This window comes from Schistocerca nitens, chromosome 4 (genome assembly GCF_023898315.1).
Source record: "Schistocerca nitens isolate TAMUIC-IGC-003100 chromosome 4, iqSchNite1.1, whole genome shotgun sequence".
In the NCBI taxonomy this organism is placed as follows: Eukaryota; Metazoa; Arthropoda; class Insecta; order Orthoptera; family Acrididae; genus Schistocerca; species Schistocerca nitens.
Window position 1 is genome coordinate 384,301,666 of NC_064617.1, and position 72,089 is coordinate 384,373,754.

A 72,089-nucleotide genomic window follows, 5' to 3' on the forward strand; every position below is an offset into this window, starting at 1 on the left:
GTATGAATTCCTAAGGGACCAAACTGCTGAGGTCGTCGGTCCCTGGACTTACACACTACTTAAACTAACTTACGCTGAGAACAACACATACACACATCCATGCCCGAGGGAGGACTCGAACCTCCGGTGGGAGGGGCCGCGCAATCCGTGGCACGACGCCTCAAACCACGCGGCCATTCCGCGCAGCTCGTGAGTTCTCTCACCTCTCGTGTTCCTATCTTCTGCAAGAAGAAGCGTTTCCCCGGGGTGCTACGGTAAACGCGCGCTCTTCTGACATTGTAGTGTTTGAACTAAGGAGCTTCAAAGTATCTGATAGAATACTAAATTGATTGGAAAACATATTTCGCACGTATCACGTCATTTCATCCGACTTTTATTTTTGATCAGGGAAAGCCTTTAATGTATCCTACATTGAAAAAATCCACACCTCTTTTTTGGTGCGAAATATTGCAGAAATGTTTACGCGGAGTCCCAAGTTAGCCGATTTCAAGTTCCAGGTGAATGAGCTGATGAAGAGCACTGACAGGAGTACTCATCTGGAATATTTTGATTTTTTTTTTTTTTCGAAGTATCGGCTAAGATGTGTTGGCCCAGACGTCAAAATGCCTTGATGATATTTATGGCCATGTAAGTGACTGCAACAAATTAAATACGATAAAAGCCGCGTAAGGTCGAGTTTTGGAGATAGCAGTCTGTCAAATTCAGCTGTCATTTCTATTGAATACGACACAGTCGGTAAACTTCAATTCATCGATATAATGAATGAGTTTACTTCGCTCAAAGCAAGGATATGCGAAATAAAAGTATAACGAAACAAACCACAGATGGTGGAAAGGCATATTTTCTCAACTCTTCATTATAGCCTCTTTTATTTTGTCTAATTCACAATTTACGCACAATTAATAATTTGTGAGGAGCAAATAGAACATGTTCTTATCAAACATCACACTAATATATAGTAGTTAATAAAAACACAAGATCATGTGGGAATAATTTTTTGCATTATTCGCTAAAATTAATTAATTGCTGTTTTAGCAGATTAACGTGTTGGATTAGAATTCATTTAAGTAGGTTTTTCCTGCAAATAGTATTGATACCTTATGATCTGTTTGTACTTATTTTCCATTTTCTCCTTTGTCAGAGCTATGAGTTTAAATCTTTTAGGTTAAAAAGACATGTTCTGTGGTTTAATTTTAGTTCTTTCAGAAAATCTATACAATTTGTAATTTTTTTTTACTAAAATGTTACATTTAATTTGTTGTGTGCGATATTTTTCATCAATGCAGTTCAACTAAGAAATATTTTTCAGTAATGCTTCATTACTATGAAACGAACTTACAATATTACACTATTTGCTAAATCTTCGTAGCAAAAACTGCAGAAAATTAGTTTTACGGGAAGGAGAGAGAGAGAACGTGGGCGTAGCTTTGACGTTTCCGCCAGAGCCAATGATCAGCTCGGTACGGTTCTGGGATTGGCCGAAAATCTTTTGGACTCTCTTCCTCGCCGAATTGTGACCATTATCAAGGTTGCTGCTGGTGCTACGGGGTATTAGCGCGATGTCTCCCCGGGGGGGGGTTACCAATTTATCGACCAATCAACGGTCGATCACTTTCGTGGCAGCCTACACACGTCCTGACTGCACTAAGCGATAACAGCGCCGCCGAGTTGTTGTGATTTGTTTATCTTAAGTTTATTGTCTGTATGTTCTAAGACATCTCAATTAGTTTCACACAGAAACTAAAACGCTGTTTTGGAAGTAACAACGCCAAAGCAAGACGAGAGAAATCTCTGGGTATAGAAGTGTCTAATACTAGGAATAACATTGACCCACATTCTGTCACTTAAGGAAATGGGAGCTTCAAAATAGTTCAAATGGCTCTAAACACTGTTTGACTTAACATCTGAGGTCATCAGTCCCCTAGACTTTGAACCACCTAAACCTAACTAGCCTAAGGACATCACACACATCCATGCCCGAAGCAGGATTCGAACCCGCGACCGTAGCAGCAGCGTGGTTCCGGACAGAAGCGCCTATTCTAGGCGCTACAGTCTGGAACCGCGCGACCGCTACGGTCGCAGGTTCGAATCCTGTCTCGGGCATGGATGTGTGTGATGTCCTTAGGTTAGTTAGGTTTAAGTAGTTCTATGTTCTAGGGGACTGATGACCCAGACGTTAAGTCCCATCGTGCTCAGAGCCATTTGAACCATTTTTTGAAGCGCCTAGGACCGCTCGGCCACAGCGGAGGCCGAAATGGGAGCCGATAATTTTCGTAATTGTCGAAGAATGCTTGAATCATGCATTTCGGAGCTGCTGGACATCATCAAACTATTCTTAACGCAAAAGACTGTAGTCATGAGAGAGGCTCTATGCTGCGAGGAGCGGCTGTTAGCTACGAGGGGCGTTCAGAAAGTAAGCTCCGATCGGTCGCGAAATGGAAACGACTATGAAAATCCGATAAAGCTTTGCACAGATGTGTTGGGTAGTGTCTCTAGTATAACCCCAGTTAGCATCACGTCGCACTTCTCATTTCTGAGCTCGCAGTGAGTGCGTAAAGATGTCTAGAAAATTGTCTGCGGCCAAGTACGAGGGCCTGGTGAGAAATTTCGCCTGAAGCTATGCAGCTAACATTACATAACTGTCGTGCTGTTTCTTCTTCAAGACAATTCTCAGCCGCATTCTGCAGGGGCAATGAAGATGCTCCTGCATCGTTTTCAAATGGAAATGTGAGATTACCCACAATACAGTCCGCAATTGTCTCCCCCTGGGTTTCATCTCTGGTCACATGAACCGCTGTCTTTGAAGACAACATTTTGACACAGACAACGAGGTGTAGGCCAGCGTGGAGAATTGGCGGAAAGCACTGGCGGCTGCCTTCTATGATGAGGCTATTGAAAAGTTGGTACAACGCTATGACAAAAGTCTAAGTCAGAACGGCGACTACGTAGAGAAGTAGCTGAAAGGTGTAGCTAATTGTTACAAGTAAAACATTTCTGATGTTCACTGTGGTTTCAATTTGGCAATCAATCGGAGCTTACTTTCTGAACAGGCCTCGTACATTACGATTTGTAGCCAGTGGCAAAAGTTAAGAAGACCTCAAATTCAGCGTTGTTGTGTCCCCACAATTATTAAGTAAAGTGATTCCTGAAATCTGTAACGTGATTAACGATTGTCTGAGGAAATACATCATTGCAAAGCAAAATAAACAAAAAAAAAACGTTCTTGTAAAATTTATTGATTCATTAATTTGTTTAGCATAAAAGATGTCCCTGTAATTTTAAAAAACTCATTTCAAAGGAGAAAAAGAAAGACTACAAATGGTGCTAGAGGACATCATCTAATAAATACAACAACAGAGATACAAGAAATGAAGCAGTTAGCAACTGTGAGAACAAATAAATAAATAAATAAATAATCCGTCATTTTGCTCTTAATAGCAGAAGGTTTACGCGACGGCATACATGAATAAAACGTTCTTGTTTGAGTGGTGACTGTTCTGTCGGACAAGTCTGACAAAAAAGACATCACACACACACGCGCGCACACGCACACGTACACATACACATCTGTAAGAGCGCAACGGCACCTTGACGTTTGTTTCAGTTCGGATGCGCTATTACCGTCCGAACTGCTACGGAAATCAATAATTTGCGAGTAAGGGGTTAATGGACAATGGATGTTGCATTGCAACGTGCGATACGTTGGAAATTTTAGTCGGTCAGACACCGTGTCCAAGGGCCGAAATGATTGAGGCACCCGGACGTGAGTTAGCGGTAAGTCCTGGTTCGAATATCAGTCCGGTACGAATTTTCAAGTTTCGTCATAGCGCATTAGCAGATGTCACGATATCCCTCTCATCTATTCCCTTTCTTTCCCAATTCTTTATTTCATATAAATCTTTTACTCTCTCTATGAGGCATATAAAGTGCCTCATTGCTTGCTTCTTTATTACTATACTTCTTGTACGACGTGTCCCATAAATATCTCCAGTCTTCGAATTTCTTCAGAAACTGTCGAGGTTTGGTTCGCCTCGTACTCTGTAGTACAGCATTTAATCCTGCTCGCAGCGACAAAAGACGAACTTTTGTCGGGAGATTGGCACGACGGCGCTACGCACGGCACAATTTATTGGGTGAAATGGGGTTGGACGGTGGGGACGGGGGTTGACTGTCGTCTGGTCCTATCCGCCCGACGTCCCAACATGGATAGTTCGTCGGTCGGTCGGTCGGTCGGTCAGAACCCCTACACACGTCTAATTTGTCGGTCTGTCGGTTGGTACGTGTGTAGGGTGATTCCTTTGAAGGCGGTAGTGCGTGGTAAGTCCAGAAGAGGGCTTTATCCGGCAGCGGCTGTCAGATGGCTGTTTGGTGACTTTCCCCGACAGCACTTGACCCAAACGTGACGGGTAGATCCCAGGGGAGATGTCAGTGCGTACGAATCGGTTTCCGCCTAGGGAAAGAAGCGGGCAGGGCGTTTGCGATGACGGCGCGGGTGACGCGCGCAGACTGCGTGACGGTGGGGGCCGCGGCGTTATAAGCGCCCCTCGGCCGCCTCTCGCGTCAGTCGGCAGAGTCCAGTCTCCAGCAGCAGCAGAAGACATGCCGGGCAGCGCGGACCGCGACCTGCCCCTCTCCACGGTGCCAGCCGTCATACAGCCAGCCAGCGCCAAGTACGTCCGCCGCCTCGCTCACCCGCTCTCCTTCGACGTGCATAGCGGGGGTCAGCCGCAGTCGCCGAGGCTAATTCGTTTGCACTCAACGAAATGCGCATTCTCAAATTAAATTTCATGTCGAACGACAAGTGTCTTGCCGAACGAGGAAAAAAAATTGCACTCGGGCCACGTCCGCGCGGCCGCAGTTATGTTCAGTGTGACGGTTTTCCGGGACAATTGCTATACTTCTCCAAAGCGAAATCTTGGTTGTGCCGAAACACTGATCTCTAGCGTAGTGTGAGGTATAGGTTAAGTCGGAAGATGAGTATTTGATAGCGAATATTCGTTTTATAAATTCGATCCCCTTTTCCTTCCGATAGTCTACAATAAACGCTAAAGCTTCGTTTCACCTCTTTACACGAAAAGCGTCTTCAGTGGAATTTTTTCTAGTATAATGTTTCTAGAAGTGAGAGGGATTCGGAACAGTTAATTTGTAAAAGAACACGGTATTATTCGGTCTGAGCCCCCCCCCCCCCCGCACACTGTAGATGCGCCTGGAATGTAGATTATAAGAAAGGCGTCTGAATTATTTGTTTACTTGCTGCACTAAATGGACGTACCAGCCAACTTACTTGGTCGGGGGTTGGCGCTGTCATCAACTGTGAACGGACATATAGTTTCTGCTAGTAGTGATCTGCAGCATTCGTCGCTCGTAACGTTTGCCCCATATTTAATGCACTTAATTATGCTACGAGAACCTTGTTTTGATTGCTTCATCCGTTTCTGATTTTTGGCAGTAATGTATTATCCAACATTGGCTTCATATTTTACACATTTATCTTTGTGAACAAAAAAAAATTGAGGGTAAATCTGAGATGCTACGATAAATATCAGAAGTTCCGTCAAATATTTTGGTGCAAATATATATCGCGCATCAACTACGAAAAATGCAGCGAGCGTCCACTACCTATCTTAGGGGGTTCTCATTAGACTTCCTACTGATTTGATATGGCTCACCACGAATTAATCTCCTTTGCCAGCTTTTTTTTTTTTTTTTTTTTTTTTTTTTTTTTTTTTTTTTTCCATCTCGGGGTAGCAATTACTTGCTGAATACAGCCCAGTATCAGGGGAGGTACGGTAGTCTAATATAAAACCATAACTCCTGCAGGGGTTAATTCGTGTTATGCTACTTTATTTTCCCTCGCGGACGTAACAAATCGTAAGTAATTTACTTACATATGTATAAAAGCATACTGCAAATACGTAGGAAACTTCCATTTTTCGCTTCTGATCATCTGGCTGTTCCAAAAATACAGCAGAAAGTACGGTTTGAGGTTTCACACTTGTATAAGCTTTGTGTCAAACTTGACTAGAAGACAATTACTTCTAGTGTTTTGTAATCGTCTACTATTACAGTGAGTACAATCACCATATTCTTTAGATTTTAAAGTAGTATAACATCGTCAGTGATGTCATTTTAGTGTTTTATGCTTACATTCGAGTGTCTGCATCCTCACATTTGTCAGGCATTCCTGCCTTAGCCACTGATATTTTGGGGCTATTTCTGCTTGCACTACCTAATTCCAAATGCAACAAGCAACTAAACATATTACCGATATTACACGCCAATTTTCATTAACGGGAGCCTAGTACACAGAAACAAATGAACTTAAAAACAATTTCATTGCAAATCAGCGTGCAGAATTTAGAGCAAAGAAGTGATTGTATACTTTGACTGAAACTGATACGTGGTCGAACGAAGACTAACTCACGCGTGTACCTAACTGGCGTAGTTTCACAATGCATGGTGCACTACTCACACGTGTATACGACAAAAGTAATATTTGTGGTTATCGCATCGTCCTAAAACACTTGTTTCCTCTCTGCAACATATTTTGTGCTAGCTGTTGCCTGGACCATAGAGCTGTAGCCATATGAAAAGTTCGTTATGTTATGAGCCGACAGGGTTGCTGATGTAATGTCGCACTTGTGTTGTTGCCAGACGTGAAAGCACGTAGAGGCGGTCGCCTATAATTTGACATCAAAACGATATGACGTAAGTTTTCAGTAAGGTATTCATGATAGTTCTTAAAATTTTCTATTAAAAAAACTGTATTGGTGAATGCACCTCATTAAATAGAAAATGTCGCACGGAAAGAAAATTCAGTAAAATCTAATTCTCGTTTGTGCCAACAGCTTTGCTGTACTTACAAAAGTCGTTATCATCTGCTGCCTCTATCAACAATTATTGCAAATTTTGGAAGCTATTAACAAAGTTGTCTCCTTTTTCAGAGAATAATTTTAGGTAGCAGTTTTTTCGTTACTTCTCTTTAGATGCCCGCTGCTAGACGTAATCAGAATGTCGAAACGTTTCAGGGCTTCCCATCCTAGCACTTATGCGATGGATTTCTCTCCAGTTAAACATAAACGTTTTATGGACTGTAGTCTAACTATGGTAAGACTAGAAAACAATTTTGCTATAGATAAAGTAGGGGTAGTGTAGTCTTTTAAGGGACACTAGGTTCATGTCATTCGCATAAATATATCGCAATCATGGAGAAACGAGTCAATTCCTTTTTTTTTCTTCATGTCAGTAAAATGACTTTAGGTAACGCGAGAACAGACCTTATTCGAAAATATTCACTTTACGCACGTTTTGGCTAGTATGTAGTATACCTTCATAAGTGTACGTAACGTCAGACATTTAAGACATGGCACCAACGTTCTCATTTTTATCTGCAGATATGTGAAATTAAAATTGTAAGTTGTACTTGTTTTAGTGATAATTGTTAATATGCTATTTATGTAGATCCAGTCATATCTCTAATGGAACAAGGCATATACAATTTAAAAGATTTTGTAACTGCGATTTTCGTTATGAACTGGTTTTAAGGTGTTTATTCTGCGCTATGACACTATGCTGCCAATAGATTTTGCAATAGCCTTAAAATTTCAGGCCCTCCTTAAATTAGTTAAAAGTTTACACCTATTTTCACAACCTTGGATTCTGTATGAAATTTAGTTGGAGTGATTAATAAACTCATTTCTAAAACATTTAATTACGTTTAAGAAGACTAGTGCAGTGTCATGTACTCACTGAGCACATTAATGAAGCACATTTCGATACGTTCTGCCGCGACCCTGAAGGGACTGCTGTTAGTTTTGGAAGAAGCAATGCGGATTGCTGAAATAGTTGAACTTAGCTTGTCTTCATTCATTCCATGTAGGCTTTCACGGCCGGCGTCTTCATCAGTAAAAACTTCCGGGCTAAGTTGCCGTGGTCCATCTGTAGAACTTCTTCTCCCTGACGTTCACTGATCCACCGAAAGTTACCCGGGTTCCTAAGCACTAACTGAACATACGCGCATATAGTTCTCAGCGTCGTCGAATTTCGCACCAAGTGAAGGATACGCTGTGAGCTAACGTCCCGTGTGGTGCAAAACGTAAGAAGCAGTGAAAGCGAGGGGTAGGCTCTGCGCCTGCACTTGGTTGCCACACTGTTTGTGGCAGGGCGCCTTTCCCACTGTTGACAAACAGTGCTGCAATTTTGTGCTGTCCTCGACGATTAAGGTCGGCCGGAACTTGGCCGTGATAATACCTGCACCATGCAGAGGCTGCGCGATAATCTACACAAATCATTGAAGTGCGTGGCAGAGGGTAGGTCCTGTCGTACCAATTATTAGGGTTTTTCACCTTTCCGTTCACGTAAGGAGCAGGGGAGAGAGTTGTTTAAATGCCTCTGTTCGTGCTGTAATCAACCACTAGGGGTGATACATAGGGGGCTCTAGTATATTCCTAGAGTCATCATATAAAGTTGCTCCTTGAAACTTCGCAAGCAGGCTTCATCGGGGGTAATTTACGTCTATTTTAAAGAATCTGCTAGTTCAGTTTCTAAAGGTTTTGTGACTCTCCCCTAGGGATCAAACATGTGATCATTTGCGCTGCCCTTATGTTTTCGTTCAGTTCCTCCCTTAGTCCTTAGCAGGACTGATGACCTCACCGTTTGGTCCCATAGCCCGTCTCAATCTGTCCTATTTGTTCCGGCTCCCGCACACTCGAACAATATTCTAGGATGGGTTGCTGGAGTAATTTGTAATAAGTCTCCTTCGTAGACTTGTTGAATTTCCCCAGTATTCTACCAATAAACCGAAGTCTAACATCTGCTTTACCCACGATCTGAACTATTTGATCTTTCCACTTAACATCCCTACAGTGTTACACTTGTTTGTATGATCTGACCGATTCCATTTGACTGTTTGGGACTATGTTCATAGGCTACTACGTTTTTCTTCCGTTATGTGAAGTAGTTTTACATGTCTGAACATTTAAAACAAATTATGTCTTGGCATCACCTTGAAACGTTATCAAGATCTGATTAAATATTTATGCAGCTTCTTTCAGATAGTATTTAGTTAGAGGTAACTGCGTCCTCAGCAAAGAGTTAATATTACTATTCACCGCAAGATCGTTAATATATAAAAGAACAAAAGTAACGGTATAACGTATGAACTCGGAATGTTTTTACAACAAATATCAAGTATACTGGACAATAGTTTTGTGGACAACTTCTACCACCCTTCTTCTAAGTGGCGTTCTTCAAACCACTGGGTGCGGTCTCTTATTCAACGAATTGTAGTTAAAAGGGCTAACTCAGCCGGAAATTTAGTACAGACTATAGAATCTGAGGGTTCCCTCGTGCACTGGAGCTTTGAGTTTAAACGATCTCGGCTGTTTCTCAACACCACTATCACTTTTCACTCAGCCTTCAATATTGTCATTCTAGTCATACAGACGCTGTAAATAACGTCGGTAGAAACCCGTCGACTGCATTTCTCACATCCGTTCTAGTACTTCATAATTTGAGTTGTACCATTTGGTTAGTGTCCCTCATCGAAACTTAGACTTAACGCTGAACTGTAGCTTACCCCAAGGTTTAGGTTAGTTTGAAATATGACGATCTGAATTAGCGAAGTAAGGGTAACAGGCTGGTATGGAGCGTAACACATCATGCAATGCGATTTTCGTGTTAAATGACTAAAACCTGAAACGTAAATTCAGAAAAGTACTATTACATGACGGGCAGATCTGTATATTAATGCATATTATCTAGAGGTCGTACATCATACATTAGCAGCGCAGCGCATGGGGAAGGGGGTCGAATGTAACTTTCCACCTGGTTCAGAGATTTTAGCTTACGAGAAAGTTTTAATATTAAAGAAGAGTTTTCTGAGGGCTATTTTTAACGATAATGGATAGAGGATTTTATTGTTATAAGAGAGGGAGCCAGGACAGGCTTCTCAAAGGGACCCTCCCCATCGCACCACCCTTTAGTTAGTTATAAGTTGGCACAGTGGATAGGCCTTGAAAAACTGAACACAGATCAATCGAGAAAACAGGAAGTAGTTGTGTGGAACTATGAAAAAATAAGCAAAATATACAAACTGAGTAGTCCATGCGCAAGATAGGCAACATAGAGGGTAATGTGAGCTCAGGAGCACCGTGGTCCCGTGGTTAGCGTGAGCAGCTGCGGAGCGAGAGTTCCTTGGTTCAAGCTTTCCCTCGAGTAAAAATTTTACCTTTTTTATTTTCGCAAATTTGATCTGTCCGTTCATTGACGTCTCTGTTCACTGTAATAAGTTTAGTGTCTGTATTTTGCGACCGCACTGCAAAACCGTGCGATTAGTAGACGAAAGGACGTGCCTCTCCAATGGGAACCGAAAACATTTGTCGCAAGGTCTTAGGTCTACCCATTCCTCCACAGGTAAACACGTTTCGTATATTCTATACGACACTGGTGACTGCATGTGTCACATGACAGGAATATGTTGGCTAACCTAACTTGCCCATTTGGCGAATGGCTAAAAAGATTCTTCTACCTTGCCTGATTTAGGTTTTCTTGTGGATGTGATAATCACTCCCCAAAAGTGACGAAAACATAAGTTTGTCAGATAATTGTCTGAAAATACAAAATTAAAAACTCGAGGGAAGATTTGAACCAAGGAGCCCTCGTTCCCAGGTGCTCATGCTAACCACGGGACCACGGCGCTCCTGAGCTCACAGTATCCTTGATGTTGCCTATGTTGCCATGGACTACTCAGTTTGTATATTTTTTCATAGTTCCACACAGCTTCTTCCTGTTTCCCGATTCATCTGTGTTCAGTTTTTCAAGGCCTATCCACTGTGCCAACTTAGAACTAAATCTGACGGGGGTGCGATAGGGAGGTTCCCTTGTCAGTATACCCGAAACTAGTAAGTATATGGAGGTGCTGTTTTCGTTAAATCACAGCGGACAATCCGAGGGACTTCCAGACGCTACACTAATAATTTTAGCGTTAATTTGTCTAACACGGCTTTCTTCGAAAAATTGAACTATATGCTTGGTAAGGTTTTGTACAGAATGTCCTGAAAGTACTCTTACTCAGACAACGTTAGGGTGTCGCGAACAACTGTTCCTCCGTCAGAAGGTCCTGCAAACGTATAGCCTACTGTGTAAAATGTAACCAAATACGGATCGTATTTATTGACTCTCCAGTATAGTGGGGCATCTTCAAATTACTGCTGCAATGTGTTATGAACTGTAGGTAATTGTGGTATTTAGTCCATCAATAAAACAGGGAACAATGATACGATTTTTGGAAGCCCGCAGCACATATTGGCGGATTGCTTATCCACTTCTATCTGTACATTTTCGACTGAGCAGTAGTGCATATTGTGAACATTGATTTGCTCATGGCTTGAAAAAAGATGCTCAATCTGTAAACAAAACGTTGCACAGAAGAGCGCCATCATCTTAGTTTTCGTAGACGTTATTCGGATAATTTGAGTCATTGCCATGAAACTGTTGGTGGAGCGAAAAGTGGAAAAGATTAAATTTTTTGCAACGTACTAGTAGGACACTGCTTCGGCTCATCCAATTCGCCCATCCATGCCACCTCGTAGTGGCATGTGGACTGCGTTGAGAGGCTAAAATGTTAACTGCATTTATCAGTTCCTGATTTTTTCATTCGTGTATTTTATTCTTCACATTTACAAATTATTGAAATTTTTAATAATGGGTGGAGAAATGGGTCTTGAGGTTCTGGCACGAACATGACCTCTTTCAGCGTACAACCGCCCCTCTAACATTTAAATGGATTTTCCCATAAATGAAAACCATACTCACTTCTTAGACAGTCGTATTCTTAGCAAAAGTTACAGCTTCACGAGCAAGTAGCACGGTCCCTAAAACTGTAGACAGATGGGATTAAACTGCGTGGGACAGTAATTTTCCGTGCTGTTATCTTGTTACTTTTCGATCAGGTTTGTTTAAACGTTAGACTATCATAAAATGGGATCTTTTGAAAGAATGTAGAGCCTAGGAAAGCCTACAGCTGCACAATTTATAGCGAATTAAGGTCCAAAATATCTACACGGCTCTAAATAATAGACTCCAGTTGGATTCGAACGCTCGTCCTTCACGTTCGTAAACGGCCAGCCTCGACCATTGAAACATAATTGAAACACTAATCGTTGTAGTAATTCTACCCTCGTATTCTTATTTCAACCGTTTCTAAGTGTTCGAATAATTGTAAAAAAAATGATCCGATGAGGTAAACTGAAATGAATCTCGACATTTCCTGTTCACTATTATATTGCTTCTCTTTGACTATGTCAACACCAAACTGAAGCTCCACAGACCGCTAGAGTTGTGAACACTGGCTCTTCTGAACTCGGGCGTGCGCATTTCTGTTCTTGGACTCTTAAGTTACTAGGACTGGGCAATCTTTTTGCTTCTCATTGTACATACTTTAATTACACAAGTGTCATTCGGCAGCTATAGGATGTAGGAGGAAGTGTACTTACAAATAAAGTAAGGCAGAAAACTGGAAGAGCTTCTCTCTGCATTGTTTTTATGAGCCGTGTTTAGAAGCTGAATTGATTTCCTCGTTCAGCTCTGTTTCACCTGGCCCTGTGAACGATTTTCAGTGGGTCCCAACACATTTCTTCAAATTTTGAAAAACAAATTTTCGACGGCCACTAACAAGTATATTAGTTCTTCTGACGAAATTAAGCCGTTACTGGTCTTAATGTGTTTACCGACAACATTCTCATTTGTTCACTGTACAAACCTTCTTGAAGACACTCATAGGACGGAGTGAAACTTGTTTGGGTAATAAACAGCTCAGTGGCAAACGATGCTGGTCATTTAGAAAAACGTCCGAACAAAGGCTAAAACAGTTTATATAGCAACAAAACACTGCTTCAGTGCGAGAAGGAAGTCCCTCTAATACTGAATTCCTGCTCGGCGAAAGTGGATTCCATTTTACTCAGAGGCTGACAATTTTCTGCCGACGAAAACTAGTGGTTTTATGGACAAAATATCGAATACTGCTTGCAAATGTTGGTGGGTGTGAGCAACATCAAAAAGTGCTTGAGGTAACAACCGTGTGCTATTTGAATAAGAACTGATTTTTCATAGGTATTTAACTCAATAAGCCAATGTATTGTATGGCGGAGGGTGCATACTGTGGCAGTCCTTCCTTCTATTCAGTTTGTAAATGGTGCACGGAAGGGAACGCCAATACATAGTCAGTATGAAACAGAACGTCTTTAATTCTAATATTTTACGTGTGGCGTATTAATAACTCCCAGAAGATGAATTCTGAGTTTGCCGTCGTGACATTCATATCATCTGAAGTTAGCAGTATCTCACAGGCTTTATTTTAATGAATAAGCATATGAAAATGGTTCTTTGGATATTGCTGTTTCCTATTTAAAGATACCGACAACTGAGGTATGCAAAATAGTTAGGCAGGTTTTTGTAGCAATGTTGCGAATGATTCACACGACCACAAACCTAACTGTAGAGAAAGCAGATGAAACGTCCAATTATGAGACTGTAACTATATGTCATTATAAGAGAGATCTGATCGTTTATATGTAAACATTACTTTGCCAGGAGTCGATCAGTTTCTGTCGTCACAACTTTCTAGGGAAATAACACTTCGTATTACAAGCGAAATCTGAGAGGTACTACTTTTAGGTGATTAATTATGTATGAGTATCATAGTTACTGCCTTGAAACGTCCCCGATGTTACTTAAGCATGACGTTTGTCGGCTGAAGTTAGTGTTGTGTCGAGTAAGATCCACAGATATTAACCAATATATTAAGAATTCTGTAACATTGTTTACTGAGCGGGAAATTTGGAAAGGTCAGTGGCTATCCGAAAGTCAGAGAATGTTGATGAGCTCCATCTTGTAAACCTATAATCCTGAGTTTACGAGCACTGTTTTCGTAATCTATTCGTATTCCAAGATTAAATTCTTAAAAACGTCATACGTAATGATGTTCCATTATTAAATAAAATGTAGTGATATTGTTGCTCATAGCCTGTGACTAGTTTGAGGACTACCTTCACTTTCCTTCAGTTACAAGGGATGACCCGTTATTCCAACCACTTTTTATAAGATACTGCGCGTCTGAACACTGGAATGCAATCGCAACATAATGCAACGGTTGTCCTCCACATTGATTGCTACATTCAATGCTCTCGTTTCAGGAATTCATTCCCTCACATAACTGAACCGAGACTCAAATGAAGAAATTAAAAACCGTTGCTCCTGAAGTCCTTATACTTCACAAACCACTGACCACTGAAATTAGCAAATTTGGAAGGGTGAAGACTGACGTCCTGTTTTAGAATATATTGAGCTTACAGATCTAGACTAGAATTTTCACACTTCTGCTGGCTATCATTTGAGCAGTGTCCAGTGTTCTGATTATTTCGAATAGTCTTAACCTTTTTGCTGTTTAAGCTATAACGTAATGTAAAAATGACTTTTTGGGTCACTTTAATTTTGGCTACCACACTATAGTATCTCTTAGAATTTGTCTCCTTAAACTTCAGGCGTGTTCTACAAAGGTTTGTTTCAGACCATTGCTTTAGCCTCAATCACTCACTGGTTCGACATCATTGCATATGACTCGGGTCATTACTCTACCTTGAGTGTTCGATGTGGACAGAAAAAACTTAAAGGTTTTGAAAGTTAGAAAATCCAATCGTTGAACTGCGTGCTTAGTGGTTAAACTGTATGCGCTGCCCTTCCTTGAGAAACATAAATGTCCCGAGTACAAGAGAGAGAACTTAAGTTTTCTGGCGTGGTAAAGCTCGGATGATTCGAAAAGGACGACTGCCTAACTATTTTCCACAATTCTGCGATTGATACAACGGCCTACAGCTGTCCTGGTTTGCCTGTATGAGAGCAAAGTGTTGTTACGTCATAGCCTCAAACGGTCGGTTTCTTCTGACTGCAGCTGTGTGTGGTGCGTTACGAAGATTGTCGTCACAGGAGACCCGCACCGTGAGGGGCTGAGGAAAGCGTGTTGCATACATGGTAGTGCGCAACGTCACCAGAACTAAAAGGGGTGGCTTCTGTACGCACCTTCCTGGTGGCTCTATTCCGGAAAAGTCGCCCAAAACTGAAATCTTTCTCGTACACGTGACCATTTGAGACGGTGAACAAGTAGTAAAGATGTAATCAAATGGTAGTGAACAAAACATTTGTCGTATCATCAGTTTTGAAAAGTTAAAATGAAATTAAGATTCGGTTGGAGGTGTTTCTTCTGTGGTCAAATGATGGCCTCTCACTCGTCTAACAGGGAAAAGCCAAAAGGCCGTATGCGGCTAATACTAGGCTACGCAGAAGCCCGCCATATGCCTGCGCATAAGAAATTATCCACCATCTCGCACGCTCTCGTGAGGATTCATAGATCCGAATTCATCAGAACTTTATCGAACAGAAGACTGCAATGACGGACTCATCTGGTGGCATCTGCTTCTGCTGTGCTCTTCCCATCAATGAGGGGAAAAGAGACACTAATAGCATCTTCCTCGATGAACTGCTGCGATTTGCAGTGCCGGTTTATTTGCCCTTACCTGGGTTGGTAAACTATTTTGTTACAGAAAGTTTGTACTCCGCCATAAAAATATTTTAGGTTCGTGAAATTATGCTTATTTCACCTTACCACATTATAGTGGTGGTACCACTTTCTTCCCCAAATTCTTCTTGGATATTAAAAGCTATTTCTTGCTGATTAACGTAACTTTGCAATAAATCAATGGCACAAACTGTTACACAATTCCCGAAATTCACCGTTCGATGGCATAATTGTTAAATGCGTTATTTACTCTCTAAATTGTGAAATTAGTAACAGCTTTCAGTCTGTCACCAGATGACTAGATCACTAACACAGCTCCCTTGATGTAAAGGCCTGGAAACTCAATATATTTTGTGCCAGCGTTTCGTCAGCAGCCTCGCCTGCGTAAGTAAGTTTTAAACAGCCACATATATACCACATTTACTTGAGATTGCTCCATGAATTCCTGAGTTGTGTACTCTCCTCACTCCTTTCCACCCCAACCACCGGACATAGGAGCGCTGGGATCTCCTAGCATCACAGGAAAGTCATTTTTCCACCAGGCTTTGTAGAAAGAAATTGCTTCCGCCATTAGAGAGACGATATGTCATTGTCTTCGCTCCCCTCCCCTCTCCCTTCCAACCCCCACTCCCACCACCACACCTGGGGGTGAAACGTCACCTCTCACCAATGAGCCTAGCGGCTTCGAAAACTCTGAATTACACTAAATTCGTCGTTATTGAATATTTTTTCATGTCGCGGCTTCTCGCAAACCACCCCCCCTCCCCCTTCCATCCCCCCCCCCCCCAAGTATGGTAGTGGTGTAGTACCTAAAGTTTTTCTGTACAAAAGTAATGTATATACAAAATTTGGTAGAAATTGCTTCAGCGGTTTGAGCTAATGTTTCTTTTCACTCCCCCAGCTAGTCCTTCTTTACAAACAGTGATGTGTACGTAATTTGGTTGAAATCTAGCAAGTAATGTGGGAAATAGGGGACGTCAGTAAGTATATTTTTATAGAATATGACGAGACGTCATGAAAATGACACCACCGTCCCGACAGATTCTAGGCGTGCTGCTGTGTCAAATATCCATAACTGTGTTAATTTAGATGCCGTAGGTCATGTTAGAAAATACAGGCTGCATCTTGGTTCTAACACTCCAGTGTTCACACAAAGTGGAAAGCTGAAGGACTGAAAGCAAAACCTTGGAATCTGTAGTGTGTGTCCTTACATCGCAACACTTTATTGTGCGAAACTGGTGTTCGATCTAGATAAGAATATAATTTGCACAATAAAGTATCCTTCGCTCTGGTACACGACTAACATCCAGTACGGAAATTATTAAAAATGTCACACGACTCAGTCTTCTGTGGCGTCATCCTCGTAAGAAAGATTGCCTGAGTGTTTCATTGTTGAATTATCATTTAACATTTCATGGAAAGTGTATTCTTAAAAAGGAACACCTAGTGCGAGGTCGCAAAAGGGCAATGATGTTTACGGCATTAGACGCCCCTCATTATCCACCATGCAATTACAATATTGGCTGCTACCGGAAACAGGGAACTGCACTGGAGGTATCAAATGGTGAGCACAGCGAGAGGCTACGGAATGTAGTTAAACTGCTTAGTTGCTTAGTAACTCATAACGGTGTCAGTGTTAGTGGTATTGAAACAATAATGGCAACGATAAATAGCGCGAGTATTGCGTTTATATCTACAACAGTTGCCGAAGTTATTGTCAGACAGCAACCCAGTGAAGTTCGCAGAATGAGAAAGAAGTGCCAGATGAAATATTAGCGTTTCTGCAACATGTCAGTGGAATTTGTGGTGTCGTACGCTAGAATGTGCTTAATTGAGTGTAACACTGAAACGTGTCGAGCCAGGTAGTTCATCCTTGCCGAAAAGGGAGCGAAAATTCCCGTCTTCAGCGAAAAGTAGTCACTTTTTTTTTTGCCAAAGTAGGCGCTACTACACATAATCACGTACAAGGAAAATCATCCGCAGCATGGTAAAAAAACTGCTACGATCACATTCGAATAAGCCCGCAGCAATATGACTGCAGGGCTTAAACTACGGATATTAAATAGGACACTTGTTAAGAAAACTGGTGTTCTGCACGTTTAACGATGCTCCATAAAATTTAGAAGGTGCATGACAGTAACCTATGTTATGCACATTAAACTGCGCACAACACAGATTAGTGATTTCAAAGGAAGCAGTGGATGGTTGCACAACTTTTCGAGTTCTACAGAACTGGAAGTAGTAACAAAACGAAATTTCAAAGTCAACTTGATGACGCATAGCAAATAGTGGAATCGGCCCTAAAATTTCTAGATATAAACTTATCCCATCGTTCAGTAAGGAATTTGTTTTCCACTCCGACCAATGGGATTTGAAGAGTAAACACACATGAAAGGAACCATGGAAACGAGGTACCAAGAGTTGTATCAAGATCATCTAATATAAATGCTTTAACGCATGTCTAAACAATTGTGCTGACTGTTAATCTTCATGGTAAATTGGCTGCAAAGTTATGTTGTGCTGTGAGAAGTTGCTCTATCCCCCCCCCCCCCCCCCCCCAGGTTTTCTCGTGCGCGTGATTCTGCAAGGGAGTTATGAGTTATGGAATATGCGTCACAGCGAGCAATAATGGTAAAACAGGCGTAAGAGTACAACTATGGTATTAGCACTGATGTTGGTCAATAGCTAGCGAAAGTAACTTGCTTTTGCTTGATTCTTGGTTCACCAATAAAAATTCATGCTATCTTAGAGCAAATTATTCCCCTGAAGTGTGAACCTGTAATTCATACCATCTGGAAGCACTGGACAAACTCGGCCTCTGGATGTGTTTTTCCGTGCCTATAAAACATACTATGGTACTATCTGTAGCTACACCTTAGATAGCCAGTTTGGCAAAAAGCTGCACGACAGGCTATTTCGTATTCGGTTGCGCACCATTGCTTTCAGCCAGTTTTAATAACCCCGTTACACCAATATGATTATTATATGCATTCTTGGAGTGGATATCTAGATGAACGTCCTGCTCCGTTTGCAACGCTCAAGCCGTTCGCCTTCGGTCTTGATGGTGCGAATTGTTAGCACTATGGCACACCATTTCTCATTCGGTGTTAGTGGTGCAAGTTAACGGTTTCTTCCAAACATTTGTTTGAATGTCGATAATTTCCATTTTTGAAATGTAATACATCAATAGGCTGATCTCTGCACCTCCCGGGCACTCATTTTGTCGCTCTCCTGATGCACATTGTGAGTCATTAACACCTATTTTACCTTTTAACCTCCCAACAGAAATATAAAATTATATATATCATTCACATTTAGTGTAACCTCCCAACAGTTTATTATTCCGTAACCGCACAATAATAACGTGACTAACCTCCCAATAAAAAATGACTCATTTATAACCTTTCAATAATTAACTGTGAATCTAAATGGGTAAATCTGGACGTCAGCAGTGCTGCGTCATGGCCCTGAAAGATCATTCTGAATAAATTTAAAATTCTTACCTCAATGAAGTCGCCGGATAATGCGTATATATCTGCTCCTATAAGAAATTTTTCTGGCACAGCCCAGTGCAATGCTGGCTGCTGGATTTGTCATGTATAAAAAACTGATTTTTCTTTTAAGATAATCGGTATGTCCATGGATTGCAGAAATTAGTAAAATCTTTAAAATCAGATGATTGTCAAAGTTAATTTTATAAAAAGATTAAGATTTTTAAAACATTTTTACATGGGTCTTGATATAACAATAGTACAAATTTAGTTCTAACAAATTAGATATGCGCGCGGCTGTTATTACTTTATACTACATCGCTCAGGCACGCCCGGCGCGATTGCGTGCTACCACCACTACTGCCGACACTGCTCTGGTCTGCGATTTTATTATAGCTTACATATCGCAGGCAGCGCATGAGCAATCCATCGAAATTGCATCTGCTCGAGTGCGCTAGCAATAAATTCCTTAGTCATGAACCTCTTCCAACCTGTCATAATTAACACACTTTCGAATGAGCTTGACTAAAAATTGAACCGACGACCTCGCACTCAGAGTTCCTGTTTAATCAGGATTAACTTAAAACGAAGATTTACTCCTGACTGAAAACTGGTAATACAGAAAATGCTTCAGAGAGAATGTAAAACACACACATTAGAGTAACTTGCTGGTAGCACCCAGGACAATATGGCCGCTCAGGTAAAGGTGCTGCTAGAGGAACTGGAAGGGCATCTGCCTGTATCCAAACTGAGCGTAAGAGGAAAATACTGACACAGCAATTTGGTGTAGCTGATGGAGAGAATTCAGGATGCAGTAGCGCTGGTTACGCCTAGAATTAGTCAGATCATTAAGACTATGTCTGCACAGACTCGTATCCTTGTCTGTTCCTAGTTTCCTATCTGCCTGCTTTGCGCACTAGTTTCCATTGCTTTGTTTTCAACTTCAGGGTTTTATTTACTTCCCCCTGTCCAGTTTGTCCAACTAGGGATGTCACATCCTACGTAAAATTCTCGCCGCGTCAATTTACCGTTGACGAGCCTCTTTCCTCAAAGCAAAAGGACTGTTCTCACAAACCAGCTAAATCCGTCATCATATTTCATATGATGTGCGCGTATGTATTAGGTTGGTACAAAAGTTCGTAGCGTTTTTTCCATAAGTTACAGATACACACAACACTTAAGTCATCAACATATCATCTATTATTTAAGTCTGCCAACGCTGGGGTAACATTCACATTACGAGACTGTAAAAATCTCGTCGCTTTCAGGCGAAGAACTCAAGCCATGTTCCGAGCGCGTTTTCACCCTGCAAGGAAGTTCCTTGAAGGTTGTTAGATCATCAAAAGTTAAAATCTGAAGGCGCCAAGATCAGGCGAATAAAGTTCGTTGTACACCACGCCGCCGCTGTTCCACCAGACGCACAATTCTTTTGTGGATGCGCGCAGGGCGTTGTATGGGGAGTTACTGCTTTCAGCTTCTAACAATACCACCACCTGCAAAGTAGGTTAGACTTGACTGTTGTTTTACAAAGCGGAATAACAACTTCTGCAAAGTGAAATAAAGACTGCTCTGTGCGCATTCACGCCAAAACGGTTACAAGTAAGTTAAAGATTATGACAGTCTCACAGAAATGAATGCACACAAGAACCATATCACTGTAATATATCGATACATCGGAGTACCTATACATTAATAAAACCAAATGTGAATATTGTTACAAAAATGTCTTACTTCGCAGAAAAGTAGTAAGATATTATTGGTATCGAGAACTGGGATTGGAGTGCCATAATGGTCACGTAAATAACCATTACAAGCTCAACGATGCCTTTTCCTTAAGTTAGCATAAAGAATGGTCGGTGTTAGTCAACTGATGTCTAGCGAGCAGTTACACAAATTGTAATCCGCTGTTTTTTAATTTTGGCATAGAGGATGCGGTGGTACACATACGCTCGATTTTTAATGTTTCCCACTGAATGCAAATGTCGCACGCTGGTGTAATGACGAGTTTAAAAAAATTGCCAGTTCTCGAGTACACCGACATGGAGCATTGTGAACTAATGCGTTTAAAAGATAATGCTCCGAAGGTCTTCCTGAACGTGGAGTCACTAATGTGAAAACGACCCTCCTTAATCCGAGAAAACCATTTTCTCTCCATGCGCTGTCCAGTGGCATTCTCTCAATACACGGCGCAATGTCTCTGGCTGCCTCCGCTGCTGTCAGCCCTCTTGAAAAGTACAAAAATGTCTGAAACGTTTAGACTTCTCCACTTCGCACACCATTTTCTAGCATCCCTGCTCCACTCACTTTCTCCAAATGACGATATGTAAACACAAATTAAAAATAAAAATCGCTATACAAACACACAGTAACCGAAATACCAACTTGCAAAACAAGTGCTATGAACTTGTGCCCCAACGTAATACATTCTGTAAACTATGGCAGTCGTAGCGGGCTTAGGACGAGATGCGGCTGGGGCATGGTAATCGTAATAATCTGATTCTGCTCTTTGACATTTTGGTTCGTGAGTGATGCATCGGCAGACAGCTATAGAAATCATTGACAAGAGTTTTGCGCCCTAAAGCACAAAAAACAATTGACAAAAGGCAGAAATATAGATTAGGATCATAATGCCTTTGTCATTCGAGCTGAATTACAAAATTTCGCCAGAATTAGAAATACTACTCATCCTCATAAATTAAGGATAATGCTGATACATGGTGAAATAACGCTCTGGTCGGAGGTTTGCGGGTTTAAATCACCTCGGGGTACGACCATGCGGTGCATCTGACCTGCGCTCGTCGCACGGTGGCGCTGGCAGCAGTCAACATACGCAGTGGTGCAAGTCAGAGTACGGTGCAGCGAGTAAGTGTGCACACGTTTTCAGACGTGCTAATGGTGATTGTGTGTTGAAAATGGCTCAAAGAACACATATTGAAGACGTTGTGAAGTGTAAAATACTAGCGCGACTGGAGGCTGGTCGAACACAGCAGGGCCCTCCGTGTGTCACAGTGTGATCTCAAGATTATAGCAACGATTCCAGCAGACAGAAAACGTCTCTAGGCGCTACAGTACGGGACGTGTACAGTGTAAAACACCAAAAGAAGACGGATATCTCACGGCCAGTGCCGCAGACGGCCACGGAGTGCTGTAGGTAGCCTTGCTCGGGACCTTACCGCAGCCACTGAAACAGTTGTCTCCGGATACACAGTCTACAGACGACTGAACAGACGTGTTTTATTCGTCCGGAGACCTGAAAGGTGCATTCCACTAACCCGTGGTTACAGGAGAGCCCGTGAAGCCTGATGTCAAGAACACAGCACATGGTCATTGGAACAGTGGTCCCAGGTTATGTTCACGGACGAGTACAGGTATAGTTTGAACAGTGATTCTCGCAATCTGGCGTGAACCAGGAACCAGAAACGAACACATTAATGTCCTTGAAAGGCACCTGTATGGAGGTCGTGGTTCGATGGTGTAGGGTGGGATTATGGTTGGTGCACGTACACCCCTGCATGTCTGACAGAGAAACTGTAACAGGTCAGATGTATCGGGACGTCATTTTGCACCAGTGTCCGCCTTTTCAGGGGTGCAGTGGGTCCCACCTTCCTCCTGATGGATGGTAAGGTACGGCCCCACCGAGCTGCCAACATGGAGTAGTACCTTGAAACAGAAGATATCAGGCGAACGGAGTGGCCTGCTTGTTCTCGAGACCTAAACCCCATCGATAAAGTCTGTGATGCTATCGGGCGACGGATCGCTGCATGTCTTCAAACCCCTACGACACTTCAGGAGCTCCGACAGGCACTGGTGCAAGAATGGGAGGCTATGCCCCAGCAGGGCTCGATCACCTGATCCAGAGCATGCCAACCCGTTGTGCGGCCTGTGTACGTGTGCTTCGTGATCATATCCCATATTGATGTCGGGGTACATGCGCAGAAAAACGTGGCATTTTGTAGCATGTGTTTCGGGACGGTTTTCTCACCTTATCACTAATACTGTGGACACAGATCTGAGTTGCGTGTTCCCTATACAAAAACAATACTACAAGAATTGCAGAAGATTGCTGACAACCCCAGCCTACCAATATTTAACGATACGTTCCCTGTGGGGGCGAAAAAGATTACGATAGACATCCCACTCTTGTCACAACCAGAACTCACGGAAACTGAATAAAGTACTAGCAATGAATGGGAACACTGCTGGCAACAAGTATCCCCTAAAACGCCTGAAACAGCCGTGCATCCAGCAGAAACCCCCTGGATTTGACAAGCCTCGAGCGATTTAGACTACCCTGAATCTCATCCGAATAGGACATGGAAGATATGCAGCATTCTCCGTAAGTGGGGCATATTTTCATCACCATTGGGTGACTGACGATCAACTACCCGGTTGCTGATGTTGTAGAAACATGTTCTACAACGGTCCCTCTGAAGATTTTCTGACAGCGACGAGTTAGTTGATAATAGAATGCTTAAGACCTTGATAATCGTATACAGCTGCTGGCATTTATTTTATGCTGGAGAGCTGTTCATAAGCTGATAGGTAATTTTGTAATCTTTGTCTATATACTGCGATACAATAAATATATATAAATAAAAATTGTCGAACATATTAAAGTTCATCACTTGAGAAGGCCTCGAAATATATGGCGTATTTTTGTGTTCGTAACAGAGTAAGTTTTGTACGAAAGAAACTTTTTGGAAAACCCACCGGAAAAATAGGCAATTTGTATGGTATTTTTGTATGCAAATTTCGATGAAATAAATGTGACGTTTAGTTTGACAGTTCTGCTGTCGCATGTTTTCGTAACAACAAATTCTGCATTGAATATTTTACGAAAAAGAACAAAACTTAAAGCGATATTTCAGTGTTATCGGTGGCGATTGTCTTCAGTGCGTTGCGAAGGTTGAATTCGTCAGTTCGTGGTAATTTGGTGCGTTGCAGACTTACAATTTTATTTCATATCGTGGTTTATTTGGAAAAATATCATTGAGACTTTAAAATAACGAGCAAGGCAAGCCGCCTACATGATCGCGGAATCAATGAGACTTACGAGCAGCATACGTAGCGTTTAAAGGCAAATCGAATAATATACAATAGTCTCTGTAAAACCGACTGCGAAACATAACGTGCTAAGCTGTGCTGTGAAATTATGCGGTTTAGTTTGCTATTTTTAACATTCACGACCTTGTAAAAGAAAAAGAGACAGAGTTTGCTCTGGAAAGCGCTAGGCATACTACTGCAGCAACATAATTTCTCACATAGTTCCCATAAATCAGGATCATTTTTTCTTCTGTGACTGCAACATTTATTGTCCACTTGCATGTCTGTGCTCCAAATAAGGTGTGCGGGCAATAAACACTGCGAAATGTATTACGTTTAAAGCCGCTTGTTCTGTTCATCTACAGTAATTGTTTCTGCTAGCACTGTTTTGTTCATTTTAAGATATCAAATTTAAGTGAACAACGTGCAGCTGTAAAAATTTGTTTTCTATTCGGTAAAAATGCTGCTTAACCTGTTTCAATGTTGAAAACAGCTTACCATGATGACACTATGTAAAAAAAAAAACCTAAAGTGAAAGTGGTCTGCTCTATTTAAAAACGGCGACATGTTGATTGATGAACCTCGTTCTGGACGTCAATTCAACTGCCCGAATTGACGAAAATATTGAAAAAGTCGAGAGCTTGGGCTCACTGTCCAGACAATAAACTGTCGGATTAGTGGGTTAATTTTGGAGCTCAGTTCAGCAAATTTTAACGGAAGATTTTAGAATGAAAAGGGTTGCTGCCAAGTTCGTTCCTCGGAGTCTGACAACGAACGTAGAGTTGAGGCATGTGCTTTGAAACAGTAGCTTGAAACCGATCCAGATTTTTTTGTCTGTCATTACTGATGAGTCATGATGCAATGGCTACGACCCAAAAACAAAGAAGCGGTCAAAGCCAATTTAAGACTCAGTCGCCCCGTCCAAAAAAGTCAAGTCGAACCAGACATCAAAACGATTGGCTTTGATGTCATGGGCGTAGTTCAGTGTTTGTTCCCCCTTGTCAGTCAATAAAACCCTTTATTTGGAGGTTTTAAGAAGATTGCACAGTGGTGTCGGTCAAAAGACCCATTTGTGGGAGACAAGACTGGTTCTTCCACAACAACGCGCCTGCACACAGAGCCATCTGTTAGCTTTTTGCTAAAAAAGGCATGGTTCCGCTGCCCCACGCACCTTACTCGCCTGACATGGGGTCCGTGTGACTTTCATATTTCCACGCATGAAAAGGGACATGAAAGGACACCGATCTGACAACACTGAAAAAGTCAGGAAAAAACCGAGGGAGGAGCTGTCAGCCATTTCTAAAGGACTACAAAACTGTTTCTAACAGTGGAAGCACCGGTGGGCCAAACGTATAAATTGTGATGGAGAGTATTTTAAAGGGAGAAGGTGGATTTGTAAGAAATTTGAAAATAGAGCTTTTAAAAAAGAATTATGGGTTTTTGGGTACCCCTGTAGTGTTGCGAATGGGGTTTCAAATTAGAATTTACGAAACACTGGTCTGTGCTACCCTTGCAGCATGGAGTCCCACATGCTACTGGATATTAAAGGGCCATTGATAGCATGTCGTAAATTAAGATTGTGTACCTTTGTAATTCCTCAGATTACAGCGCCATCTGTGGCGACATGAAGACAGTACTTCAGACAAAACTTGTGTAGATTTTGCCGCAGAATCGTAATCTACAGTAAGAAAAAGGGAATTCTCACTCAGATTTCAAAGTTGGCCTCCAGCACCACCCTGTACCGTGGGGGAGAAGGTCGAATGTAGTACCATTGTATGTTCCCCTCTGACACAAACTGGAATTAACTTTTTGATCCGATGTGTAGTTTTGAGCTGTACCAATGTCTTCAGTTAAAATAACCTTTATACACTGAAGTGCCAAAGAAACTTATACAGGCATTAAAGTAAATAGATACGTAAACAGGCAGAATACAGCGATGCAGTTGGCAACGCCTGTGTAAGACAAGTGTCTTGCTCAGTTCTTGGATCGGTTACTGCTGTTAACAACGGCAGGTTTCAAGATTGAACGTGGTGTTATAGTCAGCGCACGAGCGATGGGACACAGTATCACCAAGGTAGCCATGAAGTGGGGGATTTTCCTGTACGACCATTTCACAAGTGTACCGTGAATGTCAGAACATGGCTGCGGCCAGAGAAAGATAATGCAAGAACGGGACCAATGACTACTGAAGAGAATCGTTGAACATGACAAGTGCAACCCTTCGGCAAATTGCTGCAAATTTCAGTGCTGAGCCATCGTGTCAGCGTGCGAACCATTCAACGATACCTCATCGATATGGGATTTCGGCAGCCGAAGGCCCACTCGTGTAGCCTTCCTTCCTGGCTGCACAACACAAATCTTTACCCCTCGCCTGGGCCTGTCAACACGAACTTTGGGCTGCTGCTGACTGGAAACATGTCTGGTCGGACTGAGTCTCGTTTCAGATTTTATCGAGCAGATGGTGTAAGAGTATGGAGACAACCTCATGAATCTATGTACCTGACTGTCAGCAGGGGACGGCTCAAGCTGGTGGAGGCTCTAATGATGTGGGGTGTGTGCAGTTGGAGTGATATGGGACCTTGATACGTCTAGATACGACTGACAGGTTGCACATTAAGCATCCTGTCTGATCACCTGCATCCATTCATGTCCAATGTGCATTCCGACGGACTTCGGTAATCTCAGCAGGACAATGCGACACCCCACACGCCTAGAATTGCTAGAGTGGCTCCAGGAAAACTCTTGAGTTTAAACACTTCAGCTGGCCCACAAACTCCAGACATTAGCATTACTGACCATATCTGGGATGCCTTACAACGTGCTGTTCAGAAGAGATCTCCACCCCCTCGTACTCACGGATTTATGGACAGCCCATGCAGGGTTCGTAGTCAATTTTCTCCAGCACTACTACAGACATTACTCAAGTCGTGCTGAGGCACTTCTGCGTGCTCGCGGGAGCCCTACGCGTATTAGACAGACGTACCAGTTTCTTTCGCTCTTAACTGTGTATAATCTTGCTAGTGTACGGACTGTCGTTCAGTTAAACATTTCATCCGCAGTGCCACATTAAGTTTCACGTGGCTTTTAGCTTTATCTTGAAATTCGTAAAATATGTTCGCTAACAATATTTATGAAGTTGCCTGTATTGTGAAAATTTAGTTGGAAAATGTTCCGAAAAATACAGACGTAATATTAATGTCAGTCCTTACAAAAACTATCCTGTAGTTACAAAATGGGAATTGTTTGTTAAAAGTATCGATTAGTACGTCAAACCAGCGCAGAAATTCATGTATGTCTGCTAAAGGTGGAATGAAATTGACAGAATATGAATCGGCATAAATTGAATTCTAAATAAGCAGATAATTGAAATAACGTTGTTACAAAATTTTATGTATTGGCAAGCCTGTAAAAGGGGTAGGCTGACAACAGATGCCAACAGTTCATCTACATCTATACTTCGCAAACCACCCAACGGTGTGTGGCGGAGGGCACTTTACGTGCCACTCCATTACCTCCCTTTCCTGTTCCAGTCGCGTATGGTTCGCGGAAAGAAAGACTGTCGGAAAGCCCCCGTGCGCGCTCGTACCTCTCTAATTTTACATTCGTGATCTACTCTGGAGGTATAAGTAGGGGGGAAGCAATATATTACATACCTCATTCAGAAACGCACCCTCTCGAAACCTGGACAGCAAGCTACACCGCGATACAGAGCGCCTCTCTTGCAGAGACTGCCACTTGAGTTTGCTAAACATCTCCGTAACGCTATCACGCTTAACAGATAACCCTGTAACGAAACGCGCTGCTCTTCTTTGGATCTTCTCTATATCCTCTGTCAACCCGACCTGGTACGGATCCCACACTGATAAACAATACTGAAGCATAGGTCGAACGAGTGTTTCGTAAGCCACCTCCTTTGTTGATGGACTACATTTTCTAAGGACTCTCCCAATTAATCTCAACCTGGTACCCGCCTTACCAACTATTTTATATGATCATTCCACTTCAAATCGTTCCGCACGCATACTTCTAGATATTTTACAGAAGTAACCGCTACCAGTGTTTGTTCCGCTAACAGTGTTTGTTCCGCTATCATATAATCATACAATCATACAATAAAGGATCCTTCTTTCTATGTATTCGCAATACATTACATTTGTCTATGTTAAGGGTCAGTTGCCACTGCCTGCACTAAGTGCCTATCCGCTGCAGATCTTCCTGCATTTTACTGCAATTTTCTAATGCTGCAACTTCTCTGTATACTACAGCATCATCCGCGAAAAGCCGCATGGAACTTCCGACATTATCTACTAGGTTATATATATATATATATATATATATATATATATATATATATATATATATATATATATATAGTGAAAAGCAATGGTCCCATAACACTCCCCTGTGGCACGCCAGAGGTTACTTTAACGTGTCTAGAAGTCTCTCCATTGAGAACAACATGCTGTGTTCGGTTTGCTAAAAACTCTTCAATCCAGCCACACAGCTGGTCTGATATTCCGTAGGCTCTTACTTTATCAGGCGGCAGTGCGGAACTGTATCGAACGCCTTGCGGAAGTCCAGTAACATGACACTTGCCTCGGAGCCTGTATCTAATATTTCTGGGTCTCACGAGTTGGGTCTCTCACGATCGCTGTTTCCGGAATCCATGTTGATTCCTAAAAAGTAGATTCTGGGTTTCCTGAAATGACATGATACGCGAGCAAAAAAAGTTCAAAAATTCTACAACAGATGTCAGAGATATAGGCCTATAGTTTCGAGCATCTGCTCGACGACCCTTCTTGAAAACTGGAACTACCTGTGCTCTTTTCCAATCATTTGGAACCTTCCGATCCTCTAGAGACTTGCGGTACACGGCTGTTAGAAGGGGGCAAGTTCTTTCGCGTACCCTGTGTAGAATCTAACTGGTATCCCGTCAGGTCCAGTGGACTTTGACTGATTTCAGTTGCTTTTCTATTCCTTGGATACTTATTTCGAGGTCAGCCGTTTTTTCGTTCGTGGGGGGATTTAGAGAAGGAACTGCAGTGCGGTCTTCCTCTGTGAAACAGCTTTGGAAAAAAGTGTTTAGTATTTCAGCTTTACGCGTGTCATCCTCTGTTTCAATATCATCCCAGTGTGTCTGGACATACTGTTTTCATCCACTTAATGATTTAACGTAAGACTAAAACTTCCTAGGATTTTCTGTCAAGTCGGTACATAGAATTTTACTTTCGAATTCACTGAACGCTTCACGCATAGCCCTCCTTACGCTAATTTTGACATCGTTTAGCTTCTGTTTGTCTGATAAGGGAACCTTCCCATCGCTCCGCAACCCCCCCCCCCCCTCCCCCTCAGATTTAGTTATGTTGGCACAGTGGATAGGCCTTGAAAAACTGAACACAGATCAATCGAGAAAACAGGAAGACGGTCTACACACGGAAAAATTTGAAAACGTCAAAAACGTATGTTTTGACAGAGCACAGAGAAAACTGAGACTGTGAAACTGTTGCATTCATTTGTTGCAGTTTGTGACACTCTTATGTTTTAATCACTTTTGGGAGTGATTATCACATCCACAAGAAAACCTAAATCGGGCAAGGTAGAAGAATTTTTTACCCATTAACCAAGTGTACAAGTTAAGTGGGTCGACAACATACTCCTGTCATGTGACGCACATGCCGTCACCAGTGTCGTATAGAATATATCAGACGTGTTTTCCTGTGGAGGAATCGGTTGACCTATGACCTTGCGATCCAATGTTTTCGGTTCCCATTGGAGAGGCACGTCCTTTCGTCTACTAATCGCACGGTTTTGCAGTGCGGTCGCAAAATAGACACTAAACTTATTACAGTGAACAGAGACGTCAATGAACGGACAGATAATAACTTTGCAAGAATAAAGTAAGTTAAGTTTTCGCTCGAAGGAAGACTTGAACAAAGGACCTGTGCTCACATCATCCTTGATGTTGCCTTCTTGCCCATGGACTACTCAGTTTGTGTATTTTGCTTATTTTTTCATAGTTCCACAACTTCCTGTTATCTCGATTGATCTGTGTTCAGTTTTTCAAGGCCTATCCACTGTGCCAAATTGTAACTAAATCTGAGGGGGGGTGCGATGGGGAGGTTCCCTTGTGAGTGGTTTTGGCTGCGTTTAAACTTGCAGTGAAGCTATCTTTGCTTTCGCAGTAGTTTCCTAACTTTGTTGTTGAACCACGGTGGGTATTTTCCGTCCCTCACAGTTTTACTCTGCACATACCTGTCTAAAACGCATTTTACGATTGCCTTTAACTTTTCCGTAAACACTCAACATTGTCAGTGTCGGAACAGAAATTTTCGTTTTGATCTGTTAGGTAGTCTGAAATCTGCCTCCTATTAATCTTGCTAAACAGATAAATCTTCCTCCCTTTTTTATATTCCTATTTACTTCCATATTCAGGGATGCTGCAACGGTCTCACGATTAGAGATGGGCAAACTCGTTCATCATTGGGAACTAGTTCACTGCTGATCGTTCTTTTTTGGGAAACGTTCATTTTTACTCGTTCGCCGTTCATTTGTGCTTGGTATATGGTTCTTATGAAAAACTGAAAACTAGTAGTTTAGGTGACTGAAGGATGGATGGCATCAAGAGGGGCACTTGCCTCCCCCTGGAGTATAGTTTTTATTCATTACAGAATTCTTACACACTTTTAGACAGAATTTCTGTGATTCTGCAGAACCTGTCGTTCAGCCAACCGTAGCCTTGTGTGGCTGATCGCAGGGAAATAATATAGGGTGGCGCACGGAAAACCGGCCCCGAGTACAGGCTGATCGCCAATTACGATGTGTTGCCCGTTACGAGAAGATACAACACACAAACATGTAATAATTAGGCAGTGAAGAAATAACAAGCTAATGCAAGCAGCAATTGCGAAACAATCGATGCGATGTGTAGAGAGCTGGAGAAGAGAACATAAAAATCTCACGCGACGCACATGGGTTATAGCTCATGTAGTCTTGTAAACCTGTTGATGGCTGTTTCCCAACTTAATAGACCACAAGTGTCTTGTATAAAATTCTTCGCTTCGACTTCCACTACATAGCTATGCTACATTATAAACAATAATCGTTTACACTCTATATATACTTCACGTTGTCTCTGAGTTCGTAGGCGAAGTAGAGACTTCATGGAAGCATAAAATAAAATGTGGTTTTCTCATAGTTGCGTCACACGCTTAGTAGGTTCGAATCCTGCCGCGGGCGTGGATGTGTGTGATGTCCTTAGGTTAGTTAGGTTTAAGTAGTTCTAAGTTCTAGGGGACTGATGACCTCAGAAGTTACGTCCCATAGTGCTCAGAGCCATTTGAACCATTTGAACCACACGCTTAGTAAAAATTAGGTTTTAATGTTGCATTAACGTTAATGCAGCAATAATAATAATAATAATAATAATAAGTTCGCAGTAATAAAGTTTTTGGTTTGAAAGCTCCTTCTGAACAAATCTTTTTAAGATAAGTAAATATGATTTTATGGCAATCTGTCTTTTCAAATGGAGAAGCACTGCTTTTCCTACTGAGCCAAAATGACCCACAATCCACTTTTTTCCGAAGAAACCAAACTAGCAGGTAATGCAAATTGGAAACGACCAAACTTAAAAATGAGAGCCTTCCTAACTGTAATGTTTTGTATATGAAAGGTACACGAAAATCGTTTTTATTTTTCTTACACTAAAAATTAAGCAAATTGTTGAAAGTTAGCCGCTAAATCAGGTCGGTGAAACCAAAAAAATGTGAATAACAAAACGTGCCTTGTTATGTCTTCTGCTGTTCATGGATATAATGAAGTGAGCTGATATGCCCTTTTGTTACCTGAAAAGACGTACCTATTACATACAATGTAATTTACTTAACTATAAAATACTTTCTCGTTACCGGTCGTGGACGCTGAATAGCCAGAACCAAGTGCAAGAACAGTTTCGAACACACGTAAAATAGGCGAGCGCAGTGAACGAAACGAACAACTGGATACTGAACTAACTAGGAGCAGTCGGCAGCGGAACTGAGACAGGTGGGTATGCGAAGAACGATGAGTGCGGCCGAGGGAGACAGACGAGTACGCGACCGAGGCTGGAACGAGAACTGCCGAAGTGACTGCCGCGACCGAAGAGAACTAGTGAACTATGAACCGATCGTTCCTCGTTCCCGGGAACTATGACCGTCGCGACCGAAGTGAACTATTAACCGATTGTTCCTTCGAATTCGTTCCTCGGTCCTTTCGTTCATCTTGGTGAACCGTTCCTTTGCACCCGTTCGTTCGCGAACCACCCATCTCTACTTACGATCACTGATTCCATGTTCTGTGCTTAGTCGAAAAGTATTATGTATTATCGTTACACTGGTATGTTTAGAGTTTATCTTCGAAAGTTAATGAGGTGTTGGGTGCGGGACAGGGCGATGCCGGCGACGTCGGTGTCCGCGGCGGCGCCGGTGGCAGAGCGAGAGTCGCTGGCGGCGGCGGCAGAGGCGGAGGCGGGCTCCCGGTGGTGGGCGAGCGCGCCCGACCGCCGCCGCCACGGGCGCTGGCTGCGGGAGGCCGCAGAGCTGCTGCTCGAGGGCGCCGTGCTGGGCGGCACGCGGCGCGCCTGCCCCGTCTCCACGTGGCGGGAGCCCCGCCAGCTGCGGGAGGCGCTGCCGCTCCAGCTCGCCGACGAGCCGCTGTCGCACGACCAGCTGCTGCAGCTCGTGCGCGACGTCATCCGCTACAGCGTCAAGACCGGCCACCCCTACTTCGTCAACCAGCTCTACTCCGGGTAAGTCTTAACACTCCTCAGTTCACTAATTCGAAAGAACTACATATTATACTGCACTCCTGGAAATTGAAATAAGAACACCGTGAATTCATTGTCCCAGGAAGGGGAAACTTTATTGACACATTCCTGGGGTCAGATACATCACATGATCACACTGACAGAACCACAGGCACATAGACACAGGCAACAGAGCATGCACAATGTCGGCACTAGTACAGTGTATATCCACCTTTCGCAGCAATGCAGGCTGCTATTCTCCCATGGAGACGATCGTAGAGATGCTGGATGTAGTCCTGTGGAACGGCTTGCCATGCCATTTCCACCTGGCGCCTCAGTTGGACCAGCGTTCGTGCTGGACGTGCAGACCGCGTGAGACGACGCTTCATCCAGTCCCAAACATGCTCAATGGGGGACAGATCCGGAGATCTTGCTGGCCAGGGTTGTTGACTTACACCTTCTAGAGCACGTTGGGTGGCACAGGATACATGCGGACGTGCATTGTCCTGTTGGAACAGCAAGTTCCCTTGCCGGTCTAGGAATGGTAGAACGATGGGTTCGATGACGGTTTGGATGTACCGTGCACTATTCAGTGTCCCCTCGACGATCACCAGTGGTGTACGGCCAGTGTAGGAGATCGCTCCCCACACCATGATGCCGGGTGTTGGCCCTGTGTGCCTCGGTCGTATGCAGTCCTGATTGTGGCGCTCACCTGCACGGCGCCAAACACGCATACGACCATCATTGGCACCAAGGCAGAAGCGACTCTCATCGCTGAAGACGACACGTCTCCATTCGTCCCTCCATTCACGCCTGTCGCGACACCACTGGAGGCGGGCTGCACGATGTTGGGGCGTGAGCGGAAGACGGCCTAACGGTGTGCGGGACCGTAGCCCAGCTTCATGGAGACGGTTGCGAATGGTCCTCGCCGATACCCCAGGAGCAACAGTGTCCCTAATTTGCTGGGAAGTGGCGGTGCGGTCCCCTACGGCACTGCGTAGGATCCTACGGTCTTGGCGTGCATCCGTGCGTCGCTGCGGTCCGGTCCCAGGTCGACGGGCACGTGCACCTTCCGCCGACCACTGGCGACAACATCGATGTACTGTGGAGACCTCACGCCCCACGTGTTGAGCAATTCGGCGGTACGTCCACCCGGCCTCCCGCATGCCCACTATACGCCCTCGCTCAAAGTCCGTCAACTGCACATACGGTTCACGTCCACGCTGTCGCGGCATGCTACCAGTGTTAAAGACTGCGATGGAGCTCCGTATGCCACGGCAAACTGGCTGACACTGACGGCGGCGGTGCACAAATGCTGCGCAGCTAGCGCCATTCGACGGCCAACACCGCGGTTCCTGGTGTGTCCGCTGTGCCGTGCGTGTGATCATTGCTTGTACAGCCCTCTCGCAGTGTCCGGAGCAAGTATGGTGGGTCTGACACACCGGTGTCAATGTGTTCTTTTTTCCATTTCCAGGAGTGTAGTTTACAATAAGTTTAGTTGACTTACAACTGAATCTACCAAGGGCTTTCTGTGATTTGTCAGAGGCATTCGATTGTGTGAACCACAACATCCTTTTAAATAAATTAGAATTCTATGGTGTCACGGGCAGTGCTGCAAAAAATGGTTAGTCATACCTCGCTAACAGGAAACAAAGGGTGTCAGTGCAAGGGACTAGTGAATTAAGTCATCAGAATGGGAAGAAATTACATGTGGTGTCTCACAAGGTTCCATCTTAGGGCCTTTGCTTTTTCTTGTATAAATTAATGATCTCTCATCAGTTACACTGCCAGAAGCATAGTTCGTTTTGTTTGCAGATGACACAAGCATTGCAAAAAATAGTATGTCGAGTGTAGTTCTAGAAATATCTGCGAATGATATTTTCATGGATATTAATAAATCGTTTAAAGCCAACTCACTGACATTAAACTTCGAAAAGGCTCACTATATGCAATTCAGAACCTGTAAGAGGTTTCCACCCAGCATCTGCATAAAGTATGAAGAAGAGCAGATAGAAGAGGTTGACAGTCTGTAATTCCTGGGATTACAACCTGATAATAAATTCAGTTGGGAGGAACACACCACAGAGCTGCAGAAACGCATTAACAAATCTGTATTTGCAATTAGTGTTAGCTGACATAGGCGACATAAAAATGAAAAAGCTTGCATACTTTGCCTACTTTCATTCCATAATGTCATATGGTATAATATTTTGGGGTAACTCTTAAAGTCAAACAAGTTTTCAGAGTCCAAAAGCGTGTAATACGTATTATGTGTGGAGTAAATTCACGGACGTCATGTAGAAACCTCTTCAAAGAACTGGGTATACTAATCACTGCCTCTCAGTATATTTACTCCTTAATGAAATTTGTCCTAAATAAACTATCTTTTTCCAACAAACAGCTCAGTTCATACATACAATACCAGGAACAAAAATGATCTGCACAAGGACTTAAAAGCACTTACTTTAGTTCAAAAAGGGGTCCACTGCTCAGGAACACTAATCTTCAATAATTTGCCAGCAAACATAAATTTAGTTAAAAATAAAGATCAGTTTAAAAGGACCCTGAAAGACGTACTAGTGGCAAACTCCTTCTACTCCATTGACATTATTTTTAATAGAAACAAATGATGTATATATTCATACTATTTGTATTGTTATTTCAGCTTTAAAAAAATGACATGTTCCACATCCACGAGGATCCCCTCAGCACGGATCTATGGAACGAAAAACTAATCTAATAAACTAATGCAACACCTGCATCTTTCTGAAAGCAGGTTGCATTTATTCAGGAATCCAGTACACCATTTTATTCCCCTGTATTCTGGCTTCAAAACTATTTTTCGGCGATGAAACGACCTTAAATCATCTTATTGGCAGGGCCTGTATCCCCACATGGTACCACTGTACTGGTAGACTTAGGAGCCAACGTCTTCCTGCATCCATAACGTCAATCATCTGCTTACTGCTTTCTGTGGAGTGTATCCTTCATTGGGCCAAACGGGGAACTCCAAAGGTGCGAGATCTGGGCTGTATGGTGGATTAGAGAACAGTAAAATGACGTTTTGTGAACTGCTCTTAGGTGCACAGGAGAAAAAGTTCGTTTGCAGATTTTGGTGACGAACAAGACAAAGTAGTTTCTTCACTAGCACAATATACTTCAGTTGATCGTTGCACCATGAGGGAGGACATCAAACACAATAATCCCAGGAAACAGTCCCCTTGACTTCGGTAGCTGAAGGTGCAGCTTTCAACTTTTTCTTCGGAGGAGGGATGTTGTGGCACCACTCAACGGATTCCCATTTTGTTCCCGGTTAGAACTGATGAACCCATTTTTCATTGCCTGTGGCAATGTTAGACAAAAAATTGTCCAGGTTAGCCTTGCAACGCACTAGCAAATCAGCACATATGCTCTTTATGGTCTTCCTTCCTCTTAAGCGCCGAGAAGCCCAGAGGACGCACACGCGCGCACCTACCTACCTACCTTTGAGTATCCCAATTGCTGAATGTGTTATTACTACCAACAGAACTCCACTTGGGCAGAGAGGTGATGGTGATCCGTCGATCACCTCTAATGGGCCCATACGTTCAAACATAGGAGTCACAGTTGTGTGTATGCGGCCGGTACGTGGGAGACTGGGCAGGATTGCGTGACGTCGGTTTGAAGATGAGACCACTCTCCCAATGACTCTCCATGCTTTTGTTCATTGCTTGGTATCCGTGTGCATTCCGCGAGCGCATATATCAGCGACGCTCTGGTTTTCCTCCAAAAGCAGCTCAATGACAGCTCTCTACTTGGAACGCACCTCTGTTACAGATGCCATTTTGAAGGCTATATATCGCGCCACAATCTATGAAAATTTCATGAAACTATAGAGACTAAAACGGCAATATTCAGCGCTGTCCCACAACTAATTCCAGTTTTAGACCGAAACTGGCCGAGAGAAGTGTTGCATTACTTACTGAACGTCCCTCGTACTATGCATCACTCGTTACTTGCTGACGTTTCCTCTCTGCCTAACTTATGAAACAAAGCTGCATTCATAACACACGTAAAAACATTCAAATACCAAACGACACAAAAGAAATTTTCATAACTTTAAGCAATTCATTTAAAATTGATTAGCTACAAGTTACGGACTCAACATAACAAGAATTAAAAGTATTTTCGCCTGCGAGAATGATCTCAAAATCATTCACCAAATGAGTCTCCAAACCGTGTTCGTATTTTTGGTTCTTGATTTGTACTCTTAACATTCATTTGTTTACTTTCGCTGTCCACATTTCTTGATGGCCATAAATACAAGCAAATAAGTATCTGTTAAGGCTCGACGTATAAAGTCAAGCAACTAAAATGAGCGCAGTCCAACTGGTGTTCCGCTGACGTCAACAGCTTACATACGGCGCTGACATAACATGCACCGCTACTATAAATCAATCTGTTACCACAGCCTTTGGCAATTACAGCCGCTAAATTCGGCAGCTCAAAACTATACTCATCCTTCAAAGTAACCCTGACCTTGGGCTACGTACAGATCAGCCAGTCATGACTAAATCGACGAATTTGGCAAACGTTAGTTGCAGCATACTCACTTTAACGACTCATAGTATGAAGTCATAGATTTTTACAATGTTTCTTTGATAATTTTGCCTTTCTTAATGTGCGGTATCGCTGATACAGGGCCTCCGCTAAAATAATTGACGCTCTTGAGACGAACTGGCTTGAATCAATCAGCTTTTCTGAAAAGTAGAAATGAATTGGATCATCGTAATTAAGGAATATACAGGTACGGGTAATATTTTAAATTTACTCTATCGCAGACTTTTCACTCCTACTTGTCGTAAAACCCGATACACCATTCTACGGCAGCGATTCTTCATTTAAGCGGAAAAGACAGTGAACAATTAGACTTTAATAGGAGCATCCAGTAGCTTCTTCAGTAGTGACTATCTTATAGTTCCAAAATATAAATTTACTGCTCTATACGGCATATTTACCACTATTCTGAAGCACAACCGTTCAAGCCTCCTGCCAATGCGATTCCAATGTGCTTTGCCCACGGCCTGTCTGCCACGCCACTCCTGTTGGTATCGGGCCTTCCATCTCCCGTGTGACCTTAGCATATGCAGCCTAAGAAGTGCTGTCACAGTAACCTTCTAATTCACTGAGGTAATAAATCATGGGATAGTGAAGTGCACATATACATATGGCGGTAGTATAGCGTACTCAAGGTATAAAAGGGAAGTGCACTGGCGGAACTGTCATCTGCACCCACGTCATTCATGTGAAAAGATGTCTGACGTGCTTATGGGCGCACGATGGGAGTTAACATATCGAGCGTGGAATGGTACGAGTGGGACCCAAAAGAAACAGGACTCTGAGGGCGCTGCCATTCGTAGACGTAGTGCAGGGTTCTCACGCTAGATGGTGTTAGTAGACACCTTAATGAAACAGCTGTGCAGACGGCGTCAGTGTAGAGCTGAACGTGCAAGTGTGGTATTGTTTCTCTGACTGTTGACTGGTTGCCTCTGCGAAGTCGTAATGGCAACTTCAAAAGAACAGTGTGTGTCAAATTGTTTCCTGCTTAAAAATACTGCAACGGAGACACACCAAATGCTTCAGGAAGCTTTCCAGGACGACGCTATGAGCTACACACAGGTTTTAGTGGTTTGAGCGCTTTAACCGTGGTGAGATGTGTGTTGAAGACCAAGCTCGTTCTGGACGCCCTTCAACATCGCGAAATGAGAACATTGAAAAGGTCCGCCAAACGATCGACCAAATTTCAGCAGACAGGAATCAGTTGGAGCTCGTGCCAGCGGATTTTGAGTGAGGATTTGCACATGAGACGTGTTGCTGCTCAATTTGTTCCGCGCCTTCTCTCACAAGAGCAGAAAAACACATCCACATGAATGTGTCGGGATTTGAAAACAGATTGCACGTGATCCAAACTCCTTGAACATAGTCATTACAGGGGATGAGAGTTGGTGTTACAGGTATGACCCAGAAACCAAGAAAGCGTCAAGCCAGTGGAAGACTCCCAACTCTCCCAGACCAAGTGAGGTCAAATGCGAAGACGATGATCATTTTCTTGATGTTCGTGGGATTGTGCATCGGGAATTCGTACCCCCCCTGGCCACTGTTAACCAGCACTTTTACTTCGATGTTTTAAGGCGTCTGTAAGAGGATGTGAGGAGGAAACGCCCGGAACTTTGGCGATCAGGTGACTGGTTTCTGCATCACAACGCCGCCAGCACACACGGCCTTACGAGTGACCCACTATTTGGCATCTCGGAGGTGGTCTTGTTCCCCACGCTCCGTATTCGCCGGAATTAGCCCCGTGCGACTTTTTCCTATTTCCACGAATGAAAAAAAACGCTAGAAGTGGAGCGTTATGACGATGTGGAGGCGGTAAAAAAGCTTCGCAAAGGGCACTGGACAATATCAAACTTAGTTCCAAACATGCTTCCAACAGTGAGAAGAGACTTGACAAGTGCATCGCATGTAATGAAGAGTATTTTGAAGGTGATTGAAGTAATTTTGTAAAATGGTTCATGAATACATTTTTTGACAATCCGGTTTCTTTTGGGTCCCCCTCGTAGTTAGAGCTATACGCATGGGAAATTTTATTTCGAAAATTGTTAGGTAATTTAATATTCAGAGAGCCACAGTGACAAGTGTCGAGAATACCAAATTTCAGGCATTACCTCTCACCACGGACAATGCAGAAGCCGACGGCCTTCACTTAACGACCGAGAAAAATGGCGTTAGTGTAGTTGTCAGTAGTAGCAAACAGGCAACACTTCGTGAAATAACTACAGAAATCAACGTGGGACGTACAAGCTTATCCGTTTGGACAATGCGGCGACATGTGGCGTCAATTGCCTATGGCATCAACCGGCGCGAGTGTCTTTTATATCAGCACGACGTCTGCAGCGCCTCTCCTGGGCTCGTGATCTTAACGGTTGGACCCTAGACGACTAGAAAAAAAGTGCCGTTGTCACAAGAGCCCAGATATCAATTGATAAAAGCTGATGGTATGGTTAGTCTGGCACAGACGTCACGAAGCCATGGATCAAAGTTGCCAACTGGTCAACTGGTGGTGGCTCAACAATGATGTGCAATGTGTTAAAATGGAATGAACTGGGCCCTCTGGCTCAACAGGACTGATTGACTGAAAATGGTCACATTCAGCCAAATAGTGGCCATTTACAGCCATTCGTGGACTTAATGTTCCCAAATTGTCACTGGGACTCAACTGTTCCTGATTGTTTTGAAGAACAGTCTGGACAATTCGAGGGAATGATTCGGTCACACAGATTGCCCAACATGACTCCCATTGAACATGTATGGGACATAATCGAAAAGTCACTTACTAAACAAAATTCTGCTCTGGCAATACTTCCGCAGTTATGGTTGGCTGTAGAGGCAGCATGGCTCAGTATTTCTTCAGGAGACGTATAACTTAAGTCCATGCCATGTCGAGTTGCTCCACTATGCTGGGAAAAGGTCCCACACGATATTAGGTATTCCATGACCTAAGTCACTTCAGTGTAGAATTTGGGCTGCCGCCACAGCTCAAAGTACTTACATAGCCCACAACTGAACTTTATTGCGTGCTAAACATAAAGATTTTCTGTTGTGCAAAACTATTAGTTTTCTCTTTACTCCGTTTTACTCCGTTTTAGTGGTAGGTGGTGTTTTGGAAACAATGTTCTCGCCACTTGTTCAGATTTGTCTGGCAGGAGATTAGATAAGCATTACTACAATCATTTGAGCCCTCTTGTCATAACAAGAGTATTATGTTGCAGTCTATACAGTGTGCCTGTGGGGCGGCAGGTAATAAGCAAACGGTCATTCTTAGTTACGTCGCTATGAAAAGACTCCTAAATTGTATGTGTGTGCCTTCCACCAACCTTCGCCGTCTAAAAGAGCCTGAAATTTATTTTTTGTCATCCAGAGAGCGATGGAGAACATACTGCCCATAATTTCCAGTCTGCAGTCCAAATTACTCTGTGCTAACTGAAAGAAAATCTCGTTCTTGCTGTTTCATGAAAGGATCACAAACGAAGTTTAATTTTAACTGGTGAATAGTCCGTAGTTCATACGCATGAAATGAAATGTCTTAGTTTTGTAACTAATACCCCTACCAGAAATAGCACTATTGACAGTTCAGAGGCGACCTCCTTGAGAAACTCGGATAGTCTATCGCCCAAACTTCTTATCACTAAAATAAAATTGCTCGCACGGAAAGTGGAAAATAATCTCGCCGCTTGCCATGCGGTTTTGTCAACTTACGGGCGGCAAGCATACGGTTACTTCCGTCAAACCAAAGCGATCCAGGACAGTGTACAGACTTCGCGAGGTCAATTCCCACTTTTACCGAAAACTGATTAGTCTGGCATGACATGAACCGCAACGTATGCGGGCGTTTGATTGACACGGACAGTTTGATATCTCGGTGCAAAGTGTCTTACCACTGCATCTCTGACTGTATTTACACTACTGGCCATTAAAACTGCTACACAAAGAAGAAATGCAGATGATAAACGGGTATTCATTGGACAAATACATTATACTAGAACTGACATGTGATCACATTTTCACCCAATTTGGGTGCACAGATCCTGAGAAATCAGTACTCAGAACACCCACTTCTGGCCGTAATAACGGCCTTCATACGCCTGGGCGTTGGGTCAAAAAGAGCTTGGATGGCGTGTACAGGTACAGCTTCAACACGATACCACAGTTCATCAAGAATAGTGACTGGCGTATTGTGACGAGTCAGTTGCTCGGCCACCATTGACCAGAAGTTTTCAATTGATGAGAGATCTGGAGAATGTGCTGGCTAGGGCAGCAGTCGAACAGTTTCTGTATCCAGAAAGGCCCGTACAGGACCTGCAACATGTGGTCGTGCATTATCCTGCTGAAATGTAAGGTTTCACAGGGATCGAATGAAGGGTAAAGCCACGGGTCTTAACACATCTAAAATGTAACGTCCACTGTTCAAAGTGACTTCAGTGCGAGCAAGAGGTGGCCTAGGCGTGTAACCAATGGCACCCCATACCATCACGCTGGGTGATACGCCAGTATGGCGATGACGAATACACACTTCCAATGTGCGTTCACCGCGATGTCGCGAAACTCGGATGCAACCATCATGATGCTGTAAACAGAACCTGGATTCATCCGAAAAAATGACGTTTTGCCATTCGTGAACCCAGGTTCGTCGTTGAGTACACCATCGCAAGGTCTCCTCTCTGTGATGCAGCGTCAAGGGTAACCGCAGCCATGGTCTCAGAGCTGATAGTCCATGCTGCTGCAAACGTCATCGAACTGTTCGTGCAGATGGTTGTTGTCTTGCAAACGTCCCCATCTGTTGACTCAGGGATCGGGACGTGACTGTACGATCCGTTACAGCCATGCGGATAAGATGCCTGTCAACTCGACTGCTAGTGATACAAGGCCGTTGGGATCCAGCACGGCGTTCCGTATAACACTCCTGAACCCACTGATTCCATATTCTGCTAACAGTCATTGGATCTCGACCAACGCGAGCAGCGAAATCGCGATACGATAAACCGCAATCGCGATAGGCTACAATCCGACCTGTATCAAAGTCGGAAACGTGATTGTCCGCAATTCTGCTCCTTAAACGAGGCATCACAACAACGTTTCACCAGGCAACGCCGGTCAACTGCTGTTTGTGTATGAGAAATCAGTTGGAAACTTTCCTCCTGTCAGCACGTTGTAGGTGTTGCCACCGGTGCCAACCTTGTGTGAATGCTCTGAAAAGCTAATCATTTGCATATCACAGCATCTTCTTCCTGTTGGTTAAATTTCGCGTCTGTAGCACGTTATCTCCATGGTGTAGCAATTTTAATGGCCAGTGGTGTATATAAGAGTGCAGTGGACCGCAAAACGGTACATAGACGACTCTGCGTACTAGTAGCAGTATTTAAATGCCCCCCATTGTTGTACGTATATTGTCTGTCAATTCAGAATTTAAAATTTTGATTTTTATTAATACTTAAATTTGCTTTAGTTACTGAAAAAACATTAGCTCGTCTGCATTTAAATTTAGCCAGCTACAATTATTAGAACGAATCAAACAGAACATGACCTCTGATGTGCCTCTTTAAGAATCCTTCTGACCATTATTTACAATAATTTTGAAACTTGGTACAGCTGTATTTCATGAATGAATGAATGAATGTCGTAGTGCTGTAATTGTAACTTTCTATTACAAATGCAAATGATAAGGACGTTTCCTTTCCACATTTGGGTTTTTGTAAAAACTTAACTCACATTTAGCTTATTGGTGTAACGTATTTAATGCTTAAACATAAAACTGAGGCTAAATATGAATTTTCAGCTTCAGAGTCAAACACTGAGCGGTTTCAATTTTGCATAAAAACGCAGATTTTAACCAAAGTATTACCTACTCTGATATGGTTGAAAGGGTTAACTTTGAATTGACACACATTTGCATATTCTGACCAATTTTTAGCTTTCTAGTTATACAGGGTGTTACAAAAAGGTACGGCCTAACTTTCAGGAAACATTCCTCACACACAAATAAAGAAAAGATGTTATGTAGACTCCGGAAACGCTTAATTTCCATGTTAGAGCTCATTTTAGTTTCGTCAGTATGTACTGTACTTCCTCGATTCACCGCCAGTTGGCCCAATTGAAGGAAGGCAATGTTGACTTGGGTGCTTGTGTTGAGCAATGAGTCGCATGTCAACAGTACTAACATCAAGCACATCAGTACGTAGCATAAACAGGTTAGTGTTCATCACGAACGTGGTTTTGCAGTCAGTGCAGTGTTTAAAAATGCGGAATTGGCAGATGCCCATTTGATGGATGGATGGATTAGCACGGGGCAATAGCCGTGGCGCGGTACGTTTGTATCGAGGCAGATTTCCAGAACGAAGGTGTCCCGACATGAAGACGTACGAAGCAACTGATCGACGTCTTAGGAAGCACGGAACATTTCAGCCTATGACTCGCGAGTGGGGAAGACCTAGAACGACGAAGACACCTGCAATGGACGAGGCAATTCTTCGTGCAGTTGACGATAACCCTAATGTCAGCGTCAGAAGTTGCTGCTGTACAAGGTAACGTTCACCACGTCACTGTATGGAGAGTGCTACGGGAGAACCAGTTGTTTCCGTACCATGTACACCATGTACAGCATGTACAGCATGTGCAGGCACTATCAGCAGCTGATTGGCATCCACGGGTACACTTCTGCGAATGGTTCATCCAACAATGTGTCAATCCTAATTTCAGTGCAAATGTTCTCTTTACGGATGAGGCTTCATTCCAACATCATCAAACTGTAAAGTTTCACAATCAACATGTGGGGGCTGACGAGAATCCGCACGCAATTGTGCAATCACGTCAATACAGATTTTCTGTGAACGTTTGGGCAGGCATTGTTGATGTCTTGATTGGGCCCCATGTTTTTCCACCTACTCTCGTTCAATGTAGCACGTTATTTCATACGGGAAACTCTACCTGTGCTGCTAAAACATGTGCCTTTACAAGTACGACACATGTGGTTCATGCACGATGGAGCTCCTGCACATTTCAGTCGAAGTGTTCGTACGCTTCTCAAAAACATATTCGGTGACCGATGGATTGGTAGGGGCGGACCAATTCCAGGGAATCCACGCTCTCCTGACCTCAACCCTCTTGACTTTCATTTATGGGGGCATTTGAAAGCTCTTGTCTACGCAACCCCGGTACCAAATGTAGAGACTCTTCGTGCTCGTATTGTGGACGGCTGTGATACAAAACGCCATTCTCCAGGGCTGCATCAGCGCATCAGGAATTCCATGCGGCGGAGGGTGGATGCTAACGGAGAAAATTTTGAACGTTTCCTGTAAGAAAGTGTTTGAAGTCACGCTGGAACATTCTGTTGCTGTGTGTTTCCATTCCATGATTAATGTGATTTGAAGAGAAGTAATAAAGTGAGCTCTAACATGGAAAGTAAGCGTTTCCGGACACATGTCCACATAACATATTTTCTTTCTTTGTGTGTGAGGAATGTTTCCTGAAAGTTTGGCCGTACCTTTTTGTAACACCCTGTATTATTCAGCGCCACTTTTTTCTTAAGGTCGTACATTTTGCCTAACATTCATTTGGTCATTCTGAGAGTTAACTATGTTAACATTCTTAGGCATAAAATGACTAAGTCTGGAAAAGTTATTTTAATTTTTGACTCTTTAATTATGGTCCAGTCATTTGTGTTAACTGTGGTAAGCCCCGGCATACTCGCTCGCCTTCGTACCTCAAACATTGTTACAGTGCTTGTTTCGTCTCGTGCTACATATCGTAAAAGCTCAATAACAGGAGACCACAGTTGGAGGCATAATTTTATTAATATGCTTTATCTGACCTCTAAAGATGTTTAGACATAGGTAACGCTACGTTGAAACTACAATTGTACTCTGCAAGCAACTGTGCAGAAGCATCGCATTCGGCAGCAAAATATAATTTTGTCACATATCAAATGTCCAGCCAGAAGAGGAAATTTTCTATAAATTACCTCTGGCTGGTTGGTACATAATTCAGGTTTGGAAAGGTTATAATTATTTGGGGAGGAAAGTGAAATTGCACCTTGCTAAAGACTCAGAAATTTCTATTACAATGGTCCATTACTACCTACGGGTAAGGTTAATTCAGTGTAGAGATCTTCTTATGACTCCTTGTTAAACATCATAGGGTATACAGAAATTGTTGAAATCTAGGCTATGTAATCATCCACTGTACTATTGGAAAATAGAACTGAATGCTTTCACTGATGGCTTACTGTTGTTTCAGTGTGGATCCCTATGGTCTGGTGGGGCAGTGGTTGAGTGATGCACTCAATCCCAGTGTCTACACATATGAGGTAGCACCAGTGTTTACACTGATGGAGGAAACTGTCCTGCAGCAGATGCGGCAAATAGTTGGATTTCCAGGAGGCCGTGGTGATGGCATTTTCTGCCCAGGAGGATCTGTGGCCAATGGATATGCAATAAGCTGTGCACGCTACCATGCAGCGCCACATATAAAGGTAATACAAAAGATGTTTCCTGAGATGGTATTAGCAGCACTTTTCTACTTTGCATTTAGTTCTTGGTCATCTAGTCTTCATTGTCTTTACTCGGTACCATTACTTCCCTCTTTGCATTTTCTCACCCCATTTGAATACACATTCACTTTTACCACTTTCTGCCTTGATTTTCCACAAAATCATTTAAATATGTTTCAGTAAACTAAAAGCTGAAAGAACAGAGGTAACTTGGGTAACTTAACCTTCAAATGAAACATACAGTATGTAACCATATTTGTAACAGTCTCTTGAAATCTCAAAATACACCTCCACAGCAGATCTCAAAATTACGTCTAATACACACACTACAGAAGATTCCTTGAAAACTTAAGTTGATATTGCACTATTTTGCTGCCTATGAAGTTCATACACTTCACCTTTTTATAGAAGAAAAGTCCTTAATAGTGATGCACCAGATAACCTGCAAGTTTTTCCAATTTGAGTAATAAGTTTCTAAGTTCCGTGCTCCTTCCTCCTTGGCAATCATTACTTCCATACATACAAACAGTAATGTCCTAAGAAGCTGTGCTTCACCAAAATTCAACTCAAAGGTAGACATCTTTGAACTAGATCTTATTTTATTTGAAAACTTGACTAAATTCGAATTGCTGGTTCACAATGGCAGCTTGTGACTTGTTTTTGGATGCTAGAGTATCTATCTGTTTAAAAACAGATCTAATGAAACATGGGGATTTTTGACTCATCTGTTCAGTTTGTAATTTGGCAAAATTATATTTTAAGATTAGCAAGTAAATGACACTTGGAGGTCACAACCCATGTCCTGACCTATCTATTCTACTGTCTTCCATATTTCTTTTGATACCTATTTTTTGACACTGCTTCATTTTGTGCTCTGTGAAGTATACTCAGCCTAAACTGTTGTAGGCTCACAAATTATATGGTGTTTAATAATCTGAAAAATTTTTCCCCCATTTTCAGAAACAAGGTCTTCATGGTCTTCCACGGATGGTCCTTTTTACATCACAGGATGCTCACTATTCTGTGAAGAAAATGGCTTCTTTCCTTGGTCTTGGTTCTGACAATGTGTATCTCATAGAATGTGATGCTAGAGGAAAAATGGATGTGAAACACCTAGAACAGGAAATCCAAAGAGCACTGAATGAAGGAGCATTGCCTTTTATGGTTTCAGCAACAGCTGGTATGTACACAACAAAAATCCTGTTATTCATGAGTTTTCCATTTTCAAACGTATAGCTGATATTGCTATAAATATGAAATACCCTACAATAGTCTATAATTTCACATTTAAGGCAGTGATAAAATGATTGTTCATGTAGAACTGCATCAAACCAGTCTTTGGACTGCATACCACATTATTTGTCCGTACATATTACATAATGTAACATACAGTGCACATTTATTTCCTACAATTAAATTGTTTCATTACAAATAATACCTATTTCCAGGTACAACAGTTCTTGGTGCATTTGATCCAATCCCAGAGATAGCTGACCTGTGTAAAAAGTATAATTTGTGGCTTCATGTTGATGCAGCATGGGGTGGTGGAGCTCTCATGTCTAAGAAGCACCGTCACTTGCTAAAGGGAATAGAATTGTAAGTTGAGGGAAAACTTACTATGAATCATACTTCAGTCTTTAATGATTTACCATATAAATGTTCCTTATAACTCATATTTTCTATTTTGTGATTTTGCTAACAATGGTCTATGATCTTGAGTTCTGTGTATTAAATAATGAAAGATATTTGGAACTGAGACTGGAAAAGTTGAGTTGTTAGTAAACCTGATGGACTGGCATGTCACAAACCTCAAATTTATAGTCATAGCTACACAGTCTAAAATTTGTGACCACATTTATTAAAATAATTCCCAGAAAACAGTTTTGGAAACTAAAGTTTCATGTGTTTCATGTGCTTCAGATTCTCAGCTGTTAATTCTTTACATTTTATGGAACAGCTACAAAGTGGTTCTATTGCATAAAATATTTGCTCCTTCATTGAAATTCTCGACAGTAATGAAGGGTTGCAGCTCACTTTGAAATTTACTTAAGTGTCTATGCATCATATTTATAAACATTCTTTCAGAGCTGATTCTGTGACATGGAATCCACACAAACTGCTAACAGCACCACAGCAGTGCTCAACATTCTTGTTGAGACATGAAAATATTTTAGCTGACTGCCACTCAGAAAGTGCTCAGTATCTATTTCAAAAGGATAAATTTTATGACACTAAATATGACACAGGAGATAAGCATGTGCAGTGTGGCAGGAGAGCAGATGTCATAAAATTCTGGATGATGTGGAAAGCAAAGGTAGAATATTCATGTGCATTAATTTCATTTAAATTCAAGGAATTTCTTCTAAAAGTGTTTCCTACATTAATATACTTTGAATTCTGATAAAAAATGAAATGTAAGTGAATATTTTCCCTGCAGGGCACTAATGGTTTGGAAAAACATATTGACACAGTGTTTGATAATGCTGAATATTTCACAAAACAAATTAAACAGAGAGAAGACTTCAGAATGGTTTTAAATGAACCAGAGTGCACAAATATATGTTTCTGGTACATTCCACCATCTCTCCATGGCAAAGAAAATGAAGCAGATTTTAAAGACAAATTACACAAGGTAAGTTCTTCTTCCACTGCAAACTAAACTCTTGTAAATAATTTGTTCAGTTCAGCTGACACACACCCAAATACTTACTTCATGCCACTAAAGTGAAAGTAAAGTTAAGTCTTCAAAAAGATATCTTTTCATCAATCTTACTCTCCCATGTTAACCAATTACTATCTTCTGATTATCAGATGGTTTGTTTTCCAAAGAGTTGATAAGCCTATATGCCTGGGGAAATGAGTTCTTTTTATTCCTACACTCTCTTCAAAGGAATAATGGATTTCATTCCTGCAGGAGCTTGTGGAAACAAATATTTTACACCACAGATCATCCACTGTTCAAAATTGTTACCTTGGTTGAAAAATTATAAATTACTCCCCTTTGCCATCCTTTGTTGCATTTAGCTGTTGCCACTGCTCTTTTCCCTTCAATTTTTCTCGTTTCTGGCTCTTATCAACTCTAATTTTATGCTTTCCCCCCTGCGACTGGGAAGACATATGCATGTGTGTACATAATAGGACACTAGACTGTGGCCACCCACACACCTACTGAACTTCCTTTCACCTCTATAATACTGGTGATTCTGCTAAAGCTCATTACCTTGTTAGCCTTATCATTTGTACTATTATACATCTTTCACTGAGAAAGCATAACTTGTGTTACTGCCTTAGTCTTTTGTCTGGTCAGTATGGGTGAATGATTTGGGGAAGGGGGAGATGTGGGTGAGGTATCTTGTCATAGATGAGCTGTGAGAAGTAATCATCTGCTCTGATCTGCATACTCGCCTGTTCTATATAATTTTTTATCCCTCTACATTGCTTTTCATATCTGACATCAATATTGCTTTCAATGCCTAGATTTTACCTTTTTCTTACTGTGAAAATTTCGTTAAATTTCTGGCTGACATCAGTAACTCAAGAGGGACTACCTATTGAATGAGGGATTGATAATCTTGCTGCTCAGTCCCTTAACTATTCCACCCCTATCCAGCTCTTAAGTTACACCACTCTAGAAATAAACTGAAATGTGCAACATGTGCCAATTACATCTAACTTGTATGTCTCGACAGGTTATGATGTATATTGAAATAGCATTTACAAAATCTTTCTTTAGGTGCCCTGCATCACCATGAATTATTTGCAAATTCGGTATAAAATAAACAGAAATAAATGGAATTAATGTTTCATGTTACATACCTTCTTGATTTCAGGTGGCTCCCAAAATTAAGGAAAGAATGATGAAGGAAGGTACAATGATGATTACATATCAGCCACTGAATGATCATCCAAACTTCTTCCGTTTAGTCCTCCAGAATTCTGCCTTAACTCACACTGATATGGATTACTTTGTGGAAGAAATTGAGAGACTTGGAAAAGACTTGTGAAACTTCCCTGCTGTCATAATTTTGTTTGTGAAATGACTGTGATGACACAAGATATGCATGCCTGATGAGTGTTTGTATCAAATGCATGGTATACAGTCTGCAAAGACTAAATTGCATCCTAGAGGTCTTACCTCACAATGTATAAACATTTTAACATTATTTATTTATGGAGACTGACAAATGTTAAAAGCTGTAGGATGAACATTAAAAGTAATTTTAGTGAAACAGTTTCTTCTTTTAAGTATAACTGATAACCAACAAGCATCTCGTCTACTAAATAGTTTCAAATAAAATTTTAATGATATCTTGACCTCTCACACCTAGTCTTTAATACAGTGTCTGCCTGCACAGCTAAGTGGTAACTTCATCACTAACTTGCAGACACAATATGAACATATTTGAAACATAGGCATAAACAATTAACATAACACAAAATTGAAACCTTTTACAAACTGTCAAAATATTCTGCTGTCAAAATATTCTGCTGTCAAAATATTCTGCTGTCAAAATATTCTGCTGTCAAAATATTCTGCTGTCAAAATATTCTGCTGTCAAAATATTCTGCTGTCAAAATATTCTGCTGTCAAAATATTCTGCTGTCAAAATATTCTGCTGTCAAAATATTCTGCTGTCAAAATATTCTGCTGTCAAAATATTCTGCTGTCAAAATATTCTGCTGTCAAAATATTCTGCTGTCAAAATATTCTGCTGTCAAAATATTCTGCTGTCAAAATATTCTGCTGTCAAAATATTCTGCTGTCAAAATATTCTGCTGTCAAAATATTCTGCTGTCCAGATCACTGTTACTACACAAATACATTAACCAGAACTCATATGGTAATTAATCCTAATAGATTCTTAAAACAATTTATTAAAATACTAAAACAGTTTATTACTGTTTGTGTAAGAGCCCTCTTAGGAATGTCAAGCTAACAGCCCAAAAGAATTAAAACTTCCTGTCCACCTCTTAGTTCTGCTAGACTAACTTATCATATCTAGATCGTATACCAATATATCTTATAGAGAAAAATGTTCATATTCTTAGTGTTGTAAGGTTGCAGCAAACAGATTACATATCTTCTGTGTGTTTATAGAACATTAGTAGTAAAAGTCAGTTCCTAGTATACTAGAAAGAAATCTGATTTTCATAACAGCAACATCATATGGAAAATCTGTAATAAATTTGCTTGTTGGTCACTGAAAATGAAGTCTTGCCTAAGTTTCCCTAAATGCCTGTAGAAATATTCCTGAGATGAACATAAATATCCTACTCAAATATATTTGCAGACACTATATGCTACAGCAAAATAACTCTCATAAACTGTTTATACCTTGATTAAATTTAAAGCATGCTATTAGAAAGTTACTAATTTGCCAGTTGGCCGTCTATGAACCACAAATACAAATGAGAATACAGAATTGGGTTATAAGTAGGATAAAATTGAACATAGATATCTAAGTACAAAATACACCTTATTTCCAACTTTTTACAAATTAGTGGTAGAACATGGAGGATACTGAAATTAGAAAAGTGTTTTTGGCCTGTCATTTACAGCAAGATTTTAGGTGAAAAGTGCTTCAAAATGTTGCACTCTTTAATAAGGTAAATCCACTTGCTCCAATAAAATTCCAGTGAGTCTGTGATATTCCGGAAAATCTAGAAAGTCTGTTTTCATAAGGTCAGTGACATAGCAATCTCTACCTTTTCTGATTTTGCCTTCCTTGATGAGCAGTATTGCTGATATAGGGCCTACATTACAATAATTAACGCTCTTGTGAGACAAACCAGTTTGAATCAATCAGCTTTTCTGGAAAGTTTAAATGAATTCGGAGCATTAAATGGAGGAACTTACAGGTACGAGTAATACAGGGTGTACATTAAGTCCAGGAACACTTGTACACACTTGGGCACAAGACCAACACATTGTACAGGTGTCATACAGGTCATTTTGAAGAGAAACCCTGGAAGTTTTTCATGTATACTGCCACAGCGTAGTTTGGTAATATGCCGATAGTCAGCGCTAGTCGCAAACATAAAGCTACCGCATCGATAGGTCAGCCGCGCTGCAGAAGGGGACAGCTATTCCATGAAATGAAATAGCCTCTCTGATCACCAGATCTCTGTGTGACTTAAATCTTTCCCCACAGAAAGAGATCTGGTGTATGTGCCGCCTCTACCACGTCATGTAGCAGAGCTCTGGGAGAGAATATGGAAAGAGACTTCCACAGTCGATGATGCCATGCTGGGACAGGTAGGGCAAGTTTCCAATTACCGAATTGACGTCTGCCGGGTCACTCATGGTTTGCATATCGAATATATGTAAAACTTTTGGGTTTTTATTTAAAAGGCAATATGTATGCTATCTGTGCAATGTTTAGTTATTGCACAATGTGTGTTCCCGGACTTTATGTACACCCTGTATTTTAAATTCATTCTTAATTTCCGATTTTTCACACGTACTCATCCCTCTTCCATTATGTGGACCAAGATCCATTCCCCAATTTTCGGCCGACTATTATCTACCGTCGTAGTGGACCCTATTGCTATCTCAAACACCTTGGGCCGCTATTTTGCGGAGATTTCGAGCTCCAGCCTCTATCCCCTGCCTTCCTCCATGGGAAACGAATGGAGGCGGCTCGGGCGATACTCTTCTCTCAGAAGTGCGCTACAACGCTGCTTTTATTGACGGAGCTATATTATGCTCTCGCTTCATCCTTATTCTCTGATCCGTGGGTAGACGATGTTCATTCAGATACTTGTGGGCAAGAACATTCTCCTTCATATGTAAAATTACATCTGGGCAGAGGTTACCTTCCCCAGACGCTCGCGTGAAGCCAGTCATATCCATACCTAGGCCCAGTAAGGACAAACGCCTTACTTCTAGCTACTACCCAATTTCTCTCATCAGCTGTTTATAAGGTGATGGAATGATGATTCATGCCAGGCTGGTATGGTGGGTCAAATCTCGCAATTTACTACCCACCGAACAACGCGGATTTCGAGCTATCTGTTCTGCAGTTGACCACCTCGTTACATTGTCCACCAATGTCATGAATAGTTTTCTGCGAAAATACCAAACTGAGGTCATAGTTTATTTGGAGAAAATCTAAGACACCTGCTGGAGGACTGGTAATCTCCATACTATCTACGTGTGGGGCTTCAGAGGCCGCCTGCCTAATTTTGAGTTTTTAAAACTCGAGTTGTCGAGATACATGTGGGTTCTGTCTTGTTGTACACCTTTATCCAGGAAAACGGGGTGCTTCAGGGTGCCCGTTCTCTTTGCTATCAACATTAAACCTATTATGGTGTGTCTCCCACTGGACACCTCCGGCTTTTTGCGATTTTGCGAGCTATTTCAGTTCTCCACGAACTTCTCCTTGAGCGATGTCTCGATCGTCGTCGTTCGTGGAGCAACAGCAATGGCTTTAGCTTTCACTGACAAAATCGTCTGTATAAATTTCTGGTGGCGAAATAGGTTTCTTCCACTGTCTTTACATCTTGGACTTGCTGCTCCTTCCGTTCGCTGCAACTACGAAATTCCTGGGGTCATGCTCGATAGGAAACTTCATTGGTCCTCCCACGTGTCTTACCTGCACGTCCATTGTACCTGGTCCCTCAGTGTCTGCTGGTCTTAAACAGTGCAGTCGTCTTCCATTTGCACCATCTTACGCCATCTCAATACAATCCACCATAATGACTTCTGTTTGGCCACTGGCGCCTTTTACACTAGCCCAGCCAGGAGTCTGTATGCAGAAGCTGCCAAACTATTGCTGTCACTCTCCATCAGCAGATACGCGTTTGTCTGCCATGCCCTGCTACCCCTCCTATGCCTCCTTCTTAGACTTCTTTCACCACCAGTATGGGGAGCGTCCCTCTTGTTACCTCCTGGAATTCTCTTTCGGCTATTACTCCAGCAGCTTAACTTTACGCTACCTGCCACTTTCCTGACGGGTGTGAACCCTTCACTACCTTGACTTCGTGCGACGGCCTGTGTTCATCTTCGACTCCATTCGCTTCCTAAGGACACTACTCCAGACTAGTTTTATAGCTGTAAGTTTCTCTACCTTGACACGAAACTTCGCTATAGTATCTTTGTATACACTGAATGCTTTGGGACTGACCGTGGTGTCGGGCGTGCACCGACGATATTCGTTATCGGATTCCGGAACACTGCTCCATTTTTACAGCGGAGCTCTTTGTCCTGTCAGGCCACGCTGTACATCTGGCGACACAGACTTTTCAATGGACCTTTGCTCAGATTCTGTGCCCTTAAGTCTTTGCATGCTGTACAGACAAACCTTTAGTGAAAAGGGTCCAAGAAGGTTCCACTTGGTCGCTGTTGGAGACACTGTGATGTGAATGTGGCTCCCTGGTCCCGTCGGTTTGACGGGAAACGAGGCTGCTGGCGCTGCTGCCAAAGCTGTAGTCTCCTATGTCGGCCCGCTAGTTCTCCCATTCCTTCCGATGATCTGTGTTGCCTCTTCAGCAGGTGATATCACTATGGCGCCACCACTGGTGCTTCCTTCATGGGAACAAGCTCTGAGGAATTAAACCTCTCCCTGCAGCTTGGTTGACCACCTCAGCCCTCTTGCCGTGAGATGATCATTTCAGCTAGGTTGTGTATTGGGCACTGTCGTTTTAGCCATCGCCATGTAAGTAGTTACCCCCACCACTTTGTGCTGATTATCAATCTTTAACGGTTCGCAGTTTCCTGACGGAAAGCCCTTCCTTATCCGCTCACGTTCTAATTTATGTTCGTCGTCGGAGTTATCAGCCGTTTTAGCGAACGACGCGCGGGCTGTCGACCGCGTTTACTTTTATCCGTCGTAACAATATGACGGACATAGTCTTTAGTTCAAGACTTCGGTTCTCTATGGCGTATTTTACTGCTCTTGCTTTAAGAGGAAGTCCCTGTTACTAGCTGTCTTCCTTCTGTCAATTGGGCTTAACGTGTAGTCGCTTTTAACTCCTTTCTCGTCTTAGTGTTCTATGGTTCTGACATGGGCGCGTATGATCTTATTTGTATAATAGTAAAATGATCATTAAATAATTATGGTGCAAAATAGTATTCTATTACATTGGAATAAAGCGAATCACCCACATCTATGTGTTCTGCTGGTCACTATCAGCTGCGCACTGCTACAGTAACTTCTTGATACTTGTATTTTCATGGCGATGCCCAACAGTTGGCTGCACTTGCACGTGATAAAAAGGCTGAACATTCACACAAACGTTTACTTCAGATTACGACTGGGAAAAAAAAACTTCTTACAGCTAAGACAGAGTAAAAGTTAATGTATAAAATTGTAGCCAGATCGTCAAAGTGTTAAACACCGATAAAGTACGACACATATATTTAGACTGGAAATTGTCTAATCCTCTAGCAGAAGTTCAATATGAACTGTTGGTTTGCATTTCTGTTGTTTAAGTGGAATCTGCAGATTTGTCTTGACCGCATTTGGCTAGTCTCAGAGCTTTGTAACATAATGAGACTCTCTAGAAAATGTTTCCTCCTTCCTCTCGTGTAATGTTTTGCATGGCTATGGTACAGTCCTAGGTACTGCAAAACTTTCTTGCAGTGGTATTTCAAACGTCATTGATGTGCAGGTTGACGAGCAAGGGTGTTAGGACGGATCATTGGGAGGCCCATTTTTTATGGTAAGACTAGTTTTGTCCAATGCTAACCTTAAACTAACTGTTGGTTATCGTATTTCCCACAAGTATCGTCAGTGTCTTTCTGGGGATATGCTTTTTCAGCTTCAGTAACAGTCCATCTAGCCTCACAGTATCATATGCTGCTGACAGACCACCGACGTCTTTAGCTTCCTCTGGAATCCAGTCTCAGTATAGACGTCAAGGCTAGAGCCTGTTAGCAGCAGCTGCACTGGCTTCTGAACCCAGCCTGGTATGTTGGATTTATTGTTCTTTGAATTCTGCCAAGGATAAGTCGTTCCAATAAGTTGAAGCACGCGCTAAGACAACAGCCCAAGAAAACAAACTGCAACTAATGCTCTTCTCGGAGCCAATGACAGAACACTAAGAATTTTGGACCAAATATAAACATTCTACAGAAATTTTCATTTTACCCCCAAGTTGGGACCACTGCCATAATTTTCCGGAATCGGTAAGGTCCCTCACTGTCACTGAGCTTTTGTATAAGTTACCATCAAGCAAAATAATTTTCAATATGGCATTGTAGTCGTAACTGTCTCACCAATATGGGTGCATAAATTCCATAAACTTTTCTAAATTCCTAGATAACATTTTTTAAACCAAAAAGTTTATTAGTAATTACTCATTTTGAGTAGCAAAATTTAACCTAGTCGTTTTCCAAGTGACTATGTTGTTGTTGTTGTTGTGATCTTCAGTCCTGAGACTGGTTTGATGCAGCTCTCCATGCTACTCTATCCTGTGCAAGCTTCTTCATCTCCCAGTACCTACTGCAACCTACATCCTTCTGAATCTGCTTAGTGTATTCATCTCTTGGTCTCCCCCTACGATTTTTACCCTCCACGCTGCCCTCCAATACTAAATTGGTGATCCCTTGATGCCTCAAAACATGTCCTACCAACCGATCCCTTCTTCTAGTCAAGTTGTGCCACAAACTTCTCTTCTCCCCAATCCTATTCAATACCTCCTCATTAGTTTTGTGATCTACCCACCTTATTTTCAGCATTCTTCTGTAGCACCCCATTTCGAAAGCTTCTATTCTCTCTTGTCCAAACTATTTACCGTCCATGTTTCACTTCCATACATGGCTACACTCCATACAAATACTTTCAGAAACGACTTCCTGACACTTAAATCTATACTCGATGTTAACAAATTTCTCTTCTTCAGAAACGCTTTCCTTGCCATTGCCAGTCTACGTTTTATATCCTCTCTACTTCGACCATCATCAGTTATTTTGCTCCCCAAATAGCAAAACTCCTTTACTACTTTAAGTGTCTCATTTCCTAATCTAATTCCCTCAGCATCACCCGACTTAATTCGACTACATTCCATTATCCTCGTTTTGCTTTTGTTGATGTTCATCTTATATCCTCCCTTCAAGACACCATCCATTCCGTTCAACTGCTCTTCCAAGTCCTTTGCTGTCTCTGACAGAATTACAATGTCATCGGTGAACCTCAGTTTTTACTTCTCCATGAATTTTAATACCTACTCCGAATTTTTCTTGTTTCCTTTACTGCTTGCTCAATATACAGATTGAATAACATCGGGGATAGGCTACAACCCTGTCTCACTCCCTTCCCAACCACTGCTTCCCTTTCATTCCCCTCAATTCTTATAACTGCCATCTGGTTTCTGTACAAATTGTAAATAGCCTTTCGCTCCCTGTATTTTACCCCTGCCACCTTTAGAATTTGAAAGAGAGTATTCCAGTTAACATTGTCAAAAGCTTTCTCTAAGTCTACAAATGCTAGAAACGTAGGTTTGCCTTTCCTTAATCTTTCTTCTAAGATAAGTCGTAGGGTCAGTATTGCCTCACGTGTTCCAGTATTTCTACGGAATCCAAGCTGATCTTCCCCGAGGTCGGCTTCTACTAGTTTTTCCATTCGTCTGTAAAGAATTCGTGTTAGTATTTTGCAGCTGTGACTTATTAAACTGATTGTTCGGTGATTCTCACATCTGTCAACACCTGCTTTCTTTGGCATTGGAATTATTATATTCTTCTTGAAGTCTGAGGGTATTTCGCCTGTTTCATACATCTTGCTCACCAGATGGTAGAGTTTTGTCATGACTGGCTCTCCCAAGGCCGTCAGTAGTTCCAACTGAATGTTGTCTACTCCAGGGGCCTAGTTTCGACTCAGGTCTTTCAGTGCTCTGTCAAACTCTTCACGCAGTATCGTATCTCCCATTTCATCTTCATCCTCTTCCATTTCCATAATATTGTCCTAAAGTACATCTCCCTTGTATAGAGCCTCTATATACTCCTTCCACCTTTCTGCCTTCCCTTCTTTGCTTAGAACTGGGTTGACATCTGAGCTCTTGATATTCATACAAGTGGTTCTCTTCTCTCCAAAGGTCTCTTTAATTTTCTGTAGGGAGTATCTATCTTACCCATCATGAGATAAGCCTCTACATACTTACATTTGTCCTCTAGCCATACCTGCTTAGCCATTTTGCACTTCCTGTCGATCTCATTTTTGAGAAGTTTGTATTCCATTTTGCCTACTTCATTTACTGCATTTTTATAGTGTCTCCTTTCATCAATTAAATTCAATATTTCTTATGTTACCCAAGGATTTCTACTAGCCCTCGTCTTTTTACCTACTCGATCCTCTGCTGCCTTCACTACTTCATCCCTCAAAGATACCCATTCTTCTTCTACTGTATTTCTTTCCCCCATTCCTGTCAGTTGTTCCCTTATGCTCTCCCTGAAACTCTGTACAACCTCTGGTTCTTTCAGTTTATCCAGGTCCCATCTCCTTAAATTCCCACCTTTTTGCAGTTTCTTCAGTTTTAATCTACAGTTCATAATCAATAGATTGTGGTCAGAGTCCACATCTGCCCCTGGATGTCTTACAATTTAAAACCTGGTTCCTAAATCTGTCTTACCATTATATAATCTGATACCTTTTAGTATCTCCAGGGTTCTTTCATGTATACAACCTTCTATCATGATTCTTAAACCAAGTGTTAGCTATGATTAAGTTGTGCTCTGTGCAAAATTCTACCAGGCGGCTTCCTCTTTCATTTCTTAGCTCCAATCTATATTCACCTACTACGTTTCCTTCTCTCCCTTTTCCTACACTCGAATTCCAGTCACCCATGACTATTAAATTTTCGTCTCCCTTCACTATCTGAATAATTTCTTTTATTTCATCATACATTCCTTCCATTTCTTCGTCATCTGCAGAGCTAGTTGGCATATAAACTTGTACTACTGTAGTAGGCGTGGGCTTCGTATCTATCTTGGCCACAATGCGTTCACTAAGCTGTTTGTAGTAGCTTACCCGCGTTCCTATTTTCTTATTCATTATTAAACCTACTCCTGCATTACCCCTATTTGACTTTGTGTTTATAACCCTGTGGTCACCTGACCAGAAGTCTGTTCCTCCTGTCACCGAACTTCACTAATTCCCACTATATCTAACTTTAACCTATCCATTTCCCTTTTCAAATTTTCTAACCTACCTGCTCGATTAAGGGATCTGACATTCCACGCTCCGATCCGTAGAACGCCAGTTTTCTTTCTCCTGATAACGACATCCTCTTGAGTAGTCCCCGCCCGGAGATCCGAATGGGGGACTATTTTACCTCCAGAATATTTTACCCAATCATCATTTAATCATACAGTAAAGCTGCATGCCCTCGGGAAAAATTACGGCCGTAGTTTCCCTTTGCTTTCAGCCGTTCGCAGTACCAGCACAGCAAGGCCGTTTTGGTTATTGTTAAAAGGCCAGATCAGTCAATCATCCAGACTGTTGCCCTTGCAACTATTGAAAAGGCTGCTGCCCCTCTTCAGGAACCACACGTTTGTCTGGCCTCTCAACAGATACCCCTCCGTTGTGGTTGTACCTACGGTACGGCTATCTGTATCGCTGAGGCACGCAAGCCTCCCCACCAACGGCAAGGTACATCGTTCATGGGGGGAGGCAAGTGACTATATAGTTTCTGAAATAATTTGTTCATATGCCACTCACTCAGTCTGTGCTTAGTCGCAGTCGAGAGAAAAAGCGTGTAGCACCTATCTCGAATATGTTTCCTGTTTACGATCACCCAACAGCTATGCTCAACTTGTTTACGAAAATGTGTATCGTCACCCGTGAAAACTCAATGTCGATGTCTAAAAACTTAAGTGACTTCCGTTCTTCAAATTAATCGATATTTTGTCTGAATTGTTGTAGTTGGACTGTCATTGCCATCTGAACGAGCTGTTAAGACTTTGATTGACTGAACCAAGTGAAATGCTACAGTGTACTTTTTTGGTGGATTACTATGAAGCATGCGAACTGTGATGTATAATGTGAATATGGACATTGTTTTGTGCAACACTTAAATATGTGGTTAGTGACTTGTCAGGACTATCAATTATTATTGAATAGTGCTTCATTAATTTGAGCTTTAATAACTTTACAATCTAAAAGTATTTCTACCAGTGGACTTAGTTGTGAGCACTAATAAGACTTAAGCGCTGGATTTAGTTATTTGTGAGCACCAACACGACTTTAGCGCTAAATAATTTTACGAAACTCCAAAACTGGACATCATCCAAACAATACAAACGCTGATCTAATAAATGTTTGAAAAGGTGCAAACTAAATTGTGTACATATTTCTTGAGCAAATGCCACCAAATACTCTAAGATTTTAAATTCAAAGACAAGATTAGAGCCGCCGAAGAGTACAGAAACTCAGGTTGGTAGCTGGTTGTTTAACACTCAGCGTGTCATTTCTTTATTCCGTTAAATAACGCTGTAGCCAGTGTCGCTCCGCACAAGGAAAAATGAGGAAAAATGCATGTCTCGCCATAAGGATGTGATAAGATTATCACTACTGAGAGATTTCGATAATGTGGCCTCACTTCGATATTTTCCGAACACTTTGGTGCTACAGATGTTCCATTCCTACTTTTCGCTCCTTTTTTGTCGTTAAAAGAGGCAATAGTGAATGGAGGCTTGATTCCTTCATGTGTTGACAGTCTGACTTCGAATCTTTACTTCCTTTTTTTCCTCACTTCAAGGAACTAGTTGATTCGAGCGCTGATTGAATCGAGTTGCAATGAATCCTGCATCTTTGTTCCTCATACTTATTTCAGGATTGTGCAATAATTCTCCCTTAAAGGGATTTCCTAATTTCTTCATCCGTTTCCGAACTCGCGTAAAGTCATTCAGGAGTTACTTCAGATACTAAATGCATGACACCCATGTGCTGATAGCCCCCGTCCAGTTCTAGACACTTAAATTTTCATCCCTCTGGGTGCGTTGTGTGTTTCCTTTACTCTTGGTAGAAAGCACAGGGCTAGTCTACCTTAACTTTCTCAATAGCCGTTCCCGCCTATGAATGCTTCTTCAGCATTCTTCGGTGCACACAGTCCCTTTCAGCAATATTATGGAAGAGTGACTTAGCAAACCTATCTTAAAAGGGACGTCTGTCGGCTCAACAGGAATTCGTATTTAAACCTCTGTAAACATACCCATCCCACATTTCCAACTATGCCTGAGATGGCGCATGATAGTGTCACTCTGTTTATACACCTCGCTTGTAGTCGAGGAGGGGATGTTAACAGGCAAGTCAGTTAATTCAGCAAATAGTGGACGTGTTTGGTATACTTTTGTCAGTATTGTCATACATTGACAGCAAAAATGAATGAAACCATTGTTTGGAACATTTTAAATATGGTGGCATCAAAGTTAAAAAGGCGTTATCCCGTGGAAAAAGATATAGGAGAGGCTGACACTTTAGCAATGCTTTTGGTGGATCTGAGTATCCAGAAACGTGAATATTAATGACTGCTCAACTGAAGTTACATTGCATAGAGTAGTGGATGAAGAGACAACGTTGTAAATAAGGCGATTGATAGTGCTAAAGGTTGTAGTGCTAATGAGTGACGGAAACAGTACGCCTCAAAGAGAAGCTAAAGTATCAGATGGCTATGAACCTTCATCAGAAAAGGAATCCAATACAGCTAGTACTTTTAACAATTTTTGGGAGAACGTCTTGAACGTATATCACGCACATCCACGTAAAGTTGCGACCTATAGGTCGCTGTCGAAGACACAGCTACAGAAAACACGACGAACGTGCAAGTGATACTTGGTTGTGGGGTGAAAAGACGCAATGAACATTAATTTCGAGAAAACAAGGCACTCCAAGAACTCGAGATAATTCATTTGATATAGCAAATAATAATGGAAAATGTGTCCATTACTGGCACCGGAACTTTCTCGCAATGCAAAAGCAAGACTTAGGTCACACAAAGCTTAAATATTCTGAAATTTTTGCAGCACATGTCAAGAAAAAGACAATGTGCAGTAGACATGTCAGTGCATTCATGACAGCCATAGGTTAAAGAAATACCAAGATAGTCGCCAGTCGCTGGCCCGTTTAGTCGAAGAAGTAAACAAAAAACTAAGTTTACCGATACTCACTACATCTGGAACATTGATAGAAATACACTACTGGCCATTAAAATTGCTACACCACGAAGATGACGTGCTACAGACGCGAAATTTAACCGACAGAAAGATGTGAATGCTCTGAAAAGCTAATCATTTGCATATCACAGCAAGGTTGGAGCCGGTGGCGACACCTACAACGTGCTGACATGAGGAGTTTCCAACCGATTTCTCATACACAAACAGCAGCTGACCGGCATTGCTTGGTGAAACGTTGATACCTCTGGTAAGGAGGAGAAATGGGTACCATCACGTTTCCGACTTTGATTAAGGTCGGACTGTAGCCTATCGAGATTGCGGTTTATCGCATCGCGACATTGCTGCTCGCATTGGTCGAGATCCAATGACTGTTAACCGACTATGGAATCGGTGGGTTCAGGAGGGTAATACGGAACGCCGTGCTGGATCCCAACGGCCTCGTGTCACTAGCAGTCGAGATGACAGGCATCTTATCCGCATGGCTGTAACGGATTGTGCAGCCACGTCTCGAGCCGAGTCAACAGATGGAAACGTTTGCAAGACAACAACCATCTGCACGAACAGTTCGACCACGTTTGCAGCAGCATGGACTATCAGCTCGGAGACCATTGCTGCGGTTGCCCTTGACGCTGCATCACAGGGAGGAGCGCCTGCGATGGTGTACTCGAGGCCGAACCTGGGTACACGAATGGCAAAACGTCATTTTTTTTTTCGGATGAATCCAGGTTCTGTTTACAGCATCATGATAGTTGCATCAGAGTTTCGTGACATCGCGGTGAACGCACATTGGAAGCGTGTATTCGTCATCGCCATACTGGCGTATCACTCGGCGTGATGGTATGGGATGCCATTGGTTACACGTGTCGGTCACCTCTTGTTCGCACTGACGGCACTATGAACAGTGGACGTTACATTTTAGATGTGTTACGACCCGTGGCTCTACCCTTCATTCGATCCCTGCGAAACCCTAAATTTCAGCAAGATAATGCACGACCACATGTTGCAGGTCCTGTACGGGCCTTTCTGAATACACAAAATGTTAGACTGCTGCCCTGGCCAACACATTCTCCAGATCTCTCACCAACTGAAAACGTGTGGTCAATGGTGGCCGAGCAACTGGCTCGTCACAATACGCCAGTCACTACTTTTGATGAACTGTGGTATCGTGTTGAAGCTGCATGGGCAGCTGTACCTGTACACGCCATCCAAGCTCCGTTTGACTCAATGCCCACCCGCGTATCAAGGCCGTTATGACGGCCAGAGGTGGTTGTTCTGGGTACTGGTTTCTCACGATCTATGCACCCAAATTGCGTGAAAATGTAATCACATGTCAGTTCTAGTATAATATATTTGTCCAATGAATACCCGTTTATCATCTGCATTTCTTCTTGGTGTAGCAATTTTAATGGCCAGTAGTGTAGTTTCAATTATGAACTAATTCTGGTGCGAAAATATCTAAAAAAAATATAAAAATATATCAATAGCCCTGGTCCAGTTTGCACACCATACATCCCACAATAGATGTTGGACTTTCAGTGAGTGGACACCTAACAAAAAGATATTTATCAGGGAGAAAACTTCCGCCCAAAAGTTAAAAAGCCTATTGCAGACAATCTTCTGCCAAATATACATTTGGAGGTTAGCACAAGTAGGAAGATGTCAAGACCATTTAAAATCCTTTCCTAAGAACGTTGTTAATGACAATGTCGCAAATAGTGTATACAATTTCGTAATTCTCGAAGTTTACACAAGGACACAATAGTAAAAGATTCATTTGTTAAAAATATTGATTGCGTCATCATGCGGTCAAATACAACCAAATATGTACAGCCTTTATATGTTTATTTTTCAGCAGTATAAAATGTATGCGAGAAAGATAATAGACTAAGGATTCTATGCAGTGATTTTGACACACACAAACAGAATTTTCTTAATGAAAATGAATTCTATTATGAATAATCACGTCTCCTCCAGTGTATCAGCCTATGTTTCAGTATTCCTGGGAAGCGGCTGGGTACAACTCACATGTTGCTGAATTCAAGCATGTAAGAGTAATGCGGCGTTTCATTTTGCAGCTCAAGAATCCGGGGACTGTCCGGATATTGCTTTCGTTGTATGGGACTACTGTGATTGTGCACAGTGTTTCGTGCGTTTTGTTGAGAAATTTCCTGCCTATTTTTAATGTCCGATAGTGGACAAACTAAGAATTTGCAAATTTTTGTTTAACATCCTACTCAGTGGTACGTAAAGCTTCTACATAAATTGAAACACCGAATTGCCGTTCGTGCCGAGACACTTCCCTTGTTAGTGGCCTTAGTCAAGTCAATGACTGCCAACCTCTCTGTTAGCACGTCGCTTTTGATTATGTAATCGGGTGACACTGCGCGGATTACGAACACATTAGCTTGGAAGCATCTTATTCTATCATTAAGCCTCATGGACCCTTGTTGTTCTCATCTCTTTGCTTTGTGAGATACGGTCTACACAGCCTCCATCCTTCGATGCCAGACGCCACCTGGGACAAAATAATAATACGAATTACCTGTAGAAAAATGGAACGACCAGTAGAAGCGCACCTGCGGATGATGCATATTTATCTTTGAAGAAACATTGAAGAATGGCAAACTCTCATTTATGGCATCTGTAAATTTAGAAATTGACTAGAACACATTCGAATTACGTTATCGCCAATTCAATAAGGGGAGTGAGAGGTTACCTATAGCTTGAATAGGAACTAGGGTGCAGGTACAAGAATCGAAACACGTGGAAGTAGGTGAAATGAGACAGTCTATCCTGGATGATAATCTGTGCATTAAGCGAGCTATGAAGCAAATTTAGAAAGGGAATTTTAGGGAGAAGAAATTAAAACTTAGGTTTGAAGATGGCGAAACCTGTCGGACAGCAAAGGACTTCGAAGAGCAGTTGAGCGGAATAGTCGATAGTCTTGAAGAGAGACTAGAGGATGAACGGCAACAAAAGTCGAACGACGCTAACTGAATGTAGTCGAAATAAATCAGACGATACAGAGGGAACACGATCAAAAAACGACACTAAAAGTAGTATACGACTTTTCGTGTTTGAGCAGCAAAATAACTTAGGATGGCAGAAGTAGAGGCGATGTAAAACGCAGACACCACCGAAAGCTTTTCTAAAACGGAAATTTAAAATGTACAATAAATTTAAATATTAGGAAACTTATTGAATGTATGTATCTGGAGTATAACCTTGCACGGAAGTAAAATGTTGATGATAAACAGTTCAGACAGGAGGAAAAGTCTCTGAAACGTTGCACTATAGTAATAATGCTGAAGATCAGATGAGTAAATTGCATAACTAATTAGGTGTGCTACTGAATCAAAATGGGGTGGGACTAGTTGAATTGATTAAAAGAAGGTACTAACTGATGTACACATCCTGATGCCTCAAGGAATCAAGTTAAATAGCTGTACATTACGGTAGTTAAGGATTTCGTGCTGTGAATTTCTTGAATCTCACAAGCATTTTTATCAGTCATCATACTTGTAGATGTATATTATTTCTCAGGTCAACATTCCTTTTACTCAACACACAATAATCATACACAAAAAAAATGGTTCAAATGGCTCTGAGCACTATGGGACTCAACTGCTGTGGTTATCAGTCCCCTAGAACTTAGAACTACTTAAACCTAACCAACCTAAAGACATCACACACATCCATGCCCGAGGCAGGATTCGAACCTGCGACCGTAGCAGTCGCACGGTTCCGGACTGCGCGCCTAGAACCGCGAGACCACCGCGGCCGGCAATCATACACAGATGAGTGAGGTATCGCTGGAAAGATTTTTCTTACTGGTTGCTGACATTGCATACCGTATTTGCACTAAAACTCACTATTTGTGGAAAATTTTAACATAAACTCGTAACCATTGTAGGCAAAAGCGCATCGTGGGTGACCAGCTTCATACCTATATTTTACGAAGCTAACTTCTTAATCATGAATAAGACACTCCCTTTTCATATTGTCTTATTACAAATACCATTTTATTTTTATTAAAGTACTTAATGAACAGAATAGTTTGTATACAGCATTGTCATAGATAATAACTGTGACGACTCTGGAAGTCCATTGTCTCTGCCTGTCGTACTTAACCGTTCTAAACGAATATACTTTCCGAAACGACTAACATCTTTGTGACCGTTGCCTTGAGCTGTAATTTATCTATTGTTGCTTCGGTCTAACGTGGCGACATAAAGTATGAAGCGCAGTTAAGATATCAAAATAGTGTTAGAGGTTACAGTGACCTTTGTGATACACCAAACAAGAAGCCAACACTACGTTCTAACCTACACATTTCGCACTTATTTCCTTCTTTGTAATTTCTTCAGCGTCTTCCTTTAATCCGACCTGCTGGCGATCCAAAACATTCGAGCAGTTATCAAGAATGGGCCACACGAGAATTCCATACGTTGCCTTCTTTGTAGATGAGCTATGCGTTCCTAAAACTTTAACAATAAACCGAACTCGACCACTCGTCTTTTCTATTACAGAACATAGGTGCTCGTTTCATTGCATATCGCCTTGAACGTTACACCTAGATATTTACTCGAAGTGACTGTGTCAAGGCGCACACCAATAACACTGTATTCGATCATTACAGAATTGTTTTTCCTACTCATCTGTATTAATTAAATACTTTCGCTACATTCAGAACAAACTGCTGTTCATCACACCAATTATAAATTCTGTTTATATCATCCCTTATTCTTCTACAGTCACTGAACGACTATACTTCCTCGTACACCACTGCAGCTCCACCAGCCGTCAGTCTCAGATTGCTGCTCACACAGCTTGTCAGATCATTTATGTGTACAGAGAACAAGAGTATTCCTATCACACTTCTTTTAGGCCGCTTTGATAATACCCTTCTTCCTTAACACTGGCTGTCGAGGACAATATACCGGATTCTATTACTTACGAAGTCTTCGAGCTACACGCATATCTGAGAACCTGCTCCATATGCTCGTCGTACCTTTAACAGTCTGCAGTGGCGAACCGCTTGAAGCACTTTTCGGAAATCCAGAAATATGGAATCGGCCTGTTGCCCTTCTTCCGTTGTTCGCAGGATATCATGTGAGGAAAGGACAATCGGAGTTTCGCACGAGCCGTGCTTTCTAAATCCATGCTGACACGTGGACAGAAGATTTTGTCTCAAGAAAATTATGTTCAGACCTGGAATATGTTCAAGAATTTTTCAGCATATCGATGTTAAGGATATGTGTAATTTTACAGGTCCATTGTTTTACCCCACCTACATACAGCAATCATCTGTTATATGTATTGCGCCGCTGAAGGTGCGATCAGGACACAGACCAGGAGTGATATGCCGAATAAGTTTATTAATAAACAAACAAACTTTATATCCTCCTTGAAGTAAGTTTGTACATGGACTGTACGTAGATAAGTTGAGTCAGCACTTGTCACAAAATAAGACTACATGAGTAGAAGAATCCAAGAAAATGTCAAAGGTAATTTCTGGATTCACTTCAGAATGAAAAAGTTAATAACACGAAGCATTACGACGACCAATACCAAAGTCCACACAAATCCTTGGTGCGGAGGCCATGTCTTGGCGATGCCAGGTGACGGTGCTGGCGGCTCCACATGGCGGACTTTGCTGGATGGAGTACGGCGTCGAAAATACTGATGATTCCTTAAGCCGTCGACACTCGGCTAACGTTGACGTGGCGCTCTAAGAGTTTTGTGACGTCACTTCCTGCTGTTTCTCGCTGAGAAGCCGTTTCGTCAAGTAAATCACAAAATAAGTTCTGCGATATTTTGGCAACGTGCCATGTAAAGTAAAACCAATAGGTAGTATGAAAGCCCCCAACGTCACAAGCAGAAAGCAAGACGCCATACTGTATTTATCATGTTCAGCAGAAGACCGTATCCGATGGTTTTATGTTATACGTTACACCCAATGAACATACACTGTTTCTAAGCACCAGCATGTTGAATGTATCGAGAACAAATTGTTAATTATACGATTTGTTATAATAAAACGACAGCAGACGTCATATTGGTGGTTAAAGAATTTTCGTATTTAGTTATTTTCATGTTGATCGCGTGTAATGAGAGTAAGCAGTTTTAAAGCAACATCCTTTTAACATTCATGAAAATGTCGGTCTTATTAAGATTTGTTACGCTATTAACTGTCAATAACATTTCGGCGATTAAAGTTGAGAAAACGAGGATGGTAGCTGCTGCACTTATAGAAGCTCTTTACATATGGCAAAATCCAGAATGTCTGATTGCTGTCATGGTCCAGGATGGTAAATATGTTGTGAATGCAATCTGATGGTGGTTATTTTGCTGCTGCTCAACCCCATATAGCAGGCATTTTCCTCTGGTATTCGTGGTCTGAGAGCATTACACCCAGTGCTTGACATTAAGTTCTCTCTGGAGGAAAATCCTACTGGAGGAGAAAGCAAGGTGGTGAAATCAGCCGAATCCATACTTCCATGAGGAGGCCAGTATGAAACAATAAAGCTGATCTGACTATTGACTGTGTCCCCTGCGATGCAAGTAGCTTCCAGTGACTGACAGGGTGGGAGCTGCAACAGGTGAATAGCCATTCCGCCACCTGCCATCAAGTGAGCTGTGAGATAACAGGAGAAATTAGCGACACCTTAAGGTGGGTGTCTGTTACCAATTCAATATACATGGCTTCCTCAGAGAAACTGATGGTAATCACAGTCAACAATCATTTGTCGATTAATTGTGATGAGCAGGTGTCTGAATGGTCTTGATGCCTGCCTCTGTGACTCGCTGTACTGCTGCTGGGTTGTTGCTTCTACTCGTGGATGAGGTCCAGGAGGGTGTTCATCATGGAGCTGACCTTTATCAGCAGGTTGGTGAGGTCGATGGTAGAGGAGGCACCTGCGGCCACAGGAGCCTCATTGCTGGCAGTACAAAGACCAATGGTGTTGGTTGCAGTTTCATTGCTGAGTCCCTGGTGTTGTCGTCGCAGAGGTACTGCCAGTATGTCTGGAGGGCATGGTGAAGTGGAAGTTCCATGGTTTGGAGCAGCCCTGGAAGGTGCCGAGGTGGATGGTTGCCAAGCAGGCTGCAGTTGTGGCTGCAGAGATGTAGAAGTGGTGCCTTTTTGTGATCTTGAAGGAGTTGCAGCCCTTGTAACTGGTGTCGTGCGGGCCTTCAAAGTTGACACATTTCGATTTGTCGATTCCTATCTGCAGGTCTCAGTCAGTGCTCATGCGAGGACCAGCACCCTTGATGTAACGATGTGGAAAACTACAGTGGCGAGTGACATGTCCAATCCCATGAGACAGAAAATTCTAGGGATACCACATTTGGCGGGAATATCTTCGATCATAACGTTGCAGGCAGCTAGGTAAGTGATGGTGTACGTCGTCTGATTTAACTCTGTGTTTGGGATTACCATAAGAAACAGCGAAGTCACAGAACGAGTTTCTGCAGTTTGAAGAGAGTCGCTACCTGTATGATAATACTATCTGCAACTCAAATGCCCTGTAGGTTCTCCGGATCCATATTGAAACCCAGGTCCCATACGGCGAGTTTCAACGACTTCGTAAAGACTGCTCTGAATGTGTGGAACGGAAAATTATTATGGGAGCAAAATCCTGCAACCTTGGGATGATCTTCAGTCGTTCATGGGCGAATCTTGTATAAATTCTGTTTTTTTCGGTGTGGCGACGGCTCTTTCTGTTCTGCAATCACTTCCTAAGAGGCTGGTGTGTCATCTTCAGCCACTATATCGAAAGAATTCTTCACCTGAAGTGAATAGATGGTCTGCAGACGACCTGCTTTCACTGTGTGTTTGGCCTTTTCGAAGCATTGTGCATCAGTGGGCTTTTCATTGTTGCATATACATTTTCGCGATGGTGATGGAACATGCTAGCGCGACGATGCATCTGAGCCATTGGAATTACTGGCTTGACTGTTGCCAACTTGACTGATAAGAACCAGCAGGGAATTATGCACCTGTTGGTTGGGATTGGAAGCTTTATCTTCGGGGGCTGCTGACAACGTTTTAGTATCGATGTATCTCTTGCAGATCTCTTCCATTGCTTGGTTCATCTTAGTGCAGGCTACTGCCTCCTGTTTTCAATGGGAAGATGTCCAACTGGTCGGTATACGAGTGTTCTCAACTGAAGCTAAGCCAGCAGTAACGGTAGACATATCCATAATGTTATTGTCGTGTAACCATTCCGCCACAGGCCGTGCATTATGAACAGGTGTTCGATCGTGTTGAAAGATGCAGTCGCCATCCCCGTATTGCTCTTCAACAGCGGGAAGCAAGAAGGTGCTTAAAACATCAATGTAGGCCTGCACTGTGCTAGTGCCACGCAAAACAACAAGGGGTGCAAGCCCCCTCCATGAAAAACACGATCACACCGTAACACCACCGCCTACGAATTTTACTGTTGGCACTATACACGCTGGCAGATGACGTTCACCGGGAATTCGGCATACCCACAACCTGCCATCGGATCGCCACATTGTGTACCGTGATTCGTCACTCCAAACAACGTTTTTCTACTGTTCAGTCGTTCAATGTTAACGCTCTTTACACCAAGCGAGGCGTCGTTTGGCATTTACCGGCGTCATGTGTGGCTTATGAGCAGCCACTCGACCATGAAATCCAAGTTTTCTCACCTTCCGTCTGTCATAGTAGTTGAGGTGGATCCTGATGCAGTTTGGAATGCCTGTGTGATGGTCTGGATAGATGTCTGCCCGTTATACATTACGACCCTCTTCAAATGCTGGCGGTCTCTGTCAGTGAACAGATGAGGTCGGCCTGTACGCTTTTGTGCTGTACGTGTCCCTTCACGTTTCCACTTCACTATCACATCGGAAACAGTGGACCTAGGGATGTTTAGGAGTGTGGAAATCTCGCGTACAGTCGTATGACGCAAGTGACGCCCAATCACCTTACCACGTTCGAAGTCCGTGAGTTCCGGGGATCTCCCTATTCTGCTATCTCTCTTTCACGATGTCTAATGACTACTGAGGCCGCTGATATGGAGTATCTGGCAGTAGGTGGCAGCAAAATGCACTTAATATGAAAAATATATGTTTTGGGGGAGGGTGTCCGGGTACTTTTGATCACACAATGTATACAACCTGCTTGATGACAGCGTTTGGTTTGTTGCTATGTGGTAGAGCGTATGGTCCCGACAAAGCAACCTGCACTTATTTCCAGTCGCTTGGGACTTTGCACTAGGCGAGAGATTCGCGATAAATGCAAGCTCAGTAAAGGGCCAATGTTGAAAAGTACTCTGTCAAATTGAATTTCGATTCCATCCATATCTGATGACTTATTTGTCTATTCTTTCAGTTGCATCCCAGTAATTCTATTTCCACACAGAACTGCTCGAGGAATCATTGGGCAGAAACCTTCGCCCATCATCAATTTACGTAGGTCCACAATGTTCGTGGCTAGATCCTTCACTACGGTTGTATGCTTCGCGCATCGATTTTTTAACAGAGGCAAGAATTTCTTGTAACTTTTGCCTGTCGACTTTTCCACTTCCTCTTTCGACCAGATAGTGCAACAATCTCTCCTTCAGAATTTTCCGAATTATGTTATTAAACCAGAATGGGTCTTTTTACGCCCTAGATCCAGTCACACAGTATACACTTTCCAGAGCGCAGTTTACAACCAGTTCAAACTTCGCCCATAATTCCTCTGTCCATCATGCTGGAACTAAATGATGCCCATTCACTGTCAAAGTAGGTTCTTAACAACTGTTTATCTGGTGTTTACAGCTTAAAAGCTCTCCTAGCCATCTTGAGGGCATTATTAACTTCAATAACAATTGTCGCTAGTATATCTTGATCACTAATCCCTGTCTCAATACTGAACTGTCGATAAGGTCAGGTCATTCTTGTAGTGTCCTGCAGTTGGCAGGAAAGAACAAACGATTAAGTCTGAACACACTTTATTTAACTAAAACGCCTTCTTGGCGTTCACTAATTTCCATACTCAAGAACAA

General features: G+C 42.2%; 1 protein-coding gene across 1 annotated transcript; it reads left to right on the top strand.

Moving 5' to 3' along the window:
* The first annotated feature begins 4,599 nt into the window (after positions 1–4,599).
* LOC126252321 (cysteine sulfinic acid decarboxylase) lies at positions 4,600–50,446 on the top strand. Its single transcript, XM_049953205.1, has 8 exons — positions 4,600–4,720; positions 32,599–32,887; positions 45,713–45,947; positions 46,926–47,145; positions 47,414–47,561; positions 48,051–48,279; positions 48,403–48,597; positions 49,796–50,446. Exons 1-8 carry the CDS (start codon positions 4,600–4,602, stop codon positions 49,967–49,969), a joined length of 1,611 nt encoding a protein of 536 aa, XP_049809162.1. The 3' UTR covers positions 49,970–50,446.
* Positions 50,447–72,089: the final 21,643 nt, after the last annotated feature.

Bases quoted from the DNA above. Each gene is read 5' to 3' on its own strand.
- LOC126252321 (XM_049953205.1), top strand. From the start codon at position 4,600: ATGCCGGGCAGCGCGGACCGCGACCTGCCCCTCTCCACGGTGCCAGCC. The intron at 47,146-47,413 runs GTATGTACACAA...ACCTATTTCCAG, and splicing joins TATGGTTTCAGCAACAGCTG to GTACAACAGTTCTTGGTGCA. The intron at 48,598-49,795 runs GTAAGTTCTTCT...TCTTGATTTCAG, and splicing joins TTAAAGACAAATTACACAAG to GTGGCTCCCAAAATTAAGGA.